Source organism: Thamnophis sirtalis, unplaced genomic scaffold, assembly GCF_051295495.1.
Source record: "Thamnophis sirtalis isolate CommonGarterSnake01/CBP01778 unplaced genomic scaffold, rThaSir2_p1.2 scaffold_1, whole genome shotgun sequence".
NCBI lineage: Eukaryota > Metazoa > Chordata > Lepidosauria > Squamata > Natricidae > Thamnophis > Thamnophis sirtalis.
The window spans coordinates 9,217,579-9,270,083 of NW_028261381.1; the positions used below are offsets into that span (position 1 = coordinate 9,217,579).

General features: G+C 38.5%; 2 protein-coding genes across 2 annotated transcripts; one reads left to right on the plus strand and one right to left on the minus strand.

Annotated features, from left to right (window-relative positions):
- The first annotated feature begins 11,269 nt into the window (after window positions 1–11,269).
- On the plus strand, window positions 11,270–38,013 carry RFTN2 (raftlin family member 2). Its single transcript, XM_087707462.1, has 9 exons — window positions 11,270–11,688; window positions 14,377–14,560; window positions 17,922–18,033; window positions 19,965–20,283; window positions 22,577–22,780; window positions 24,962–25,080; window positions 27,173–27,276; window positions 33,959–34,037; window positions 37,182–38,013. The coding sequence occupies exons 1-9, from the start codon at window positions 11,550–11,552 to the stop codon at window positions 37,443–37,445; spliced, it is 1,524 nt and encodes a 507-aa protein (XP_087563588.1). The 5' UTR covers window positions 11,270–11,549; the 3' UTR covers window positions 37,446–38,013.
- A 3,580-nt stretch (window positions 38,014–41,593) lies between these two features.
- On the minus strand, window positions 41,594–50,467 carry MOB4 (MOB family member 4, phocein). The gene is made up of 8 exons (XM_087707472.1): window positions 50,279–50,467; window positions 45,911–45,973; window positions 45,377–45,477; window positions 44,840–44,882; window positions 44,576–44,662; window positions 43,912–43,991; window positions 43,689–43,800; window positions 41,594–42,791 (listed from the first exon to the last, which is right to left on the minus strand). The coding sequence occupies exons 1-8, from the start codon at window positions 50,336–50,338 to the stop codon at window positions 42,660–42,662; spliced, it is 678 nt and encodes a 225-aa protein (XP_087563598.1). The 5' UTR covers window positions 50,339–50,467; the 3' UTR covers window positions 41,594–42,659.
- Between the last annotated feature and the right edge of the window lie 2,038 nt (window positions 50,468–52,505).

Consider the following 52,505-nt stretch of genomic DNA (forward strand, 5'->3'; position numbering starts at 1 on the left):
CTAAATCTGTGCAGGACTGGATTGTTTCATGAATGTGCTGTATAATAAATGCACACTAACAAATCAGTTCCTGTACATTGCATCTTTTAATTAAAGTCGTTTTGTAATAAAGGTTTATCTCAATAAAGCATTCTGTATTTACTATTGGTGGTTCTTTTTTTTTTTTAAGGAAAAAGCATTTGCATAAAATAAAACAAAAGCCAGCTACAGGATTTTTTTCTTTTTTTGAATGAAAAAGCAGAATCCAGCTGGCAGCAATAAATCTTGGAATAATTTGATTTTTAACTTGCTCTTCCAGAAGTATCGAGCAACAAAACAGATACAGGTAGTCTTCAATCTACAATAGTTAATTTAATGATCATTTGAAGTTACAGCAGCATTGAAAAAACTTGACTTATGACCATTTTTCACACTTAATAACGTTGCAGCATCCCCATGGTCATGTGATTTATATTTGGATGCTGACAAGTGACTCACATTTGTGATGGTTGCAGTGACCCAAAGTGATGCGATCCTGTTTTGTGACCACCTGGTGAGCAGTCAATAGGGAAAACATTCACTTAACAACTGTGTTACTAATTTAAGAACTGCAGTAATTCACTTAACAAATGTGGTGAGAAAAGTTGTAAAATGAGGCAAAATTCACTTAACAAACTTCTCACACAGCAGCATAAATTTTGGGCTCAACTGCGGTTGTAAGTTGAGCACTACCTGTATAGCCATTATACCTTTCCTAGATATTCTTCATTATGGTCTCTATTTCACAATCTGAATTTGTGAAATTCTTTGTGTCAAGTTCCATCCAGAGCAATCTAGAGCTTTGAAATATTTGGCTACATCATACTCTCTATGTATACGACATGATTAAGTATAGCTTATATCAAATCCCTTCAGTCTGTTTTCAGCTACAGCAGCATTAATATTTACCTTAGCTCTGATTTCCTTTAAATACTGTCTTGTTTTTTTTTAATTTCATGTTTTTTAAAACTTGCCTTAGCTGGACATCAAACAAATGAAAACATTGTTTGAGAATCATTACTCAAGAAACCATTGTCTTCCTTCATAATCTATCCAGCCTTCAACCGTATTGCCTTAAAGGTCAAATTTCACAAGTATCAGGATTGCAGGAGCAAACTTCGCTTACAAGACAGGCCCCCACAAGTCTTTTTATTTTGAAGAAGGTCAGTCAATAGAGTCTTGAGGACTGCCACTCATTTATTAAGACAGACTTACTGCAATTTGTGAGCAATTTTCTGGGGAAAAACTCTTGATTTTAAAGCTATTGTAGTCATTGTCTTACTCCATAGTTTTCACTATGCCCTAAAATCTGTATGGGTTCATCTCTTTAGGAGTTTGATCAAATCCTTAAATCTTAAATTTAATTGGCACAGGATATATTGCCCAATAAGGGCTCAAAACATTCCAACTAGACAGCCTTACCTGATTCCAACAAGGGAAAAAAAAGGGGGGGGGGGCAGCCATGAGTTCCTCACCATATCAGCCTTCTCAGTTCTGAAGTTAATTCTATAGATTCCAATCTATGTGTCTAATTTTTGTCAACTACTCTTCACCTGACTTGAAATCGGGAGACTCTGGACAGCTTTTGGTAAAATTGCTATTCTGTCTTCAGGGTTTATTTTTTAAACATTTATTCGAGATTTTACTTTGGAGTTCTAGGATGGCAAGGCTCTTTTGCCTAAAGATCAGTGGTCCCAAAGTTGCTTTTTCCTAAAGGAGCCGTGGTAGCACAGTGGTTAGAACGCAGTATTGCCAGCTAACTGTTGACTGCCGTCTGCCAGCAGTTCAGCAATTTGATTCTTAACGGCTCAAGGTTGACGCATCCTTCCAAGGTCAATAAAATGAGGACCCAGATTGTTGGGGGCAATACGCTGACTCTGTAAACTGCCTAGAGAAGGCTGTAAAGTCTAAGTGCCATTGCTATTATTTTCAAAAGGCTTTCTTCATTTTTCCTTGAAGATGGTTCACTTCTCATTCAAGCCTTCAGTATCTGCAGAGACCTCTTGATCTTGTCCATTTAGCAGAGATCACTCCATTCATTGCTTAATGAACTACAGGCCCATCACCACAAAGCTGGTGTCAGTTCTTTGAGGTAAGCAAGATTAGGAAACGGGCAGAGCAGGCATGTTAGGAATGTATGTATTGCTGTAGAATAGAATTAACAATCCTGAAAATCAATCAAAAGTTTTTCTAAGCTGCTTTCGCCAAACAAAAGTTGGGGTTACCTTGACTTTCTCAGGAAATTTTTGAGTCTTCCTTTAATGGTTTACTAACAGATTCAGCAACCTGAGGACCTGGTCCATCATTTAGTACAAAATGTTTCACCAGTCTTCATCCCTTTCCTTCCTGTCTTATTGAAGGAATCATCAAGAAATGTATAGGACAAGCCAGCTACTTTGCCATCACCCTCTAGTGAAAGAAGAGCATTTCTATTACAGATGAAACTCGAAAAATTAGAATATCGTGCAAAAGTTCATTTATTTCAGTAATGCAACTTAAAGGGTGAAACTAATATATGAGATAAGACTCATTGCATGCAAAGCAAGATAGTTCAAGCCATGACGTGTCATAACTGTGATGATATGGCATACAGCTCATGAAAACCTCAAATCCATCATCTCAGAAAATTAGAATATTACATGCAATCAATAAAACAAGGATTGTACATAGAACAATATCGTACCTCTGAAAAGTATAAGCATGCATATGTACTCGGTACTTGGTTTGGGCCCCTTTTGCAGCAATAACTGTCTCAGTGTGGCGTGGCATGGAAGCTATCAGCCTGTGGCACTGGTGATGTGTTATGGAAGACCAGGATGCTTCAATAGCAGCTTTCAGCTCTTCTGCATTGTTTGGTCTCATGTCTCATCTTTCTCTTGGCAGTGCCCCATAGATTCTCTATGGGGTTCTGGTCAGGCGAGTTTGCTGGCCAATCAAGCACAGTAATTCCATAGTCATTGAACCAGGTTTTGGTGCTTTTGGCAGTGTGGGCAGCTGGAAAATGAAGTCATTGGCCAAGTTTTCCATCTCTCAGGCTGGGGGGTCAAACAGTATGCCCCTCAGACAGGGTTCGCAATTTGGGAGTCCTCCTGGACCCACAGCTGACTTTCGAACACCACTTGTCGGCTGTGACCAGGGGGGCATTTGCCCAGGTTCGCCTGGTGCACCAGTTGCGTCCCTACCTGAACCGGGAGGCCCTCACAACAGTCACTCGTGCCCTTGTGACCTCTAGACTGGACTACTGCAACGTGCTCTACATGGGGCAGCCCTTGAAGAGCATTCGGAGACTTCAGCTTGTCCAGAATGCAGCCGCGCGAGCGATTGTGGGTGCACCTCGGTTCACCCACGTAGCACCTATCCTCCGCGAGCTGCACTGGCTGCCTATTGGTCTTCGGATATGCTTCAAGGCGCTAGTCGTCACTTATAAAGCCCTTCATGGTATTGGACCTGGGTACTTGAGAGACCGCCTGCTGCCAATTACCTCCAATAGACCAATAAGATCCCACAGATTAGGCCTCCTCCGAATTCCACCCGCCGGCCAATGCCGACTGGCGACTACCCGGAGGAGAGCCTTCTCTGTGGCTGCTCCAACCCTCTGGAACGAGCTCCCCGTGGAGATTCGAACCCTCACCACCCTCCAGGCCTTCCGCAAAGCCCTTAAAACTTGGCTGTTCTGACAGGCCTGGGGCTAAAGAGTTTTTGCCCCCCCTTCTCGAATGGTATGGTTGTTGTGTGTTTTTAAATTTTGTATTGTTATGTCTCGTCTTTTTATCCCTGTCTGTACCTCCTTCCCTGATTGAATTGTGAGCCGCCCTAAGTCCCCTTCGGGGAAAAGGGCGGCATATAAATGTAATCAATCAATCAATCAATCAAGTCAGCATGCCCATAAAGCTTGTCTGCGGAAGGAAGCATGAAGTGCTCTAAAATCTCCTGGTAGACTGCTGCGTTGAACCTGGTCTTAATGAAACATAGTGGTCCAAAGTCCTCTTCTGATGAGAGCAACTTTTACATCTCATTTGGAAATCAAGGAATCAGAGTATGGTGGAAGAATGGAGAGGCCAATCAAGCACAGTAATCCCACTGTCCTTGAACCAGTTTTTGGTGCTTTTGCCAGAAGTTGAACGCCAGAAGGGGTTCATCAAATTTACCGTACCTTTTAGAACCCGTTTATCTGGTGGGGCAGTACTGGAACGCTCCCTCCTACCTGCCCCCCCTTGCTCGCTCCTCCCGCCCGTCCGCACCAAGCTTGCCTTGCCCGCCACTTACTAATTGGCTGGCTCACCTCTAAGAGCCCTATTTAAACCATGGCGCGGACATTCACTTACCTTTTTCCTGTTTGGCTAACGCGTCGTCGCTCGCTAGCTGATCGCATCCTCGCTTGCCTTCCCTGCTGCTATTGCTGCCTCCCTCAGGTAAGTAAGCTGCAACTAAGCGCAGGAGGACGGGACTTGCCTAGGAGGCCTGGCCGCCAGCAAAGCATGGAGGTGGTGGCGGGAGCTTGCGCAGCCAGCCTCCTAGGCAAGTTTGGGTACTTCACTGAACTTGCCTGTGAGGCTTGGCCACCAGCAAAGCACGGGGACACCTATGGCATCATAGGCAAGTCCCGCCCCCCCACGCTTAGTTGCAGCTTGCGTAGGAGGCCTGGCCATCAGCAAAGCACCGGGGTGGCGGTGGAAGCTTGCGTGGCGCGGCCAGCCTCCTAGGCAAGTTCAGGAGGTCCCCAAAGTTGCCTAGGATGCATAGCCACCAGTAAGCATGGGGGCGGGAGCTTACATGGCATGGCCGGCATCCTAGGCAAGTTCGGGGACTTTGTGAGGCCTTCGCCAGGCCCCCGAACTTGCCTAGGATGCCTGGCCGCAACTAAGGGTGGGGGCGGGGGGAAGCAGCTAGAGCGGCCTGCTGCGGCTCTGCACTCTGGACGAGTCCGGGGATTCTTTGCAGCCTTCGTTGCAGTGGACGAGCTCACCTAGATGGTAGGACTGCCTGGCACTCGGCTGAGGCCTTTCTGGCCACCACCACCCTACCCAGTCCCCAGCCTCGCGTGGCTGGCTCAGCCTGCCAGGCCAACTTACCTGCTGCCTGGTCACCTGCCTGCTCCCTGCATCCATCACATCGGAGAGTTGCTGATACTGCCTGCTGGTAAGTGACTCAGGTTTTTTTCTTTATGCTTTTAATGTTTTTTAAAGGCTATTTTATTTATTGTTTATAGAATTTTTTTAGTGGCTTTTAGGGAGGGAATCGTATTTTTAATTATTGTTTATAAAGTATGTTTTTAAATGGTTTTTAAGGATTTTTTAAATTATTTATAGAATATCTTTTTTTAAATTATTTTAGGGAATTTTTATTTATTGCTTATAGAATATGTTTATTACAAGAAATGTTATTGCTTTTTGCAAATGTTTTATTTGTGATGCAATATGTTGCTTTTAAGCATGCAGGTTGGTGCATGGTTTATGTGCCTCAAAGTGGCTGCTTTTCTATGGGCAGGCCAGGTTGGTGCAAGGCAGCTTTGCCAGATTTTGTGTGTTTCTGGGTGATACCTGGTTGTTTAGGTAATTGCGAGGTGGTTGCTGGTTCTGTGAGCTTCCTAGCACTGTCCTTTATAATTTCCCACAATGCCTTGATGGTTTTTATTCCAGTGGCTTTGTCTTTCCTGTCCTTAGGGTTAGAGAAAAAAACTGGTTTCATTTGCAGTCTTTTGGGGGGAAATTGTTATTCTTTTGGTGTTTTCCTGGCGCTGTCATAGTTTGTGTGTGTGTGTGTGTGTGTGTGTGTAATGTCCCGCAGTTATCTCCACATTAATAATGACCAAGTACTAATAATATTTCCTTATACATTTTAGTGACCTTTTCTTACATAATTGGTTGTTGTAGCCCAGCAGGAGCCATTGGAGCTGCCACCAGACTCTGACAGCGAGGGGCCCTATGAGTCGGCTCTGGAGGATGTGGAGGACCCTGGACAAGGTTCTGACTCCGAGCAGGGCGCAGAGAGGCTGGTTGGCCACTAGGAGGCGCCTGAGCCTTGGACCAGTAGGGAGGAGACAAGGGAGTGTGAGCCTGAGGTCAGCAGTGAGTTGTTCCTGGATGCCCGGCACTGAAGAGCTAATAGGTGTCAGGAACAGTTGCGCAAGTACAGGAGGTAATTGCACTCAACTGGTGGTCATCAGGCCGTAACTTATCTTTGGCTCAGAATGTGTGTTGGTGTGGGACGAGGGGGGTCAGAACAATTGGTGTTTTCTTTCATACATTTAGATTTCTAATTGCTGTTTCTGTTAGTTAGCAATTGATAAAACAAATCCCACTTGAAAAAGTATTTGAAGCCTTCTTGATTTTAATTGTCAATTTATTCATTCCTGCACATTCTAATATTTATTCATTTTCATATCTTTGTTTTTCCACTGTTGCGCAAACACAATTCCAGCAGCTGTTAGCATGTATAAAATTATATATTGTATTCCCTTTGAAATACCCAACAAAATATTACTGGTTTTAAATCCATATCTTGCTTTACCATTGCTTCTAACCATGACACCACTAACTCTTGAATAGCTACTTGGTCTGTCCTAAGTACTGAACCTAACTCATATATTCCTGTTTTTTTGAACTGAGGAATAAATTTCAGAAAAAGAAATCTGTATTGCTCTGTGAATCTACCTATTACATTCATTCTTGATCTACTGTAACTTCTTAGATGAAAAACTATATCTTTCTTGTTTGTTGGGGGACATCCTCCCTGAAAAGACTGTACATTGTTGGTATTTTTTTTTTTTAGGTATTTTATTAAAATTTATAGGCCGCCCTTTTCCCTGAGGGGACTCAGGGCGGCTTACAACCATTAGGGAGGGGGAACAATACACAATAAATTGTTGGGTGAAAATTGTTAAATTATAAATTATTATTAAATTATTAAATTGTTGGGTGAAAATTGTTGGGTGAAAATAATTGTTGGGTGAAAACAGAGGTCCCTTCTGTTACCTGTAATGTAGACCTCAGCTTACAACCACAATCAAGTCCAATATTGTTTTATTTATTTTGCAGGTAGTATTATTTAACAGGATGAAGAGGCAACAGAGTATGACCGCTAGGACAGTCATCTTTCCTATGTAAGTAGCTGTTTTATTGCTTTGTGTGCTGGTTTCATCCTTAATGTGGTAGTGCATGCAATTAAAATCTTCCTTTCTGTGTCTCTTTGTGCAGGCCATTCATTGGAGCAAGGTGGCCAGTCGGTGATGTTGAAGACACACAAAAGGACAATCATCTTCTTTTTCTATTATTTTGTGTGCTTGTTTCATCCTAATGTAGTGCATGCAAATTGAAGAGTTTATTTCTTCTTTGTGCAGGCCATTCACAGGAAGAGAACATAGCTAATTGCAAAAAAATAACTGCTGGTTAAAATAAATTTGATCACTCATTTCCTTATATTAACAATTTTATCTTAAATATAGAAGCACTTGTGCACACAATCATGCTTATATGTACACCTTCCCTTCTTTGAGCAAAAAACAGTGAAGAACAGGATGACGATGGGATAACAGTGTGATACATAAGGAATAGAAGATGAAGGGAGAAAAGAAATTGAATGAAAAAGGAGAGAAAGGTTCCTTGACTAAGCAAGAGAAACCCTGCTAGGATGTCACAAACAGAATTTGCCACCTGGAGAAATGAACCCCACTTCTCCCTAAAATCATCTTCAAAGGCAAACCATTGCTGCTCACTTCCTCGTTTTTAAATTTCCTTGCTTATTTTTCAGCAAAGCTATAAACACCCACCCCTATTCTCAGATGGGGGAAACTTGGCTTCTTAACTAAATAGAGCATGTGCAAAAAAAGTATGCCATGTTGAGCATAACCCCTTTCCATGTTAAAATCAGCCATATTTTTATATCTATTATTTCATGTATGGTGTTAAGTTACTAACTTTCAAGTCAGTTTACTTAACAAAGGGAAAAAATGAAAACTCATATAAACTTTTACATGCAGTCTAAATTTCTAAATAGTCCTTTGCATGAAATTCTCAGAAGTAAAGTGTTTGTTTGGATATGAGATCCAGAATGAGAATTTTGGATCACTGTTGGAGAATAAGCATTATATGTATTATTTTTATGGTTCATTGCAGTCACCTAGATGTTTAGACTCGATTTGGCATTTTTATCTACCTCTCCAGCCCTTTCCTGGTATAGGCAGATGTTGTTTAATGGTGTTGTAGTCTACTAGCAGCCTGTGGAGCTGGCAGCAGAGACAGTGAGGAGATTGGGGAGGAACATGGGCCAGTTTTGGAGTCTGGGGAAGGCTCATATGAGGGCTCTGCGTCGGAGGCAGATTAGAGGCCAGGGCCATCTGGCAGTTATGTGCTGCCTCCAGAGTTGGACATCAGCGAGGCAGAGGAACAGGGGGAGCCTGTTCCCAGTGCACGCATACACAGAGCTGCCAGAAGGCAAGGACAGTTACGACAAAAGGGAGTAAGGCTTGGGGGTGATTGACCCCTCCTATAGGACATAAAGGAGGAGCAAAGGCATGTGAGCCTTTGCAGGAAGCAACTTTATTCGTGCTGGTTGGTTTAAATTCTGAAGCTCCGTTTTAACTCTGCTCTGTGTGGCCTTGCAAGCTAATTGCCAATTAGGTCTTTGGCAGTGTTTCAAGGAAGATAAATGTGGGTGCTTATCAGCCTTATCCGAAAGACTTTGGCAGCCTACTGTAGGACTCTACAACTATTTGTGACTCATTATGGGTTGTGAATGAACATAATTCACAGCCTTTGAAATAAAAAGAGGATTTTTAGGACTAAGCGTGTGCTTTTTACTCTATCAGGACGCTAAAGTCAGAACAGATAGTGTTAAAGGTATCATCGCAAGATGTAAGTTGTTTCAAGTAAAGCTCCTTTTTTTACAATCGATTGATAATGATTTTGTCAACACCAATGGTGTTCAACTGCTGCTCCAGACGTTTTGAGAATGTACCTTTCCCTATTGGAACTATTGGGACTATCTTTGCATTCTTTTGCCACAGTCATTCTATTTGCAGGTCTTTATATTTTGTGATTTTCTTCAGGGTCCTAGTCGTCACCTACAAAGCCCTTCATGGTATTGGATCTGGGTACTTGAGAGACCGCCTACTGCCAATTACCTCCACTAGACCAATTAGATCCCACAGACTAGGCCTCCTCCGAATTCCATCAACCGGCCAGTGTCGACTGGCGACTACCCGGAGGAGGGCCTTCTCTGTGGCTGCTCCGACCCTCTGGAACGAACTCCCCGTGGAGATTCGTACCCTCACCACCCTCCAGGCCTTCCGCATAGCCCTTAAAACCTGGCTGTTCCGACAGGCCTGGGGCTAAAGACTCGCTGCCCCACTTCGAATGGTATGATTGTTGTGCTTTTTAACTATGTTGTATGGTTTTTTATGTTTTTGTAACTTTGTTTGTTTTTCCCCTCCCTTTGAGTTGTGAGCCGCCCTGAGTCCCCTTGGGGAAAAAGGCGGCATACAAATAAATCAAAATGAATGAAATGAAAATGAATCTTCTGCTATCTCCAGCTACTGTGCTATCAACAATCCAAACTTTTTTGTCTTATCAACAATCGTTAAGACTGGGCTGATATATATCAAGTGCTTGTCTTTATGAATTCTAAAGTTCCAAAGCACTTTGAATTGTTCATTTTCTATTACTTTGTATATTTTGTGGTCTTATCAGTTCTTGCTTGCAGGCAAATGGTATGTCTTGCAGATTTTCCAGCACACCATTGTTGCCACTTTATCATGCCATTGCTTGTAGTCAGTCTGTGCAACCTTTTTGTGGCAATTAAGCTACATGGCCCACTCTTTCTTCAGCTTATTATAGTTCATAGCACAGTCAACCATACGTTTAGACTGGATTTGGCATTTTTATCCACCTATCAAGTCCCTCCCAAAGACCTGGGGTAGGCAAATGTTTTTGATAGTATTATTAATATGAAAAAACTTTCCTTTTTTCTTCTGTTAGTTTCTAAATTATGGATTATAATAAAGTATATGAACATTGTATAACATATAAATCTGTTCTAGGCTAAGCAGTTTTGGAAATAAATGATTATTTATTTTGATTAAGTACAGGGTTGCTCTTAGATAAAATATTCCTGTAAAACTCAAATTCTGTCATATTCAGGAAGTAAAAAATGTTGTATAATCATTATAAAAGTGAATTCAGTTATCACATTATCTAATAAGAATCATCAATAATGCTACTAAGAATTTGCTGAATTCCAACACATGGAATTGATGCAAAGCCTCATTTGTAATAAAGATTTTTATTTTCTTGGGGAGAAAGTTTTTCTGAATTTGAAAGTGCAGTGTTCTAAAACATCTCACTAGGGGATGCCCAAAGGGGGAAAAACAGAATAGTGTGAATCATGTTAATATTTTTCAAAAAAGACCTGTATGATGAACAACAGATTTTCCGTTTTTCATGGTTGTGGTCTTTTATAGGACAGTCCAGCTACCATCTTCTGAGGTGACAAAAATATTTTATCACACTCTGGCTTAACTTGATTACTGCATCTATTTAAAAATGAACACAAGTAAAAGTATAATAGTTAGAAACCCAATGCTTCAGCTACTATTTTAGGAAAATCAGATCAATTTTGAAAGATTGTTTTTACAAAGTGTTCCAGAAGATAGTAATTAGGAGGGAACTTTCCCAAGACCCATTTTTAAAAATGAAATTGGATGACCCTGATGATTGCTCCACTGATTGTTTTCAAGAAGGCAATTTAATCATTCCAAACACTATGATTTCACCACTCTAGTTAAATCTTTTCGCTTTACTAGCATGATGTGTAGTTTTCCAGCTGCCCTAAGAAAAGGAAGTAAGCAACAAACGCTCACATTTAAAATAGAGTTGAACTGCTTTTCATTTATTTTCCTCCCCTTTGAGATGCCAGAAGCAATTTCCTTTTAAAGTTGACTTCCTTTCTGGAAATGATTTTCTTCTCAGACCATGGTGAAGCTCTCTATCCTATTTCTTTGACTTCTTTTGCTAGTTTTATTTCTTTTACTGGCCATTGCACTGAAGCAGATCTTCTGACTGTAAGTAATCATGCTAAAGTTTTGCTCTAACTTTATTTTGTTTCTTTTCTTTTCTTCTCATCATTATCAGCCAGCCAAGAGAGAGAGAGACAAAGCACTCATTGGTGCCCTCTGCAACAGAACACTATTAGGGGGCTGGCTGTAAATTGACGTGGCATGGAAAATCTCTGCTCACTTTGTAGCAGTTTGTATTTTTTTGAAAGAGGAGTAGTACTCCTCCTGAATTTGGTGCCTGGTATCTTTAAGAGCGGTTGTGCCTTGCTGTAAATATGGAGAGAAAAAATCTCTTTTTTCTAACTTGGGAGCAGAAGATCGGTTTTTGTTTGGATGTTTCATTAACAGCAATAAAGAGGATCTAAAACACATTGCTTGTTTTTAAACCCGTCTTGTGAGAGAAGCCGATTTTGTGCCTGCAAGAGTTTCTTCCTTAGCTTCTCCTTACTTTCCCCCTTACACCCATCCGCCAGGTCTTAAGATGGGGTGTGGGCTGAGAAAGCTAGAAGATTCAGATGACAGCAGTCCTGGAAAAATATTTTCAACGCTGAAGAGACCGCAAGTGGAAACAAAAACAGACTCTGCTTATGAGTACGTATTGCTGGATTTTACATTAGAAGGTATGTATGAAGTGTTTTAACCTTTCAAAAGAACATACTGTATAAGCCAAATGTGTTTCTTACGGTTAGATACAGAAAAAAAAGTTTGATTCATTTTCCCCTACTGCTTATTAGATTAAGGATTTAGAAATGACTACTGAAACATTTCTCTGCCTGTGCTTGTCATACCTGGGTATCTCTGAAGAAATATGTCACTTTTCAAGACCTTCAGAATTAAGCTGGAGCTATTGATAGTAAGTGGAACACTGAAGATATCAAATACAAATATAGTTGAAAGTACTCTTCTTTGTTTTATACTGCTCGTGGACATCTGTGCGGTTAAAAACAGGCTATCCTGTAGGTCTACTTCCTTCTTTTGTAGGGTGTCTTGTTTCTAACCAACTTCATGTCACAGAAAGTGGAAAAAAAATAAACAAATAGTCCCAGATGGCTTCCCACTAAGAACAGGCAGCTCTGTTCTGCAAAAGTTGCTTCTGGGAATTTTTTGAAGAAGTTTTTATAACGCTATTTGGGTCTGTACATCAGCTTTTTTGTGTAGAACTTAGTAGGTATTGATCCAAAAGACAACTTGCATATTACAGTCAGCGTCAACATGGTCATAGTTATAATTTAAATAGAATGATTTTATAATGTATAGGATACATTATGAAGTGTTATACAGTACCACTGAACTATATGTTAGCTTTTTAACATTTTTCTTTGGTTTTGGATGAAACAGCTTTTGTTCATTATGAGGAGAAAAAAAAGTAACAAATACTTGTGAGTTTCATGTTTGATTGTCTAAAATCAAATGCAATAATATTAGTTATAACTGTGCATTTGGCTTTTGATTTAAATCACACTATTTTATTTTAATGGGTAGCAGTTGATTTAAATATGTATATTTTCAGGATTATGAAAGTACTTTGATGGAGATTATTTCTTGTAAAAAATAATCATATTGCTAATAATTCAAACAACTGTTAGCAATTTTATGCAGTTACTTTTGTAACTGAGGTGATAGATGAGAGAGAGAGAGAGTGATGACATTGCCATTTTTCGATCACGTATCATAATGAAACAAGCAGTTGGATCAAATCTTGTCCTACTACTACTAGAAGGCCCTTTCCATTTCTGGCAACTAGGCAAAACTCAATGGAGACTCCTATTGGGGCAAATGCGGAGGCAATGAAATCCAGCAGTAGAACCTGAGATGGTAAGGTTAAGTATGAAGACTCCAGAAACAACATGAGACTAAAAACCAATTATTGGGGTTGCTTTCTTTCCCTCTTTCCTTCATATTTTATTGATAGTGGACGGAAAGGTGAACAAAACTGCAATTATTTGCCAGCTTCTTTATTTTAGAATACTTCTAGTCTTGCTGTACATTATTGGTTATACTGAGAGGTGAAAACATTCTGCCATTTATAAATCACAAGCTTTCTATTAAGCACAGAATCCCAGTATGCTTTCTTTCTAGTTTTTTTTTTTTAATACCACATTATTACAAGGCTTGAAAATAGTTGGACAGTGACTGGTGTCAAAAGCAGAACTTCATATGTGGTAAGGCTCTGGTGTCTACTCAAACTCCTTGAGTGTGTATAATAGAAACAAATACCTAATTCAGATGTGCAATATATATATAGGCCAAAATCTATTGTGATATAAACTTCCGTTTTAAAAATCACTTAATAATTTAATAACGCTGCGTTAGTATTGCAACCACAACAAATATAATTTGTTTAACTTTCTCCCTGCACCTGTTATTATAACACTTAATGGTTCAACACTTAAGTCCCTATATTCTGTTACTGCTATAGTAATAGAAGCCACAGGCAATACTGTGTTCTTTAAAGTAGTTTTTTCTTAGTAAATTGATTGATTGATTGATTGAAATATTGCTTATTTTCTCTTACAACAGCTCTCTGAAATTATTTGTTAAGTTCTTTTCTGAAATTTCTATTTTTCTTGGACTTGGCTTCTCTTTTTGGCGGTTCCACCACAAAACCATGGACGACAAAATCGCAGTTGACGAAAGCGCGTATGTGACATCATCACAGCGCGACGAAAAAGATCGAAAAATGTAAAAATAAAGCGAAAACCTTACCCTAACCCCCCCAAACCTAACCCTAAACCTAACCCTAACCCTAAACCTAACCCTAAACCTAACCCTTAACGTAACGAAAAACCTAACGCTAACCCTTAACCTAACGCTAAATGTAACGCTAACGCTCTAAACCTAACCCTAACCCTTAACCTAACCCTTACCTTTATGTGAATCGGCTTGATGTAATTTAATTTTTATTTCAATTTTTTGATCTTTTTCATCGCGTTGTGATGACGTCACATACCCGATTTCGTCGACCGCGCTTTTGTGGAACGCGGTTTTGACGGGTCATGCTTTTTGGCAATATGGAATGACCTTCACACCTTGTGCGACCCTGCTAAAGTGTATGTACTGTTAGCATCCAATCCTGACTTTTCACATATCCCTTCCAGGAGCACTATTCCTACCACTATGATGAGGCAGGGCAGCAGGACTTTGGGAGGGAGATAGTGTTAGCAAATATCTGAAGTGAATAGTTAGTGAGTAGTGGACCCCTCTAATGATTATGAATTGTTGTACAACTGTACAACTTAATCTTTACAAAAAGTTATTTTAAATGTTGAATTCTATATCAAGTGTTTCTGTTGTTTTAATCCTTTTAGTTATCTCAAATCCAGAAATTATCAAAATATGCTCTGTTTTGGATATTGCAAAGAATGTGGAGAAGTATTATAATAAAGGATATGTGGTAGGAGCTATTCATCCTGTTTTACTGTCACCTGGACAAAGAAGGCATTTTCCAGCAAGTCACATCTATCGAGTTGTGCTTGTCCGTCTCAAATTCAGGTATGCCATACAAGAAATGCTTAAATTCTAGCAAGCTTTTGTACTGAGTGGAATTCCTTCATCGAAAAAATTGTTCCCTGCTTTAACAGTAAAACCATTATTATGACAACCATGTCATAATTTTGTTGCATCTTAGAATCAAATTAGATCTTGCATTAAATTGCATGACTTAGTTTATTCCCCATGCAAATAGCTATTCAAATCTGGAGACTTGCAAAAATAATATTCTCTCCATCCTCCATAGTGTATTGATTGATGAGACCCTGATGGCTCTTTCCCTTTAGAAATAGAAAATGTGGGAGAGGGATGCAAGCAAGCAGTAACATCAGATAAAAATAGAATGAAAATAGTACACCTTTTATTTCCTTCTGACATTTTTGTTCTCTTTGCACCCTTGCCTGTGCATATCTCTTAGTGGAGATAATTTTTTATGCATCTGAGGAAGTTACATCCAGCACATGAATGTTTATGCAAAAACACATTTGATAATCTTTAGCTAGTCAATAGTTGGTACTGTAATTGTGACCAACAATGTGACTTTCCAGCTATACTTCTGAGATTCTTAAATTAAATCTCCAATGAAGAATTGCTTAAAACTGAAGCTGAACTTAAACATAATACACACAGAACATTAGGTACTGATAGCAAGCTAGAAAAATAGGCTTTGTGAAATCAATTTTAAGTAGCCTTTTATATATTCTTATATAGCAGTTATAGCAGTTAGACTTATATACCACTTCATAGGGCTTTCAGCCCTCTCTAAGCGGTTTACAGAGTCAGCATATTGCCCCCAACAATCCGGGTCCTCATTTTACCCACCTCGGAAGGATGGACGGCTGAGTCAACCCTGAGCCGGTGAGATTTGAACAGCCGAACTGCAGAACTGCAGTCAGCTGAAGTAGCCTGCAGTGCTGCCTTTAACCACTGCGCCACCTCGGCTCTTATATACTGGGTGGATATCAGTTCATATATTTGTATATTTTTACCTAACTAAAATTTATGTTGTAGGAAATTGGGCATTATTTTACTTGTCCAAGGCTGCATTCTCTGATGTCAGTCTGTTTGGGTACCAATTGTTGGCTTGTTCTAAAACTGTGTCAAAAACCTGACCCAAAAGTGACTATAACCATCTTGAGAAACATCTCAGTGTTTCTTGTCTCCTTACTGTCTCCTTACTGACAAGCCTCTTTTTTGTCTTTGATTCATTTTTTTAACAACCTCTTTGTTTTTTTTTACTCTCCTCATCCTGCTCTACAAGCAGATTATTGGGGGAGAGGCTGATTACTTTTGAAAGCATGATCAGAACTGCAAGTTGCCCTTTATAGGGTTATTTTATTTATTTATTATATTTTACCCCATCTTTAATACTTTTACATACACAATATTCCTTTCTCCTCATTTATTTTCTCAGCATGAGAACTGTAGCATTCCTAAATAGGAGGAAACTATCCAGAAAAAGAACAAACATTGCAAGAAAATACCCTACATGACCTTAATGTATATTTGTAACACTAAAACTAACATAATAATATTATCTTTATTATTGGCATATTAATATTAATATCATGATATAAAACAAAAAGGGCAGAGGTATTAGTTCTAAATGTATTCTTCTTGAGAGCTACTTACAATTTTTTATTTATTGAACTCATTCAGGATCAACTCTTGAAACTCTTCTGAACTATTTCAACATAGCTAAAAACTGTATTTCTAGGTTACATTATCTAAATGTGAGTGTGAGATGTTAAGTGCTGTTAAAGCTTGAGATAATGAGTATACTAAGCTCCACTTAAACCTTAAAATGTTAACTTAAAGCATTTCACAGGATAAAAGTTTCCAGTCCTGTCCTCTCCACGGCTATCTGCACTTCATAAACAATGTAGGACAAGACAGTAACATTTCCTTACTGTTAGCTTCTTAAGCTTCAAATCTTTAAATTTAACTAATTGTTAGAAAACAGTTGTCTTCTGACTTAGCAGTCAGTCATTTATTGCTTGTGTCATTTTGGTGAATCTCAAATAATAAGAGCTGTTTGTCATGATGAAACCCCTTTTTGAAACTATTTTATCTGGAGCTTCAAGTCAAGTACTTTTTTTTAAGGGAAAGTTGAAAGATAAATTGAAATTATCCAATTCATTATCTTAGTTGGGCTCACTTTTCACATTCACCAAGCAGAACCCGAGAAATCTTTTATGTTGCTACATTACCTGGAGTTCCTCTGAAAACTAATGAGAATTCTCCAAACTCCACAAGTGTAACAAAACTGCACAGGTCGTACTGAATCCAAGGCTATTATCATCCTCTTGTTACAGGTGGTAATGGCCTCAGTAAAACCAGAACCCTAACCCAAAAGAATCTATCAGATCCCTGGAGTAGACCAATCAAATAAGTCCTTCCTTCCTGCTCCAAGGTCAACAGGGAGTGATCTGCCCAAGACAAGGGAGTGGGTGTTATATCCCAATGTTGCCACAGCTCTGATATAAAAAGCAGGTATAATATGTAACACACATACACACATGTGAGTCAGGCCAGAGATAACTTAGTCAAGTTGATGATCAGCTTGGTGACCATAAACTCCTGAGTTGCTTCCAAATTCACACTCAGGAATGACAGTTTCAAGTCTCCCAGAACAATAAGCTTGTGTACTCAGCCCCAGATTTAAGCTACTCAGCCAGGGAGGTCACTCCAGATTTCTCTGCTACAGTTGTGGGAGTCTTGGCAGTCAAAGACCTCCAATAACTTCCAGGCCACTAGACAGATTTACCTCCTCCATACTCTGCTTAAATTGGGCTAACTTGGGGAGGTCCTGCTTTACGGTGTCTAAGAACTGGCTTCCATAGCTCTGTCCTATTCCTAACTTAACCAAACAGTTTGCACCAAATCTCCAAACTCTAACCCTCAACAACATTCTTAATATGCCTAAATTCCTGTATACCTTGCACATACATGCAGCTCTGACCCCAGAGCCATTACAAAAAAGTAATGCATTTGTAGCTCAAATTAAGTCTCTCAAACTTACCCTCACCAGATTTGCATTACAGTTAGAATACCATCAACGAAACCTCTTAAAATATCTGAAGGAAATTTCCTTTTTAACTCACATATTTTTACTTTATATTTCAGCAGAAAAATATTTAGTCTTTAAATGAAATGTAAACAAGGTTGCTCAATGGGTAATTCAGTTCTGTGCCCAGCAACATGTTTGGGCGAAAGAATCAAGAATAACGGAAGAGCTACCTAAACAAGAGAGTTGCCAACATTCAGTTTATAAATTTTGGGAATGAAAAAAGTTTTTGCTTGTTAGTATTTTGCACAAGATCAATCAAATTTCAACAAAGGCTGCTTTCTTTCTGTGTTTTAGTCACAAGAATCCACCAATGAGAGAGCCAAGACAACCCAGGCTTGTGATTGAAGAGTGCCCTTTAACGTATGAAAAACTAACAAACGAGACAGTTAAGGAAGTGTTAGAGAAGGTATATGACCATCTTCGCTGGATATTTTACTTTTCCTATAGTCCTACTCTGAGAACTCAGATACTGTTCATGAACAAAAGCATACATATCTAATACTAAACTTTGTCTTGATCATAACGTAACTTACCTTCTGGATCTTCTGTTTCAATCACTTCTCATAATTCCACATTTCCAAGAGGTTGAATGGGCAGCACTGCTCTTCTGTGGCATCACCAACACTATAAAGCAACCTCCTGAAGGGTGTCAGGTTGGCCCCCTCCTTGTCAGTTTTCTAGAAGTCTAAAAACTGGGTTGCTTTGGGGGGGCTTTCTTTGAGTCTTTCCAAGAGCCAAGGTGGCGCAGTGGTTAAATGCAGCACTGCAGGCTACTGCTAGATCAGCAGTTCAGCGGTTCAAATCCCACCGGCTCAGGGTTGACTCAGCCTTCCATCCTTCCGAGGTGGGTAAAATGAGGACCCAGATTGTTGGGGGCAATATGCTGACTCTCTGTAAACCGCTTAGAGAGGGCTGAAAGCCCTATGAAGCGGTATATAAGTCTACTGCTATTATTACTGCTATTGATGCCATCTTGCTTTTTGGTTTTTGTGTGGGTGTGAGTGGGTATTTGTGTGTTCCCTTTTGTTCTTATGCAGAGCTAACCTGTTGACTGGCTTTATTGTTATGACTGTTTTGATTGGTTTTAAATTCACACAAATGTTTTAACTTTTAAAATAACCTACAAACCCTGAGAATCATTTGATTGCAGCAGAGCAGAAGCACTACAAATAATGCTAGCACCCCATTTATAGACTCCTGCAATTGAGTTCTCCCATAACTCTTCCCATTCCCTGTTGATTCTGTTGAGTCAAAGATGGGTAGTTGAACAAAACAGTGGTGGCAGCAGCTATGGAAAATGTTTTCACATCCATTTCTGCTTTACACGCAAACCTGATTTCTAAATTCAGAAAAGAAAAATATACTAGGATTTCTTCAGAAGAATTCCAGGGCCTTATTGATGAAATATTCTACTGACTCATATATTTAGTTCTGTATGTAAATTGAGTCCCTCAACTGTTCTGCAAAGCTTGCAGAATGCAGCCTTAAAATATTCCATGTTGACATTCTATGATGAAAAGTTGAATATCATGTTGAATGACAGCCAGTTTGGTCTAGTGGATAAGGCACTAGGCTGGAAACCAGGAGATTATGAATGCTAGTGGGCCAGACACTCTCTTGCACCCCAACGTACCTCACAGAATTATTGTTGTGGGGAAAATAGAAGGAATAAGGAGTGTTAGGTATGTTTGCCACCTTGAAATATTTCTAAAAATAATAATGATGAAATATACATAAATAATTCCAGAACACCAGCATTTATTAAACCTTTGCATTGATGTTTAAGACATTTCAAGTATGTTTTAAGAGCTAATTAAGAAGTGTTAAGGCATCAGGCTAGAAACTGGGAGACTGTGAATTCTAGTCCTGAGTTAAGCAAGAAGCTATCTGGGTGTCCTTGGGCCAGCCCTTCTCTGTTGGGTCTAGGACAGAGAGAATGGCAAACCAATTCTGAAATTCTGCAAGTAAACTGTGGGGATTTGTGCAGGCTCTTGTCAGGATTCAACACTGACTCAAAGGAACAAATAAATAACATTAAAAAATCCATTTACATATCATTAATTTTTACCCAGGTACAAATAGGCAAAAGAAAGGCTCCATATATCCTGCTCTTTGTAAAACTGAAGATACATGTTTTACAGTTAGTTGAAATTCTTGAATAGGTGGCTGTTTCATAACATTCATAGTAAAATAGATGTGCTATTTTTATATATCAATGTATATTTCTTTCTGTGTATCCACATAAAACCATCATACATAAATTAGCTGTACTCTTTCTTAGTGAACAATATGCATATCCACCCCACTGAATTAGTACTGTCTTTTTGAAAAATATAGGTCAATGATGCTGCTAAAAGAGGAATGAAGTTTGTTGGGTTTATAACCCAGTCTTGCTCTCAATCTAAAATCTGTAATGGTGCAAACCTGGGTGAAGATATGGAGTCTGACTCGACACTATGCAGAAGGAACAGAGAGCAGAGGAACCATGATTCAGAGGAAAATGTTAGAATCCTGAATGAAGGGATACTGAGTGGTCAATCCTCTGAGAGTGGAATACAGGAAGAAATTCACCCGGATGTCAAGCCAGTACAAAAAACTGATTTTCAAGATGGAAGAGAAGGCTGTCCCAGCCCAAATAAATTCAAGGAAAAAGAAGGTATTTAAACACATCATCTGTATCATCTACATGCACTATGTAGCTATCTCAAACTATAGAAGAATCAATTTTTAAGAACAATAGCTTAAGAGAAGGATTATCAAACAGTACAACCATATATGGAGGTGTTCATAAACCTTTCTTATGTATCCTTGTGTTTATCGGCCCTTTTTTCAGCAAGGACAAACTATCCAAATTGAAAAATGTAATCCCTATACTTTTTTTTAAACAATTATTTTCCATCTGGAAAACTACAACAGAACAAAACATAACATCATATGTATTATCCTCTCCAGTCTTACTGTCTTTAGGATAAAAATTGGCTGAACAAATATTCTTTCAAAGGTTAAATGATATGGAGTATCAAATGGAAGTCAACAATTACGGTATCCCAGAGCCCAGAACTGAGGTTGCCAAGGACACTTAAGAATCCTCCAAATATTAAAGATTCTTATCTTTCCCAACTTGTGAAAAACTTTTTAAAGGAAGATACAGCGTCCTTCCCTCTAAAACCCCACTAGCCCAACACACTGCCCCTGCAAACCTGAGCAGATAAAAACTGTACACCATGTTAATATATTACAACTTCCATAGGATACTCAAAATAATTATATCTAGCCTCTATCGCAGCAATTCTCAGGAAGTACTGATTATTATGTAAACCTCCTTTCAGATTGTTTCGTAAATAATAACAAGTAAACAAAACCATTAATCTCCTATATTGTAACTAAATTTGCGTGACCGCAATGAAAATCAGGCAATAGGTGATGCAAAACTGAACACTATTGTTTTTTATTATGTTTTAGTGTCATCTGCTGGATTGTTGATCAAAATAAAGTAAATTTAACTGAGTAATTTAGAGAAAATTGGCACTGACTTTATTAGAAAAAATTAGCATGGTAGCACCCAGCCCCTCACAAATTGTAAAACAAAGATCACCATGCCATAAAAGATGAATTCTGGGCAGAGAGAGAGAAAGAGAGAAAGATGAATAAAGGGAATCATAAAAAGTAGCAGCAAACAGTTGAATGGGAGTAGGTGGAATTGGAATTGGAATTGGAATTTGCTTTATTTATATGCCGCCCTTTTCCCTGGGGGGACTCAGGGCGGCTCACAATTCACGGGAAGGGGAAACAAACAAATTACAGAACAAGGACCATACACTACTAAAAACGCAACAATCATACCATTCGGAGTGGGGTTGGAAGACTTTAGCCCCAGGCCTGCCGGAGCAGCCAGGTTTTAAGGGCTGTGCGGAAGGCCTGGAGGGTGGTGAGGGTACGAATCTCCACGGGGAGTTCGTTCCACAGGGTCGGAGCAGCCACAGAGAAGGCCCTCCTCCTCCGCCAGTCGGCACTGGGCGGCTGATGGAATTCGGAGGAGGCCTAGTCTGTGGGATCTTATTGGTCTAGTGGAGGTAATTGGCAGCAGGCGGTCTCTCAAGTATCCAGATCCAATACCATGAAGGGCTTTGTAGGTGACAACTAGCACCTTGAAGCGAATCCGGAGACCAACAGGCAGCCAGTGCAGCTCGCGGAGGATAGGTGTTACGTGGGTGAACCGAGGCGCACCCACGATCGCTCGCGCGGCTGCATTCTGGACAAGCTGAAGTCGCCGAATACTCTTCAAGGGCAGCCCCATGTAGAGCACGTTGCAGGTGGAAGAGGAGGATGAATTTGGTTAAAGGAGAATGAACTTTAGAGAGAAATATCAATGTCATGTGGATAATTTGGCTGGAAATATTAGGATGTAGGGTTGCCAAGTTTAGTTTGCAAACTGGCAATCCAAGTGAGATCTCCACAGCATAGTTACAGCTGCAAGATTATTGGTGAGATGCATGACGGTAGCTGCAATAGATGAACCAATTAAAATTTAAGAATGGAAGTGTAGGTATTAGATGCTAGAAAAAGACTGAGAAAGAAAAATCCTGTCAATACAATACATAAAGGAAAGAAAAACATTTTGCAAATCGCAATGTAAATTGAAAGAGGAGACTATGTTCTGTACAGAGAAAATGAAGAGTTTGGATTTAAGCCCCTGAATTAAGATGGCTTTCATGGTAGGATTTTCCAACATTTTAGCTTACATATTGAAGGATTGATATATCACTTTGAATTAAAATAGTATTCAAATGTAATTCTGGACTTTTATCCATATGGGTTTAATTTGTATTCTTAATGCAAAAATGTAATGTTGTAGATTTTTTAAAAAGTCTATAAATATAATCCCATTGACATTTTTACAATGCATATTACCCTAATATCTTTATTCCATGGGTTTTTTTCCTCTTCAGACACCAAACTATATACAGTTTTCAATGTCTTTGAAGATGATTCCATCAGTTGGACCTATCATGACGGTATTTTGTCTCTGAAAGTGTCAAGAAAAGGACCTGTGATTAGTACATTGGATGCTGATTGGTTAGATTTAACCACATTTTATTACAGACAAGGGCTGTCATTAATTGACACTTTTGTGTGTTGGGAAGCCTCTAAAGGTAAGGATAAGGATACTCTTTTTCATATCTAAAAATAAGGATATTAGTAAAATTCATTCAGAAAATTCAAAACAATAAAAAAAGAGTGTGTGCAAGTTTTAAAATAGGCTGCAGAGTAAATAAAGACAGTGGTCTGTTGGATTCAGGATAGTTAAATCTTTCAGATAAAGCTTGCATCTGTCATCCACCCAGTTATAGATGCTACATTTATCCCTCATTGGCTTTCTCTCCCAGGGAACTATTAAAAGATCACCAGAAGGAAGGGAGAAGCGATGAAGATCCCCCCCACCAGCTGTTGTCTATACGTATCACTTGTTTCTCACTGTAGAGAACCAACTGTTTTGAGCAGAATGGCTGGGGGAGGGGAAGTCTCACTTCCTTTCCTCCCACCAAGAGAGAATCAAAGAGAGAAAGAGGGATTATTCACCCTTAATTTAGGAGTGAAAAATAAGAACTACTAATAGCTGGGCAGAAGAAAGCTATAAAGAGGCTTGGAAAAGATTAAGCAGTTTTTCAAACTTCAAATTTGTTCTTGGTAGGAGAGGCCAAGTTTAAGTTCCCAGATTTTACTCTTATTTATATCTAAACCATTTAGTTTCTAGAATTTAATTGAATTTCTTATTAAAGGCTTCCAGGGGATGGTAGAGGACAGTTCCTGGAGGAACGTTGTCCATGGGGTCGCAATGGGTCGGACACAAACTTTGCAACTAATAACAACAACAAAATTAAAACTAGACATGGAGTGAGTTAAGAAATGAACTAATACATAAATCTCATAGATACAGAGGACTATGAATTCTTAACAAATGCATTTTCCTTTTAAACTGAATTTTTAAAATGTAATCTTTCTAAAAGTAAAATAAACAGCAGATGATTTACTTGAAGCAAGTAAGAAGGTTGACCTAGAATTTGCTTTGCTGTTGTACATTATTTGCCTTTTTATTTGGAAAAGAATGAGGCTGTCAAATTCATTTTGTGCTTAAGAAATATACTGCATATTCCAGCGATGGTGAACCTTTTTTGGCTCGCGTGCCATAAGGGAAGGGGAGCGCCGGGGGGGGGGGGGTCATGGGCAGGCGTGCCACACCCATAATGCAACGCGCAACCCCCCCCCCCTGCGCATGCATGCATGAGAGGCGCTCCCCCCATATTTTGCATACTTTTTTCACCCTCCCTAGGCTTCAGAGGCTTTATGGGAGCCTGGGGATGGTGAAAACAGCCTCCACCGCCCCTCCGGAGGCTTCAGGAACCTTCAGGAGCTTCTCTAAAGCCTCCGAAGGGCAAAAAACGACCCTACGAGCAAACCGGAAGTCACTTCCGGTTTGCTCATAGGGTCGGTTTAAGCCCTCCGGAGGCTTCCGGGAAGCCTTCTGAAGGTCCCTGAAGCCTCTGGAGGGCTTAAACTGACCGTACAAACAAACTGGAAGTCTGTTCCCAAACTTCCGGTTTGCCCATAGGGCTGTTTTTTTGTGCTCCAGAGGCTTCAGAGAAGCTCCTGAAGCCTCTGGAGGGCCTCCAGGGGGGTGGGGGAGGCTCTTTTTGCCCTCCCCATGCTCCTATAAAGTCTCTGGAGCCTGGGGAGGGCAAAAAATGGCTTTAAAAAAGTCTGAACTCAGCTGGCCAGGGGGTAATGGCCAAATGCACTTTGGGCTCTGACCTCATTTCTACCCGTTCTAACTCTACTTATCATAGAAACCCAAGATATGTGACATTTGACAGGAAAAAAACAACCACCACAGTCACTTAGAAAGTAAGATGAGCAATGTCTAAACCAGTGATTCCTACCACCCACTAGTGGGTGTTCCAGCTCTCATGGTGGGTGGTAGGGGATTGCTGTAACTCTGCTTTATAAATTTTATAAAGTAAAGTTATTTCCCTACTTTATAAATCACCATTACTGTGGAACCAGTGGGCGGTCAAAAAAGTTTACTATGAGCAGAGATACAAAAGTGGGCGGTAGGTATGAAAAGGTTGACTACCCCTGGTCTAAACCTTACATAAGTAAGTAAGTAAGTAATATAAATTAACCAAATCCTGTTCATTCACAATCATATCAGAATGATCAAGTGTGAGACAGAAAAGGAAAGTATACTCCTCTTAATACATAAGTATAGTACTATACAGTTTAGATATTTTCTAAATTACTATTATTTACTACTTTTCCTTTTTTTCTTTCTCTAGCTGACTTTGGGCCCAAATCATTAGAAGGGTTATTTATATATGAAGAAGAACCGGGGTTTCCAGGTTCAGAGAGGAAAGGAAATGATGCTATTGTTGTAGAACAATGGACTGTCATTGAGGTAATTCCCTATTTTTGTTTTTGACCATTTAAATTACTCTTCCTGATTAATTTCAAGGGTTTACATAAACTCAGTATACAATTAGAAAAATAATCAATATGTGAGCAAGTTTGTGATATCTTGTAATTTTAAACGTATTTGAGGTTTCAGCAGAAAATAACTCACATTTCAATTATCATTTTAGATAATCATTCCTTGTATATATCTTTGTTTTCTAGTGTCCATAAAGACCAAATCTTTACAGTAACAATGGTAGGAGTGGTTGTCACAATAAAAAGTTGTTGATGATAGGTAGTCATTAAAGATAATGTTCTGTTTAAATTTTCCATATCCCTCTTTTCTACCATCCACTTTTTGTTAAGATGTCTGGTCCTATACTCTAGTCTCTCAACTTCTATTCCCCTGCTATATTCCTTTTTGTTAGCAGTAAAAGGTAGGAAAGTCTGTTCTTATACAGTAAATTTGTTGGAACAACTCAGATCTAGAGTATTTTGTCTGTTAAATCTAAATTACACTGAAGACTGTTAAATAGAGGGTTTACTATATTGCCATTTCTGTGTCACATATATTGAATACCGGTAGTTCATGCTGAGAAGCATCCTCCATTTGGATTTGTATATTTTATATGTTGTAATGCAGGACTCTTTGTCATAAAGTTTGTCTAAAGAAGCAGCCATTCACTGACAATGCATATCTGTAATACACCTCCACTTGGAAGAACAAAATAATTACTCATTTCATCCCACAAAAAAGCTGATCAGTTCAGTTCCCCAAATTATTCCATAAATAAGTGTTGACAACTGGAATAAATGTCTTTGATTAGTTTTAAATTATATCAGAAATCATTGTACTATATATGTCAGGGACAAATAATGAAGTCTTCAGAACTTTTAAACTTTGATTTATCTCAGCTAATATACAAGAAGAAAGGAGCTGTGAAATAGTCCAAAACATCTAGAAGTTGCCGAACTCTTATTATTGCTTCAAGTAACTCATTCAGGCAGCTGTTGTAGTGGGAGTTTTGGAATTCAGAAAGAGACAGGAATAAACTGGGGAAAAAATCTCCATTCTAGAGAAATTTCATGTATAGATGAAGGAGAATTACACACTGCTTAGTTTTTTCCCCTTTCCCAACTTTTTTATGATTAAAAAAAAGGTCCAACAGTAATGATATGACTTTCAATGAGGGGAAAGTCCTCTCTCCCTCTCCCCATCCATCCATCTATCCATCCATCTATCTATCTATCAACAGATAATTTCTTCTTTGTTCTTAGCTCTTCAATTTACTTACATCATTAAAGTCACAATATATATGTACTTTTAGGTTTAATCACATTTAGAAATTAAATAGAAGATTAGGGAAAAAGCGCTGTGAGGAACAAGAACATTTCTAGACCACACACACACACAAATCTTTTGACCTAATGTAATTTGAATTTTTTTTTGACACTATACGAGTAGTAATAATATTTGTGTAATATAACATAACACTTTAAAAACTATTATGCTGCTACAGAAACAAAATTATTATTTAACCAATGGAAAAGAAAATGATATGTATCATAACTTTTAAAATGTTTGATAAGTCATATATATTAAAAGTATATATTAATGTAATTTCCAGTGTGTTGTAAAACTGAATAAGATTGCAACTCCAGGAATGGGATTTTATTTGTGATTAGACCAGCATTGAGTTGCTCTATTATAGTAAATATTATAAAATCAGATTTTGGCATGCATTACCACAAATGGACAGACGTTTTGACTTGTGTTTTCTACACTAAAAATAAAATGGAACTAAAGAACTGAATTTCTTTAGGAAAATAAATATGTAATTGTCAAATTTCTTTCTATAAACACACCAGAACAGTAATAGGAAGAAACATAACTATGCCAGAAAAGTATTTGCATGTCTGTGCATGCATGTGCGCATACTGTTCTTATTTTTTGTATGTTAATGGTTAATCATCCTTTTTTAATATGCATGGATCTTTGGGTTTCCCCTTCCTTCCTCTCTACATCTCGTGGTTAGTCTGTGGAAATGCTTACCCTATTCTTACGTATATATTTCTGTATCTATTTTTGTTAACAGGGCAGTGAAATCAAAACTGATTATGGTCCTTTACTGCACACTTTGGCTGAATTTGGCTGGCTTTTAACATGTGTGTTACCTACTCCTGTCATACGACTGGACAGGTAGATGAAATAACAATTTATCTTCCTATTTCTGAGAATGTAATTGAATACATATATTAATATTATATATATTATAATATTATAATATGTTTGTGTGTGTGTGTGTATGTATGGAGAGAGAGAGAGAGAGAGAGAGAGAGAGAGAGAGAGAGAGAGAGAGAGAGAGAGAGAGAGAGAGAGAGAGAGAGAGAGAGAGAGAGATTTGTGCCTATACGTATAAAATATTTTTTTAAAAATATCCATGAAATTTCAGCAATCTAATGTGCAACTGCTGAGATATGGGAAATCTCATGAGATTTTGGTATTCTTGTGCTTGATTTTGAAAGACTGAAAGAAATGATGTTTCAGGCCACCATTTGAGATTTGCAGAATGGTGGCTGAATCAGAGACTAGCCCTACATTTTTCCTCTTGAATGGATCATTGAGAAACTTAGGAAATGCTTGTTGAAATATGAAGCTGTGGATTACTTGCTAAATACAACAAGAGTATACAGGTAGTCTTTGACTTACTTACAACAGTTTCTTTAATGACTCTTCCAACGGCATTGGAAAAAGTGACTTATGACTGTTTTTCACCTTTATGACCATTGCAGCATCCCCATTGTCACATGATCAAAATTCAGATGCTTGGCAAATGACTCATATTTATGATGGTTACAGTGTCCCAGGGTCATGTGATCACCTTTGTGACTTTCTGACCAGCAAAGTCAATGGGGAAGCCAGATTCACTTAACAACAATGTTGCTAACTTAACAACCGTTGTGATTCACTTAACAATTGTGGCAAGAAAGATTATAAAATGAGCCAAAGCTCACTTAACCAATCTCTCACTTAGCAATAGAAATTTTGGGCTCAACTGGTCATAAGGCGAGGACTACCTGTAAAGCAAACATGAGAATAAATGGAATAATTAATGAATGATTCAGAACTACACAAGCAGTAAGACGTGGCATGTGACATCTCCTTGGTCTATGTATTTATGGATGATATCCATGCTCATCTCACTCAAATCCATCTGAGAACACAACAAATAGTTTAGATGTCTGCACAAAGAAAGCTTTCATATTTGCAAATATCTGTATTATATTCCACCTTGGTGATTTTTCCTTTTTTAATGTCTGCATAGTGCTGTAATGGCCTAAACATCTATTTGGTATTTGAGCATCAGATAGCACAATTAAACAATCTCTCTCTATGATACCTCCTAGGCAGCTGGCCCACTACTTCAATAACAATTGCTTGAGTAGAGGCGGGGGTGGAGGGGACCTTTCCATTTAATCTGTTGTAGGGCAGAGTAATTTAGGAATTGATTAAAGCAATTAGATATTTATTTCATGAGAATTGGCCTAGGTCCTGCACCAATTCTCTTTAACTGAAAGGCAGAATCAGTATTCCAGACAGCTCTATGGTATTTCTCACAGGGATAACAGCAATTTTTGAATTCCCAGTTTAAAAATAATATCTTAGAAATATTCATCTACAGATTAAAAATTAACATTTACTGTTTTCTGAAGATGAGCATTTAAAGTTTGAAATGCCTGAATGAAATAAGTGTCCTAGGAGTCTCATCTCCTAGAATTACATTTCTTGCCTATTGCACGCTAAAGTGATCAACTGAGAAAAGTTACCAGGAGATATAGTATCTCATTATTTCCATCAGTATCTTTGCAGACCAAAAAGCATGTCTTTCAAGAAGAACAAGCTTAGCTCATATAGAATGAAGGCAAATAGATTCAGCTCATAAACACCATCCTTATCTTGAGTATTTGTCGATAACAGAAGGGGCATTAGGGGAAAAAAGGAAATTTGAAATATTTTATAACCAAGGGACTATTGCAGGAAACAGCATTTTGGTCATTAAATAGCTATCATATGGTAGTAATGAATAAGCAAAACTATATCGTATTTTTGGAGTAATAATAAATAAAAGTCCTTTATGAAAATAAGGCATGTAAAGATGGGTGTAGATCATGAACTATAACTTTCCTACACATAGAGGGGTAAAGGCTGTCATCACAGCTGCCAAATGGGGGACCAAAGTTACATGCCAACTAGCTATTCAGTATGCGTACGCATGTCCATATATGCACACAAACACATACACACATACATTTAACCCTGTTCTTTAGAACTATTCTTAATTCCACATATCCTAATATTTTATTGTATCAAATTGTAACAAATGCAAAACTTATTTTTATCATATGCAATTAAAGAAATACTAGTCCACAAAGAAAGCATTCATTTCTTATGAAGATTTCTGAACATAATTATTTAATAGGAGAAAGAGGAAATTGTACATATTTAAAAGGAAGTTAAATCTGCTTTTCTAGCTAGTCTTCTGAAAAGGACTCCCAAAGATAAAATGATTTTCAAATATAGTTTACTGATTTTATTTTATTTATAAAATTTATGGGCCACCCATCTTATCTCAAGGTAACTCTGAGCAGCTTACAATATAAAAGATAAAAAATGATGAAAGCTAAAAACATAAATAAGGCAACACAAAATCCAAACGTTACAAGCCAATTAAAAGACATGGAGGAAGGGAAGAGAGGTGGGATTTGTTGTTAATCAACCACCTCCAATGTAATGTTCCCCCATTGGAGCCCCAAGCTAACTGGCAGAGCCAAGTTTGGACTATTGTACAACTGATGGGAAATTGATAATTCCTCACCTTATACACATAAAAATTATTAATATAAATAAGGCACATATTACTATTGTCTTCCTGACAGTTTCTAAATCACTGGTGTATCATTCCAAATAACACAACAATCTACAAAAACCTGATATGTAAAAGTGTATTTTGAGCACTCGTTTTCCAACAATTAGTTCATCCTATCTACTTCTTCCTTTAAAAACATATAGGTGATCAGAAGGGACGTAAGATCAATCCAATGTAATGTGTTGGGACAGCAGCCTTTCTTAATCAGCTATCAGGGGAAAACGTTTTTTAAAAAAGTTCAAAGCTTTCTTTATCAGCTTCTTAAAGCAAGTGATTCCAGCCCCCATTTATTGACTGAGGACTATGTGAACCAGCCAGGGAATTGGATCAGCCACATGAATGAGGCACAAAGCATTTCTGTACAAAGGAATCTGTAGCCTGGAAGCCTGTTTTGGCACATTCATGGCTAAATCGGAGTCCTGACGCATCTGGGAAATTGGTTATAAGTGAGGAAGATGTTTTTTGGTTCAGTTTTAAAAGTGCAGTCCAAGTTACTGAATTAAGTCATCTTTTTTTTAAAGTACTCTCTCCACCTGCCAGAATAGACTGCTAGCAACTGTAAATTATAAATGTAGTTACTACTTTCATTTTAAAAATTGAGGAAGCGCTGCATTAATTTGTGTGAAACATTTTATACTCACATTGTCATGCGACGTTGTTCACATGGTTAAAAAAAAGAATAACATGTTTTTCAGTCTGCAGTTCTGTTTTTCCCACAGACTTTGAACTCTGACCTCAGTACGCAAGTGGAATATTAATAGCTTTTACTTTCTTCCAAATGCAGAGAAGTTTTCGTTTGCATCAGTTCACACACAGTTTCTTCAGAGGATTACAGGAATATTAGCATTTTCCCCAAAATAATTCTTTAAATCCTGTAATTAGAAGAGTTTCTATTTTCACAGTAAGATTTCCTGTTGTTCCTCTCCCTAAAGTAGACCCACCAAAAAACAACCATTGTAGAAAAAGATCCCCCCCCCCCCCCGGAAAATGGGGACGGTGGTAAGAAGAGCTACTGGAATTTCTCCCTTCTTACACATATGAAAGCACTTTTTTGCTTGCTCAAGGTTTAGATGTCACCCTGTGTACCCATGGGTCATAGGATTCCTTGGATACTACTTTCCAAAAAACCCTTTCAAGGATTGGAAAGTCCCAAATGAATAAAGCTTTAGAAAAAGTATTGGGCTATTTCAGTTAAAAAAAAAAAACCACTCAAGCTCTCTCAACTCTTGCCCACAAGCCTGACTTTGGAGGACATTGTAAGCTTTCCTTTGCAGTGAAAGGTGGAGGTTGTCAAACATGGATGGAAGGGTACAAATGCTTCTCTGTCTTTAGATCTGCCAGCAGGGATTTGGACATCTTAGCATGATTGTCATTAATATGGTTCACATTATCTTTACTGACTATAACAGAAATCAAGGTGATATATCCTGTCAAAACAGCATATGATGCATTTGATGCATTATGTAATTTAGTCTTTCACTAAATTATTTATTATCTTCTTGTAGTTATTCCACTATGAAAATAAACAGAACAATCCGTATAAATTCAATTCTTACTGGTGAACAAGTCCAATAATGCCATTAAATATAATCTGCAAGTAGGAAATTAAAAAGGCAAAAGCTATGATAAATATCTAGTTGCAGCAATGTGTTTTTTTCCTCATTTTTCGATCCAAGTCCATCTATATCTTTTGTTAAGACAAAATATAAGAAGAAAATTCAACATATAAACAGATCTTTTTAATGTACTTTCTTTCCCTCCTTCATTGAAATTCAGGGGCAATCCCAACTTCATTCAGTTCAATTGTGAATTTATCCCCTGGCATTTATCGTGTTCAGCATTTTAATAAGGCCAGGTCTATTTTAAAGTTGTTCTTTAAAGCAGCTTTAGTACTTCGGCATGGAACATTTCTTTAAACTTAAACTTTTAGCCATGAGTTAATGCCTTTGATGATTCTATGGTGTCACAACGTAAAATAGGATATAGAAAGATGACTTGTTTCAGATAAATTCTTAACCCCCCTTTTTAAAAAAAAACACCAGAAAAATAACTGAGAAGTCCCCTTTTTCTCTTGTCTTTCTAATATAATCCATGAGCATTCTCAATGGAATCCCATGGTTTACAAAGCTAATGATTGATTGATTGACTGATTGTTTGATTCAGATCATACTGTTGCTAATATCAGGCATTGTATTAAGCCAATCTTCTAAATCACTGTTTGATCAATCTTGAACAAATTAATCCTGGTGGGAATTTGGTTAGATGCTTTGAGGAGAAGCTATCAGGAAAAACAAGGGCTGCAGTCTAGATGAAAAATAATCCTGGAAGACACTTTGCTATTGTTGCCAAAAGCAAAACACCCCCTCCCCCCAAAGCAAAAACAAATCAACAAAAAAAGTCATGTATATGTTCAGGAGGAAATGGGACTATCTGGAGGGAAAAATTAACTTTTTGGGATGAACGTAATAACAATGGAGCTCACATAGTGTGCCAAACCAAAACTAAACAAACCACATTGGTTCTTTGCATAATATGTGGACCCAGATTATTTGACAATATTTAGGATGAAGGAAGCTCTTTCAAGACAGACAAATGTTGTAATAAAAATATATATAATAAATAAAGTTATAAGAATACTCTGTATTTTTTGGAGTATAAGATGCACTCCCCCCCCCAAAAAAGCAGGGTGAAAATCTGGGTGCGTCTTATACACTGAATACAGCATTTTCTGGCCTCCCACCCCCCCTTTGCAAAAATGAATGTGCAGAGGGTTTGGGAGGCTTGCAAAGTGCTTCTGGGGGCTGGGGAAGGCAAAAATGAGCAAAAAGCCAGGGTGTTTTTGCTGCCCCCCCCCCGTCCCCAGGAGCACTCTGCAAGCCTCCCAAAGTTTCTGCATGCCCCTTTTTTCCCAAAAAGAGCCTGTTTTTGCTAAAATCAGGGTGTTTTTTTGCTAGTTTTTGACCCTTCCTACCCAGCCCCCAGGAGCACGCTACAAGCCTCCCAAAGGTCTGCATATCCTTTTTTTTTGCAGAGGGTTTGGGAGGCCTGCAGAGTGCAAACACATTTTTTTTTAAATTTAAATTTACCTCTTCAAAATCATGGTGCATCCGGTATGTCTTATACTCCTGTGTGTGTTACAGTCCAAAAAATTTCATAATGTTTATGAAATTAAAAAAGTTAATGAAAATAAAAATGCTGCTTTAAAATACTCATCAATACAGATCATTAATTCCAAGGTCAAATATGACTTGGGCACATTAGTGTTAGGGAAAGCCAAATATGTACTATTTACATTAACAGATGTAACAAATGTGGGCATGAGTAGCTGTTCATTCACTGAAGATAAGGTAATTTTAGAGGCTGCATTGCCTCTGAATAAATTTTGCTAGTACATTTAAATATTAAGAGAAAAATTTGCTTGGAAAAGCAGAGTCAGTAATTTCATGAATATGATATTGATGTTGATGATATATTGATGTTCTATATATTTTTTTTGTATGGGACATTTCATCCTCAATTTTTCCAGAAAAAGCATAATATGATGGGGTGACAGCTGACTTAAAAAACTTAAGGAGATTATTTTAGAACAATGTATAAAGAAAATCATAAGCTACAACATTTAGCATCGAAAAGAATTGCTTGGTAGATAGGAATGAAGTGGCTCCTGAGAACAGGGCCAGATGGCAGATGAGATTCCTCCCTTGCTGAAATAGCATACGATTGAATCTGTTGTGACTGAAAGGAGTACTGTCTTTTTTGCTGGATGCTAAAAGGAAAGCAATATATAAATAAATGTGTTAAATACACCCACAAGTATGTTTGTTGTATGTGGCACCTCTCTAATAAAGTTTGGTCCAGTTTCGTCCTCATTAATTCCAGTGAATACTGTAGAATTGTATATGAACAAAACCAGAGAAAGACAGAATTTTAAAAACTGTTTCTTTAATGTTTCAGTGAAGGCAATCTAGCCACCAAGCAAATTGTTTTCCTTCAGCGGCCAGCTATGGGGAACCCAGCTGTCCAGATACCTGAGGTAAGAATAACCATCTGAAATAATCCCTGCAAAACCATCTAAAGCTCTTAGGCATGCCCTGGAAGTCTGTAACACCTATATGACAATATGTGAAAGAACTCCATTATTACTGAAAGCACTTCTTTTTTCCAAACCCTTATAAAGAGCGCATTGTGTAGAGTTATGCAATTACTAGGATGAGCTATTTGACAAATTGTTATCCATTTCCTTGTGAGATAAAAAGGACATTGAAAATGAAAGATTCAGAATACTTTGCCAAAGTGATGTCCTTGGGTGATCTTTTGCCCGTTTCCTTATGCACACTGTCCATTAGTCAGCTTTTTTTTAGCAGGATTTGGTGAAACTAATAACTGTTTTAATTCTGGATTGCAGTCACGGTTTCTGTGTAGACTCCTAAGGGCCTGAACTGATTAACATTTTTTTCTTACAAGGCATCTCGCTGCATATTCCTGTCCTCTGTACTGCCGCATCCAATCCCTTCCCATTAAATCTTTTTGGAAGCCAAGTTGCCTATAGAATGAATATTGTATTTTGAGATTCGGATCAAAGGAAATAGCCACAAAGGACTGTAAATGATCAATTGTTTTCTTTGCTCATTTTCTCTCTCTTCTTCCCTAAAGCAGTCTTGGCAACAAGTTAAAAATGCCTGAAAAAAGTCTGAAAGTGTTTAAAGGGGTGGGGGGATACAAGTTGATGACATGTTTTCATACTTAGTCTGGACACCAAAGAAACTTAATACTTAATATGAGAAAGTTTATCCATTTTTAAGAGGTTGCATTTTGCAAATGCAGGGCTAGCATGACTTAAATTCTTAGAGCCATTCATTCATTTCAGTAATCATTTCCCCAGGGCAGCCCCCTCCCTTCTCAAACTTCTTTCGAAAGGCTCCCCTGAAGAGGGTGAGCTATTATGCTAAGCAAGGGCAGAAAAGCAGTCTATTTCATGTTTTATGAGGGATGCTTGCACCTCCTTAAATTTTTTCTTTCTCCTGATTTTAAAATTATATTTCTTGGGGTGGGAATGAAAGAAATTAAAACAAGATGGAAGGGACAGGAAAGCAGTTCGCATGCCAGTATGGTAGAACAAATCCATTGTTTCAGAAAAGAAATACATAAAGATTTTCAGAAACGTTTCTTCCTAGAATGCCTCAATGAAATATTTCTTTCTAATTAGTTTTATGTTATAGCAATAACAATAGCACTTAGATACTGCTTCACAGTCTTTTACAGCACTCTGGCAGTGCTGCCAGAGTGTCAGCACATCGGCCCCAACAATGTGGGCCCCCATTTTACAATCTCAGAAGGAAAGAAGGTTGAATCAACCTTGAGCAGGTCAGGATTGACCTCCTGGCAGTATAATGCAGAGTTAGCCTGTAATATTGCATTCTAACCACTGCACCACCATGGTTCTAAATAGACTAAGGTTTTGATTTGCTGAGCAATATCACACTGCAATTGTCTCAATTAATTTTCAGTGCTGAGACTAAACTTTAAATAATTGGACTTAAAAATATGATATACTAATCATACAATAACCACCACCGTAAAAATCCTAGTTGATTAAAACAAGTTTATAAATCTATAATGTTGTACCACTCATTTAATGTATTAATTGATAAGCTGTTTCTTACAGAAATATTTGCTTCTAAGTCATTTAATTAACTGTACTATAGAGTAACAGGAAATTAAAGAAGAACCATTAAAAACATTTGGTCAAGAAATTTGGGGGTTAGTATTTCAGTTCCAGTTAGTAATACTAAATATACAAAAGTGGCCTTTAGAAACTGTATTTTAAAAGCTAAAATGTTTTTTTAAAAATCTCCGTAAGACTAGGAATCAAATATTTAAACTGAAAAACATAAATGCATTCCTATTTGGATGCATCAAATTTTTAATTTATATTTTAGATTTAAATTGTTTGAGGGTACAATCATCATCAAAGTTGCTATTTGGCTTTTAAAAATATCTATGTATAATTATGCTGTTTAATTATATATCACAGGTGGTGTGATGTGCAATTCAAAGATATTTCCCAATTCAGACTTTATTTTATGCAAAAAAAAAGGGGGTAGGTGGGTGATTTGCTAAAATAACTTAGAATGAACAAGAATACCGTTTGAAAACCTTGTACAGCAGTAGCTCAGGAAGTAGCATGATCTAGCCAACCTTGTCTTGGATCAGACCCTAAACAGCATCAACCCTGATTTATTCTTGGATGGGACGGGAAATTATTAGGGAATCCCAAGGCTGAAGAACATCACAAAGCCTGTAAGGTTGGTAATAAAGTAGTATGGGCATGAAGTCACTAGGAATCAAGTTCACTATGAAAGAATTATACTAACACTGGACGCTTAATTTAGAGTTTTATTTTAAAATCCGTCTAATAAGTTACCTCTTGGCAAATACTATTATTAGGTCAAAATGAGAACAAGCGTTGTTTAATGTATACAAAACAGGACTAGGTTAAGGATCCCGTAGCACTTGGGTTTCTATGCTGGAGTGCCAGATTTATAGCCTGTTAAATTGATGGTTGATTCCAACTACAGGAAAGGAATGTTGTGCAGACATTGGCAGAATCCTCTCTAACATCTAAAATCTTTTCAATCTCCTGGGAACTTGGCATGGCTCTGTGCTGGCTATACATAATTATGAAGACAGGGATAAGGAACTACATTCCATAATTGGATTTGGTTGTAGAAATACACAATAGATGTTGTCAAAGCTTGCTTTGTAAAAACTGTGTGTTGAAAAACAAATCTAAATTCAACTTCTACCCAGCCATTCTAAATCCCAGCTCATATTCAGAATGATCCCTGCCTATATCGGTTCCACCACAAATGCGCGAACGACAAAAGCGCGGCTGACTAAACTGCGGTGACAAAACCGCGCCGACAAAACCGCGCCGACGAATGAGCGCTGAAGCGCGCCGACAACAGTGCGCTGTAATATAACCCTAAAAATAACCCTAAACCTAACCCTAACCCTAAACCTTACCTTAACTTAAATCGCGCTTCTGTCGGTGCGCTGTTGTCGGCGCGCTTTTGACATCGCGGTTTTAGCGCCGCGGTTTTGTCGGCGTGGTTTTGTCGTTCGCGCTTTTGTCGGGTCACGGCCTATATCAACTCTAATTTTTTTTAAATTTCAGAAAAAAACTACTAAGCAATTTGGAGAAGAAAAGTTGAACATAAGTGGAAAAGTTGGATCAGACACAGCTACTTCTCAGCCTGTCCAGCACATGCAACCTACAGAGGATTTCCATATAGCACCTTCTCCAGAGTGTTGGCCCAAGGATGAATCTGCCCAGTATGGAAACTTCCCTGCGTTCAAGAGCAGCGATGGCATGCTTAGAGAACTGGAGGAAGGACAGTTTGACCAAGAAGATGGAGTCACTCAAGTTACTTGTATGTGACCAGAAAATTAATAAGAGGAACCTATAGGTATTTTGAATGTAAAAATGTAATATTTTATTAACATGCATAGGCATAATTGTTTGATTTCCTCAAATAGGTATATGTTGGAGTCATTTTTGCCAACCACGTTGAGGAATCTATGGAACTATTTCTACCGCATTTATAGAATTATTAACTTGTACATTAAGTCAATTGTATTGGTATATTACATTCCTAGAACAATGCTATAAACTGCTGGTGGCTTTCTTTGCAATCTTCCTGGCAACTGGAAAGGAAACAGCTATAGAAGAGCTGTTGACTTTTTCCCTGTTGGAAAGCATAACCTTTTCTACAGTGTGACAATATGATGCAATGTTACTATTAAACCGTTATAACCATAACAAGGATTAAGAATAAATTAAAATGGTTTACAAACAACCGTGTCATTACTGAGCTTCATTTTTACTCTCATTGTTTTTAAAATGCTAAAATTCAAATGGTGATCATAAAACCTTTTTGCTGAAATATCTGTGAGTGCTTTGTAACATGAAATTGTTGAGAAGTTGAAGAAATAAAACTTTACCCAAATGCCTTTAGATTCTGTCCTGGGAAAGCATGAGAGGACTATTCTGTGAAGCTGATTATTAATTTTAAATGGGTTTTTCTTCATATCTGACTGCATTTTTAAAAAAAGAAGATCATGTATTGCTTCAGTCTGGGGAAGGAAAAATGACCAGAGCAGGCAGAAAAGAAATTTAAATGCTGCTATAAATGGGGTATTTTGTCTGTATGAATCTTCACTTGAGGAATTTTCCTTAGAAATACACCAGGGAAGAAAATTACATGAGTTTTCTGTGCTCTGGACACTACCTATCAGCACCTTTACCACTGAACATGATTTTCAATTTACTTCTGCTATTTTTATTATATCTGAATAAATGATAGCCTAATCAAGGAACTTACTTCATTGAAAGCAGACCATGTATCCCTGTCCTGATATTAGATCTGAGAAAAAAATCACAATGGTCTCTATTTTCCAATAAGGCCACTTTAAAAACAGGTGGACAAATTCCAGTCTTTCCTATACTCCTGGCCATCTGCTGCTGTAATCACTGAGTAGGAATTTGTCCGACATAGTCAGAGTCAGCTGCTCAGTCCAGCATTAGACCATTTTTTTTTCAGCAAACGCTTACAGCTGACTCCCCAACTGTGTTAAATTAGGAGATTAAAACGTTCCTGAGTGGACATATGCTTTAGGCAGAGTGCCACTATGCCAAATATTCATCTAAACCTCCACATGAACCTCAGCTGGCATGGTCAGAATGCCAAGGACCAAATGTTGCTTTAAAATATACTGCTCCATTTCTTTCATCAAACTGCACAAGTGAATGTTACAGTAACACAAGTTACTTGAGAGACCGCCTGCTGCCAATTACCTCCCAAAGACCCGTTAGATCACACAGGGCTGGCCTCCTCCGGGTTCCGTCTACTCGCCAATGTCATCTGGCTACTACCCCGGGGGAGGGCCTTCTCTGTGGCAGCTCCGGCCCTTTGGAACGAACTCCCCACAGAGATTCGGACCCTCACCTCTCTCCAGGCCTTCCGAAAAGCCGTTAAGACCTGGCTGTGTCGGCAAGCCTGGGGTTGATGAGTTCCCTTCCCCCCTCGATCTGTGTGGCTGTTGGTCGTTTTTAAATGCCTATATTTGTAGTTTTTTGTGTTCCCCTTTCCCTCCTTGGGTTTGTGTGCCGCCCTCAGTCCCGCTGGGAATAGGGCGGCATATAAATAAAACGAAACCTAAAACCTAACCTAAACAAGTCCAACGTTAGGATTAAGATTGAAATTTTGCATGGCAATTACAAATGTGAAGGTAGAGCAGTTAAGACATTCCTATATACCAGAGCATCCAAGTAAACAGTTTATAAGTCTGTGAGGGTGAAGGTTCATTTTCCGAGCTTGTGGGTTGGTCGGAAAACGAACCTTCACCCTCATCCTACACCCGAGGTATAGATATTCACCACTATTATGAAGTCTGTTTCCAGGAGTATCTTCTTTTTTATTGGAGAATCAGATATCTTTATAACCACTCCTAAACCGATAACATATTGTTTTCATCATTCTAATCTGCAAATATTTTAAATAAAACTATAATCTTATTTATAATTGCTCAAAACTAAATCCCACTATGCTGTATTATTTCTAATATCTAAAAATATAGGCTCAATTGAGGACAGTATTAAACCTTAAGGAGGAAAACATTGAGTTCTAATAGAAATATAGGAAGAAAACAAAAACTACAAAAGAACTTAGCAGCAAGTGGTGGGGGGGGGCAGAGAAGGGCTGACAGATTACCAGCACCTTGAATTGCACCCAGAAGCCAATACTGCTCTCATAGCAATTATTTAAAAACTTGCCAAAATCAGTATTCAGTTTTCTTCAATACCATATGCATATAAAACGGTGCTTTATAGCTTTATTTTAAAATGCTGCCTGATAGCCAGATAAATCATGTTCTTCCTGGGCAAGCAGACCGAAATCAACCCATTCCTTTGGATTCTCTTAAGCAGCGCACTGGAGAACCACTGATCTTCAAGCCTTTTAAGTAGCTTCAATAAAATCTGCTCATAAACACGTTCTGCACATACAGAAACATCTTACCTCTTTGACTGTAGTAGCAAGCACCAGAACTGAAATATTGGAAATATTAACTACCTATTAGTATTTGTATTAGTGGGAATCGAGAAGGTTATTCATTTGACTTAATGAGTTGTACTAGCAATAAAAGTTATTATTTGTTCTGCTCTTTAGATTGTCTTAGGTTATTAAATCACATGTGACCTTGGTCTCATTTAGCTCCATGGACAATTATAGTGGGTCCTTATACATTGCTTCAATGACAATAGAAAGCATATTTTGCATTCTTGAATCATCTTCAATATTCACAATTCAGAATTGGTATTACTCAAACTGACCTTAATATACTCCAGTGTAAATGCTTTTGTTTCAGAAATGTACTTTCTTAGCTTTCAAAAGGCTTAACATGCTTTCAGCTTAAAGTTTGCTAAACATTTCACCCAACTATTAAGACATCACTCTCATGTTACAAAAAGAACATAGGACTTAAGTGTGGAGTACCGTATTTTTTTGACATCTGAATGCTCTTAACAAAGGTAGCCATCATTTTGCAGCCCAAATTTTTTTTGGAAAAAGAAATTTTTTAATTGCAACCTCTACTTTTTACAAAGTATTTCAAAAGACAAACATAGCTCAGTTTCCCTATAATGCAGAATGTAAGTTAAACCCTCAATATATTTAGCATACAAATTCAATAGTTCACTTAAGCTTAATGAAGTTCTATAGTATCAGGCAGGCACATGTGCACACACATTAGAGGTACTCAAGTCAACAGCATTAAGAAACTTAATGTAGTTGTAGGTCATTTACAGAACTTTGATTATAGTGCAGACAAATCAGATTTATTAAGATCAAAATCAGTTTTTCCTCCCAAAGGCATGTACTGGAAGAGGGAGACATGTTAAAAGATTTTATTGCAGCCTCCAAATTAATGCTTACTGACATTTGTCTGTTAACTGCATCTTGTAACCCCTGAAACGTAACTCCTCAACCACGTGTTCTAACAAAATTACACATGGGTGTAATAATTGCTGTTGCTAAGAACCATCTGATGTGATGACCCTGTTGACCATTAAAACCATTCCAAAATAGATAATAAAAGCAGTTGAAGAAGCCAAATCTGTCAGTCCAGTGAAGAACTTTTCAACTTCCAAGAATATGCCTCTAGCACAGTCTCACTCAAAGTGTCTATCATCTGCTATGAAGTATCCAAGTATCTTTTTAAAAGATTCCCTTTCTATTAGAGCAGCAATCTTGATACTCTATGGGACCAATTCATAATATCTTACATGCAATTAAGGCAAGAACATTATGTGCTCTGAAACCAAGTTATGAATAGTAGGAAATAAACTAGTTTGACCACATTAAGGGCCAAACAAACCTATTTCAACAAATAGAGGGACATCTTTGATAAGAAAGGATCAGCCTTCAATTCCCAAAAGTTAAAACATACCAAACCTGACTGAACAGTGCTAGTGCTTTTAGATTTCTGTATTCATGTACATCCAATGTATAGAAGCCTATTATAATTGTCTTTTAAAAATATTTAGCTCTACAGCACTCAAAATAGTTTAAACTCCATTAAGTTCTTACTGAACTTTAGTGCTAATGCAAATCTTAAGATGCTAGGTAAAGAACATACAATTGGATTGGGGGACATAATTGTGGAATTCATTGACTAGCATACAAAACAGGTAATATTCGGGCAATATTTGGATCAATAGAAACCACCTGCAAATGATGGATAAAACTTTTCCAAGTACATGGGACTCGTCCTACAAATGAGTAAGATTATTTTGGCACAATCTGCTGTAGTGTTAACATAAATGTTTAATGCGAGGTATAGTCTGTAAGCAATTACTATAAATATGCACAAGTATAAGCCACAGAGAACTTTACTGTAAGCCAGGAGAAAGCACGCATTGTTTCATCCACTGGCGAGAAGTTCAGCTAGGGAATCTTTGCCTTAAAGGGATTGGACATATAACTATTTGTAGATATGCAGAAGCCTCCATTGATACAGCAAGGCAAGTCCAGAAATAAACCGAAAGCTCTAGAATATACTTTTGGCAGCATAATAAAAGCTACCATTTGATATTAATACCGCAGTAACAAATATTTCAATACACATGTACTGTAACAGGTTAGTTCTATATATGCATACACCCAAAAGCAAAACTAAATAAGGATCGTTTCCATAGAATACAAAAGTTAGAAAGAAATGAAATGGACTTGCAAGCTTCTGAAGTGTCAAAGGCTAAAGTTCCAACTTCTTTAGAATGAAAAGCTCAGATTTCAACTGGACATTGTTTGAAGACTAAGATCCAATGATTGTTTAGCAGCAATTTTACAGAACTGTAAATTCATTTATTAACAGGCAGTATAAACAGATAATTCTAATTTTATTTAAAAACCATGAGTGCCACATTGAATATACAGCTCATGAATAACTTAAAACCATATCCCATATTAAGAGGCAACGCACACAGCATACAAAAAGTATACTAAACAAAGCTCTATGGATACATGATTGAAATTTCTAAAATTATATATACAGTACACAATGTTAATTATGTGTTCATTTCAGTCCCCGATACTCCTCATGCCTCACTTTCACCAGAAACTGAATTCTGCACTTCCTCTTCTAAAATTGGTACGATCAGGTTATCCTTGGACATCAAGTTATATTTCATCACAAATTTGGTAAACCGATGACATAAGAAAGTCTCATTCTAAGGGCAGAAAAAAAATGTGCACGTTAATACAGATTAGAAAAGTACATGTTAATACAGATTAAAATTACTCAGGGACAAAAATTCCTTCATGGGGAGCACTATGTTACAGGGGGGGGAAAATGTAGAATATAATTTGTGCTACATTTTGAAGCTTTTCAGGATGTAGGCTAAAAGCCACTTTTGAGATTTTTTTTTCCAACTAAAAAAGAAGGAATCACCTGATAAATGACAGAATGTGGAAAAGCAGCCAAGACCACACACCTAAATCCATTCAATATACTCTGCTATTGACCCATTTGTTTAATGTCACATTAAAGGCTCAAAAGAACCATATTAAAAAGTATCAATCAAAAATTTACAGAAAAGTATTAGTTTTTAAGATGAAAGTATATTCAGGTTTTACAATCCTTTCTTCCACAATTTTTGTGAAAATGCTTTTAATAGCACATCAGACTAAATGCATAAGGTTTTGATAAAGAAACTGTAAGACACACTCACTTTCCTTAGAATTTATGCTCAAATCTCATATCCGGAGAACATTTTGAAACCATAATAATTATACCATGCTGTCATAAAAACAGCAGCAACACTGAGCAGGCATGCACTCTAAACAGCCATTCCAAAGATACCAATATAAAAAATAGCAGACCAGTAAAGCTATTCCACCATTACAATTTCTGGTACTAAAATAAGGGCACAACCTAAAGGTTTACCCAGAAATAAAATCCATGTACTCAGTTGTCCCAGTTAAATGCATTTAAAATTGCCATCTCAAAACATTTACAACCCAATCTTGTATGCATCTATTCAGAAGTTAAGCCTTACATAGTTCAATAGAGCATATTCTAAAACACATAACTAAAGGGCCATTACTCTTTGTAATAAAGCACTTACTTCATATTCATCAAATATTTGACGATGATGAAAATATGCATGTGAAAATATTCTGTAAATCCTACGGCAAACTGATCCTAGTTTGGCTACAGATGATTCCTTTATACTAACCCTGCAAAAACAAGATATTTTTTGCTGCATTAAATATTCCTGTAATCCTCAATTGACAATACATGAAATTAATACTGAAATAAGGTTTCTATAATTCTGAGAAAATATTTACCTGCTGGGGAAATATTTATTGCTATTCAGAAGACATGCAGCACCATCCAGTGTATGTCTAGTGTAGTCAATGGCAGGACACTAGAAATAAATAAATGTACTGCATTTACTTTCACATAATCTAAAACCAAAACATAGCCATGAAATTCACTGGGCGATACTACTACTATAGGGAAAAATGAGGAATTGCCTTGTGCTCCTCAGTTGAGATACGAATGGGAAGAAAATAAATAACAATAAATGCCAAATTATGATTTGAATTGTGTATTTTTTATAAAATTTAATGTGGTATTACATTATAAGGAAAAGCCAATGTCCTCTGGAATTACTCACTTGCAAGCATATAGCATTTAAACTTATATACCGCTTCACAGTGCTTTAAGCATTGTGCGGTTTATAGTGTCAGCATATTGCCCCCCCCCCCAAAAAAAATCTGCCTCATTTTACCAATTACTGATACAAGTGGCATGGGGTAGGGCATATGCATGGAAAAACACCAGAAATTAAGAGAATGTCAACTTAATAACTAGAGAATAGCCGCTGATAGATGAACAGAAGTGTAGAACTTTGTTTCTGAACATACTGTATAGGAAGGTGACATTTGCAGCACAGTAACACAATTAATAAAACATCTTTAATCATTACATTCCCCTTTTCTGTCTTACCTCCTTGGGAGTTTTATGGGCTGCACAAAGAAAAATCCATTGTTCAGTTGCTGTCATCTGTGTGCATGTGTCTGGGTGGCATTCACTCTATTAAAATAGTTGCACAATAAATATTTGTTGAGCCTTTGCGAAAAATACATTTTGTGCAAATAACATCCTTCCTATCTGATCATTATATATAATTAAAAAAACAAAATGCTAAAAAAGTTTTAACTAATCTTTAAAAAGACTCTTAAGTGCCTAAAGAAAAATGAAAAAAGTTACCTGAAGTTTAACCGCAAGACCATTTAGCTCCAGACAGAATTGCCTAAAAATTTTAGGAAAAAAAAAAGTTAAGATCATCACCCTTTTTTCCTCTCATTTGATGTAATTACAAGCCTCCGAAATACCACAAACACTGTAAAATGCTGTTAATTTTTATCTTTGGAAAAAAGCATGAAAAAATACCTTAAGTGTTATATATATCCCTGTCAATTACTATATTGACAGGTGGGGGGAGGGAAATCTCTTGTAAATATACATCCCACCCCAATTCCATACCCACATGATTAAAAGAATAAGATCAAGTAAACAAATAAGGCATTTTAAAAAAATCTTTGCCACTTCTACTTAATTTACGTATATCCCTTTCATGAAATGTCTCATCATGAGTCTCAGAAGCAATTAGCAATTTTCTTAATGAGAAAGTATTGCTACTTTCAGTGCTTTTTGTTTACTTAGATTGCAAATGGTGCAAATGAGCACAATTTCTTAAGAACAAACTTTTTTAAAAGAGAAATTTACCTTAAATGTTGCAATTACCTTAAATGTTCATATTTCCAAACACCTTCATCCTGTCCTTCTGGAGGTTCAAGAATTTTATCAATATTTGAACAGTCTGCCCTTATATTTTGCTGGATATACTAGAGAGGGAAATGTTTAAAAATATATGTTTTATGAATCACAACATTAATAATCATACATTGTATATGTGTGAAGCTAGCAAAATTTATATTGAACACTTCCCAACTAACCTTTTTACCTGCTCTGCTAAACCCTGTTCTCATATTTTGCATCTAAGTTCCAACACAGATAACTTACTAAATGTACAATTTACTTTGACTAAAAACTGTCAGTCCTGTAGCTGAACTTATTAACTACAGGGCAAAAAATAAAACAACAGGCAGCTCAGTAAACATGCACCATTTACATGTTTCTAGTGTAAAAATGATATAATAAGCACTCAACAGCAAAGCAGGTAAAATTGTATCATTAATACAATCTAGGCCATTATAAATCCATAATTGTCAAAAAGTAAATGAGTAGACTATCAAGATATAGTTAAATGCTGGGTACCTGTTGAACTGCCAATGTGCTATCCATCTCTTCAAATGATTCATCAGGCCAATTATAAAAATCCTAAAAAAAAAAGAGCAGAAAGACTGACGCACAACAAAATCAAGTCTTAAAAATACTCAAGTTTATAACAGCACTTGGTTTTCCTTTTAAAAGAACAGACACAATCACCTTCTGGTCTGAATAATTTCAAGTTTTTTGTTACCTATATCTCAATGTTATTCTAATACCAGAAATATCAAGCAGTACTATGTATTATAAGTGCTTTTTATGAAACAAAACCTCTTTAGAATGACATCTCCAATCCTACCATCTCTTTTATATATTTCTATTACTAGTCAATACAATGCAAATAGTTAAAGTTGGAGTCTTATAATATATACCCGAATCAGTACAATGTATGAGTGTCAGCCTCTGTTTTGCTGCTTGATTTTCGGCTGCCATTGAAACGGGGAGGGGGGGGGCATGGTATTTGGGTGTGGGAAATATTCTGTACAGGAGAGACTGTAATAAGGGAGGGAGAGGAGTTTCCAGCATACCAACCTGATGATGATTTTTGAAGATGTCTACCACATGACACCTGTGGAGTAATTGGATTGGATTGTGGGCTGGGGTTACCAAGGGGAGGGGAATGGGTCATACATTGATATCTATGATTGCGCACGCTTTTGTCCCAGATCCAGCTTTGCTTAGCTACTATCTACTTATAACCAGTAAAAGTACTCTTAATTCTGCAAAATGGAGTTGAGTGGTTTCTTTCTTGGTTATTAAGTGAAGCAGCCCTGACAATGAGTTAAGAGAATTATAGTAGTGAGTCCTACAAGTTTAACACAACAATGCAAAATTTATTGCATCTTACAATTGTTATTAAAGCAGTTAAGCTATTAGATTCCATGTAGCATGGGGCCCAGACATCTTTGCCTATCACAAAGTGTATTTAAGAGTTTTGCAACTTTAAAAAAAATTAGCATACTTTTATTATACTAGTATAAGTAACTCAAGGTGAGGAACGTATCCATTCCTGTATCCTCCTATTTTTCCCACAACAACCTTGTGAATTGGGTTGGGCTGAAAGAGAGTGCGCGGCTGGCCCAAAGTCACCCAACTGGCTTTCATGCCTAAGGTGGGACTAGAACTCATGTCTCCTGGTTTCTAGGTCAGCACCTACATCAAATTGGTTGTCAATTTACCAATTCGCAGTTGTACACCTATGCATATTTAAGCTGAGGTAAATAAACAGTGAACTAATATAGCATGATATATATTATTAAAATTATTAAAATGTAATAAAGATAGGAAGAATAGCAAAATCATTTTTTTCTATAACACTCATGTAACACTGTGTAAGGAGCCACTGCTATTCATATGGACAGAAAGTTAGGCAATAGAAAGGCATTTTTCTATTCCATGTGGAGATTTTAGCTGTGCGTTTATATGTTAAATGCTTCTGAAACAAAATTTAATAGCAATAGGGCTTAACTGTAATTGCTGTATTGGTTATTCTAAACAATTAATTCACAACTGTATTTTGGGATGCATTAGAGATGTTTTCAAGAAAAAAGTATCCAGTTATTTTACTATTAAAATTATATATGAATATATTTCACAAATTATATGCACTTTAACAACCCATGGCATTTTACATAAGTTTTATCAGAATTCCCCAAGCTATTGTGAGGATAACCTAACAACCTTGGTTACTAAAAATTATAAATCCATAAGTTTAATAGGAACATACAAGAAAAACCAAATTATCAGAGCCAATCTACCATCATGTTTCCATTTAGAGAATATTTATACAGGCTGCAGGAAATAGATGGGGAAATAACCAACTTTTTGCCTGACTTTGTTTTTGCTTTACAATATCCGAAAAATCATCTTAAAATATTACACGTTAATTTATATATTTTCTCCAACTACTTTGCATTAATAGAAGCTAAGACTAACAGATTGAAAATAAAAACAAGATCTTTCAGACACTCGCTGTACTAATTGCATGTAAGGTGAATACATACAAACACATATGTGCACACACATATTTTATATTTGTTTCAAAGAGAAAAATCAGAGATATCACTAAGTATTATTATTTTTTAAATTCTAAGTGCTTCAAGATGACAATTTCAACTGAGTTATAATATAGAATGTAATTAAAGACTAATTACTGTAGAGATTTTATTGTGACCTTGAAAACAATTTTGTTGAATCTAGTTTCTAATATAAAACAACCTCCCATTATTTCTGTCTGCCAAGTAAGGGATTTTATTATACAGAACGATTCCAAGAATAGAATTATAGTAGTATCTTCTCGGTATCTTTCGAAGCAGAAAAACTCGTTTGATAGCAAAAGAGGAGCCGGAGTGGCATATGAATATTCCATTCATTACAAACTAGTCTCAAGAAAGCTAGATGGCATCAGATGTACAGAAATCAAACACAGGTAGTCCTCGACTTATGACCATAATTGAGTCCAAAATTTCTGTTGCTAAGCAACATGTAAGTGAGTTTCACCCCATTTTACAATATTTCTTGCTGCAGTTGTTAACTTAGTAAAACAGCTGTTAAATGAATCTGGCTTCCCAGTTGTATTTGCTTATTACAAAATTGCAAAAGGTGATTTACATGATCCTGAGGCACTGCAACTATCATAAATAAGTCGGTTGCCAAGCATCTGAATTTTGATCACGGAGATTCTGCAAGAGTCATAAGCGTGAAAAATGGTCATGTCGCTTTTTTTCAGTGCCATCTAATTTCGGTCACTAAATGAACTGTTGTAAGTCTAGGCCAGTGTTTCTCAACCTTGGCAACTTGAAGATGTCTGGATTTCAATTCCCAGAATTCCCCAGCCAGCAAATGCTGGCTGGGGAATTCTGGGAGTTGAAGTCTGGACATCTTCAAGTTGTCAAGGTTGAGAAACACTGGTCTAGGCCCTTCAAAGAGAGTTTGGGATTTCTAGTTCTAGGCAGCAAAGTCAGCTTCTGAGAGCTATAATTTCCCAATGTTAATCAAGTTCATAACATCTGCAGTAAGCAAGCTGCCACTGGAAGAAGGTAGGAGAGGAGCAAGGGAAATCAAGGGAAACCCACAGCCTGCCCCTAAACCCTTTTCAGGTTTGCAATAAAAATCCCAAAGCTTCCAAAACAGGCATTTGAAGAACGCCTTCCAAAAAAAGGGGAGAATCAAACAACTTATAACAATAATAACCGGCTATGACAGCATTGAATTATTGGAGAAAAAGGTGGTTCGTATCAACATGGGGCAAAATAAACAAGCCCTTGCCAGCCTCAGCAATCCCAAAAGGACTAATTCTGAACAGGAAAGGACAAACGATTTCCCAATACAGCCCATTTCTCCTGGGGGAGGATAGGGAAAGGTTGTTTCAGAATCCTTTCGGCAACCTATTTTACACACCCTGCCACACTCATCCCCACCCAGGTTCCAAGGCCGCCTTTGTGAAGTCAACTTCCGCCTTTCCCTGCTTTAGAGCAGTGTTTTTCAACCACTGTGCCGTGGCACACTAGTGTGCCGTGACATAGTGTAAGGTGTGCCGTGGGAAAAACACTTTATATATAGTCAATATAGGCACAGAGTTAAATTTTTTTAACATTTTCTAAGGGTGGTGTGCCTCGTGATTTTTTTCCATGAAAAAAGTGTGCCTTTGCACAAAAAAGGTTGAAAAACACTGCTTTAGAGTCACGGCTCTGGCCTTTTCCTTACACCTTCCTCCTCCTCCTCCTCCTCCTCCAATATCCCCCGCCCGTCTCCCCTGCAGACCCAGTCGTGCTCTTCTCCCTTCCCCACTCCTTCGGGCACCCCGACCTTGTTTCCAAGGCTTCCCAACCGTCTGGAAGAAGCTAATTTCCAATTCCAGACTGAAATCGCATTTTTAGCGGTTGATGCAAGGAGGGAGGGGGAAGGAACGACATAAAACACCCGAATCCCCCCCCCCAAAAGGGCTTCGGGCCCAGGGAGGAGTTTCTAACCCCGGAGAGAGAGAGTGGCGGGGGGGGGGGGTTGTCAGTCCCGTCTCTCCCACACAAGACACACCTGCGGGGAAGCCGCATTGACTTAACCTTTCCTCGCCCCGCCTTCCGTTTCCCACACCGGGCCCTGCTAGCCGTGGCGGGGAGGGACCCTTTTGGCCCTTTCCATCTCCCCCCCCCACCGCCCTCCTGGTCCAGAGCGAGCAGAACGGCCGTCTTCCTGAGGGGGGGGGGTATACAAGTAGGCCTCCGCCACCCGTAGCTGCTTCCCCCCCCCACCTCCCGTCCCGCGGCAATACCCGTCTCTTCGCCGCAACCGCGGTCCCCCCGCGCCCCCCTGCCCACTAAGCGTCCCGAGGCCTTGCGGGAGGGGCGACGGGCTTACCTGGGCCTTGGTGCCCGGCCTGTTCCGCCTCAGCACAGCCGTCCCCTCCGCCATGACCATAGTGACAGCGAGCGGCGCCAGGACCCGGATGCGGCGGCGGCAGCAGCAGCTACCCAACAGGCGGGGAGGGGAAAGAGAGAGAGAGGGAAAAAAAGAGGCGGAAGACGCGCGGAAAGACGCGAGACGACGACGAGGCCGACTTCCCCCGAGGGGCGGGGAAGGAGGAGAGGGGGCAGAAGAGCCCGCGGGGATTCGGAGAACTACGCAGCGTCCTACGTCACAGGGGGCGGGGCTAATGGTGTGGGACGGATAGAGCGGCCGCTGCGGGGGGGAAATAAAACAAAAAAACAGCGCCCTCCAGCTCGGGAGGAGACAACGCTCAGCGGAATAAGTAAAGAAAGGAGGCGAATACGGGACACCGGAAGGGGCGGGGAAAAGCTGAACTGAAAGGCGAGAGAGAGAGAGACAAGCAGGGAAGCGGCGGGGGTGTCGAGAGCTTATCGGAGCGGGAGGAGCTTTCCGAAAAGAGGGCGGGGCGTCTCCTGTGGGAGCTGTGGCGCCTCCAGAGGTTACGCATGCGCTGGACTCCTTGAAGCTGAGGAGATTCGCTCGCGTCAGGCGGTCTCTTACTCGGCTGGCAGCCGCAGGGATAAAAAAAAGACGCCCCTGACCAGACCGGTGCTCTCCTCGCTACTCTCCAGGCGGCCCGCTTATCGGCCGGAGATGCGGAGCGCTTGAGGCCTTCTACCCTCTTGTGGGGGAGGTCGCCCCCCCCCCCAGTCGTTTCGTGTTTTGAACGGAGAGCGACCCAGGTGCGCGAATAGTAAACCTTTATACCACAGAGATCTTCAAACTTGGCGACTTTACGGCTTGTGGACTTCAACTCCCAGAATTCAGGCTGGAGGATTCTGGGAGTTGAAGTCCGCGAAGAAAGCCTGGCTGCGGATTCCCTCTAGAGCAGGGGTCTCCCAACTTTGGCAACTTTAAGACTTGCGGACTTCAACTCCCAGAATTCCTCAGCCAGCAAAGCTGGCTGAGGAATTCTGGGAGTCGAAGTCCGCAAGTCTTAAAGTTGGCAAGGTTGGAGACCCCTGCTCTAGATGGCATCCGTCCAGTGTCTGATGAGCCATTTGCCAGCCCCTGGCAAATCTGGAGGGGGGGGGACTTCACTCTCCACCCAGCAGTTCGTCCAGCGTGGGCCTTGCTTGATTGAACAGATGGCTGGGAGGAGAAATGAGCTTGCCTATACAGAGCAGCTCTGCAAGGGCTTTAGCACCCATCATCTCCCTCACACAAGAGGTCCCCTCCAGGTCAGCTGGCAGACAGCTGCTTTTTATCCTGGGGAGTGTCACCTCCAAAATATTTATTAAATTTATATGCTGCCTATCTCACCATTTTGGAGATGCAGCAGCCAGTAACGTATTGCTCAAGCAAGATATTTGCAATTTCAAGTATATGGCAATTATAAAAGGGTGGTTTGGGGTAAATCTGGAATGTAAATATTTCAATGTTGTACAATTTCTTTTGACTACAAATTTCCTGTGAAATTGAACTAGAACTAAGGTAATCAAAGAATTAAACTCTTACATTTTTCACAAGGACAGTTGTGCAGTGAATTTTCTATTTCAGCTGTTACTAGGAAAATATGAACACTGATTTGCATTAAGAAAGCCCTTATAAACACCTAAGAATTACAACAAAAATGAGTGTAATTTTAATCAGGGCTTCAATTTTAAGTGACTTGTATTGTTGGGGGGGGGGGTTTCAGGGAAAAAGGGTAGTTTCAGGAAGAGAGAATATGAAAGTTATTTGTTTCAACTACTTTTGTGGAAGAGAATGCAGAATCAGCCTTCCATCACAAGTCTTGGGAAATTATCTTCATGGTTCAAGCCGTGTTATTCCTTGTGAATCATTAGGTATTTAGATCAATAGCAATAGCAGTTAGACTTATATACCGCTTCATAGGGCTTTCAGCCCTCTTTAAGCGGTTTACAGAGTCAGCATATTGCCCCCAACAACAATCTGGGTCCTCATTTTACCCACCTTGGAAGGCTGAGTTAACTCTGAGCCGGTGAGATTTGAACAGCCGAACTGCAGTCAGCTGAAATAGCCTGCAGTGCTGCATGTAACCACTGCGCCACCTCGGCTCTTACACTTAGTAATAGGACTGAGCTATCTGAGGGACTCCCTATCTCTAGTCATTTCTACCCATCTGGTACATTCCAGC

What these genes read in the sequence shown, in the direction of transcription:
- RFTN2 (XM_087707462.1), top strand. Translation starts at nt 11,550, where the DNA reads ATGGGGTGTGGGCTGAGAAAGCTAGAAGATTCAGATGACAGCAGTCCT. An exon ending in GCTGGATTTTACATTAGAAG is followed by an intron (nt 11,689 to 14,376) that starts GTATGTATGAAG and finishes TAATCCTTTTAG; the next exon opens with TTATCTCAAATCCAGAAATT. An exon ending in CAGCTGTCCAGATACCTGAG is followed by an intron (nt 34,038 to 37,181) that starts GTAAGAATAACC and finishes TTTAAATTTCAG; the next exon opens with AAAAAAACTACTAAGCAATT.
- MOB4 (XM_087707472.1), bottom strand. Translation starts at nt 50,338, where the DNA reads ATGGTCATGGCGGAGGGGACGGCTGTGCTGAGGCGGAACAGGCCGGGC. An exon ending in GGCCGGGCACCAAGGCCCAG is followed by an intron (nt 45,974 to 50,278) that starts GTAAGCCCGTCG and finishes TTTTTTTTTTAG; the next exon opens with GATTTTTATAATTGGCCTGA. An exon ending in GTCTTGCGGTTAAACTTCAG is followed by an intron (nt 44,663 to 44,839) that starts GTAACTTTTTTC and finishes CTATTTTAATAG; the next exon opens with AGTGAATGCCACCCAGACAC.